The sequence below is a fragment of the Taudactylus pleione genome, unplaced genomic scaffold, assembly GCF_031769625.1.
Source record: "Taudactylus pleione unplaced genomic scaffold, aTauple2 ptg000131l, whole genome shotgun sequence".
In the NCBI taxonomy this organism is placed as follows: domain Eukaryota; kingdom Metazoa; phylum Chordata; class Amphibia; order Anura; family Myobatrachidae; genus Taudactylus; species Taudactylus pleione.
Window position 1 is genome coordinate 1 of NW_028284533.1, and position 62,593 is coordinate 62,593.

Below are 62,593 nucleotides of genomic sequence, written 5' to 3' on the forward strand. Positions count from 1 at the left end.
CTCCCCAGCATCCCAGCACCAGTTACACACTCCCCCCTTACCAACACCCCAGCACCAGTTACACACTCCCCCCTCCCCAACTCCCCAGCACGAGTTACACACTCCCCCCTCTCCCCCTTACCAACATCCCAGCACCAGTTACACAATCCCCCCCCCTTACCAGCACCAGTTACACAATCCCCCCCCTTACCACACCAGTTACACACTCCCCCTCCCCAGCACCAGTTACACACTCCCCCTCCCCAGCATCCCAGCACCAGTTACACACTCCCCCCTTACCAACACCCCAGCACCAGTTACACACTCCCCCCTCCCCAACTCCCCAGCACCAGTTACACACTCCCCCTCCCCAACTCCCCAGCACCAGTTACACACTCCCCCCCAACACCCCAGCACCAGTTACACACTCCCCCCCTCCCCCCTTACCAATACCCCAGCACCAGTTACACACTCCCCCCTTCCCAACACCCCAGCACGAGTTACACACTCCCCCCTCTCCCCTTCCAACATCCCAGCACCAGTTACACAATCCCCCCCTTACCAGCACCAGTTACACAATCCCCCCCCCCTTTCCAACACCAGTTACACACTCCCCCCCAACACCCTGCGCCAATTACACACTCCCCCCCAACACCAGTTACACACTCCCCCCCAGCACCAGTAACACACTCCACCCTCCCCAACACCTCAGCACCAGTTACACACTCGCACACTCCCCCCTCCCCAACACCCCAGCACCAGTAACAGCACTCCCCCCTCCCCAACTCCCCAGCACCAGTTACACACCCCCCCAACATCCCAGCACCAATTACACACACCCCCAACACCCCTGCACCAGTTACACACTCCCCCCCTCCCCAACACCCCAGCACCAGTTACACACTCCCCCTCCCCAACACCCAGCACCAGTTACACACTCCCCCCCAACACCCCAGCACCAGTTACACACTCTCCCCCTTACCAACACCCCAGCACCAGTTACACACTCCCCCCTCCCCAACACCAGTTAACACACTCCCCCTCCCCAGCACCAGTTACACACTCCCCCTCCCAACACCCCAGCACCAGTTACACACTCCCCCCTCCCCAACTCCCCAGCACCAGTTACACACTCACCCCCAACACCCCAGCACCAGATACACACTCCCCCCTCCCCAACACCCCAGCACCAGTTACACACTACCCCCTCCCCAACACCCCAGCACCAGTAACACACTCCCCCCTTCCCAACTCCCCAGCAACCAGTTACACACTCCCCCCGAACACCCCAGCACCAGTTACACACTCCCCCCTCCCCAACTCCCCAGCACTAGTTACACACTCACCCCCAACACCCAGCACCGATCACACACTCCCCCCTCCCCAACACCCCAGCACCAGTTACACACTACCCCCTCCCAACACCCCAGCACAGTAACACACTCCCCCCTTCCCAACTCCCCAGCACCAGTTACACACTCCCCCCCAACACCCCAGCACCAGTTACACACTCCCCCCTCCCCAACACCCCAGCACCAGTTACACACTCCCCCCTCCCCAACTCCCCAGCACCAGTTACACACATCCCCCCTCCCCAGCACCAGTTACACACTCCCCCCCAGCACCCCAGCGCCAATTACACACTCCCCCCCAACACAGTTATACACTCCCCCCAACACCCCAGCACCAGTTACACACTCCCCCCTCCCCAACACCCCAGCACCAGTTACACACTCCCCCCTCCACAACACCCCAGCACCAGTTACACACTCCCCCTCCCCAACTCCCCAGCACCAGTTACACCCCCCCCCCAACACCCCAGCACCAGTACACACTCCCCCCTCCCCAACACCCCAGCACCAGTTACACACTCCCCCTCCAACACCCCAGCACCAGTTACACACTCCCCCCCCCACACCCCAGCACCAGTTACACACTCCCCCTCCCCAACACCCCAGCACCAGTTACACACTCCCCCCCTCCCCAACTCTCCAGCACCAGTTACACACTCACCCCCAACACCCCAGCACCAGATACACACTCCCCCTCCCCAGCACCAGTTACACACTCCCCCTCCCCCAACACCCCAGCACCAGTTACACACTCCCCCCTCCCCAACTCCCCAGCACCAGTTACACACTCACCCCCAACACCCCAGCACCAGTTACACACTCCCCCTCCCCAGCACCAGTTACACACTCCCCCTCCCCAACACCCCAGCACCAGTTACACACTCCCCCCCTCCCCAACTCCCCAGCACCAGTTACACACCCACCCCCAACACCCCAACACCAGTTACACACTCCCCTCCCAGCACCTGTTACACACTCCCCCTCCCCAGCATCCCAGCACCAGTTACACACTCCCCCCTTACCAACACCCCAGCACCAGTTACACACTCCCCCCTCCCCAACACCCCAGCACCAGTTACACACTCCCCCCTCCCCAACTCCCCAGCACCAGTTACACACTCCTCCCCAACACCCCAGCACCAGTTACACACTCCCCCCTCTCCCCTTACCAATACCCCAGCACCAGTTACACACTCCCCCCTCCCCAACACCCCAGCACGAGTTACACACTCCCCCTCTCCCCTTACCAACATCCCAGCACCAGTTACACAATCCCCCCCCTTACCCAGCACCAGTTACACAATCCCCCCCCTTACCAACACCAGTTACACACTCCCCCTCCCCAGCACCAGTTACACACTCCCCCTCCCCAGCATCCCAGCACCAGTTACACACTCCCCCCTTACCAACACCCCAGCACCAGTTACACACTCCCCCCTCCCCAACTCCCCAGCACGAGTTACACACTCCCCCCTCTCCCCTTACCAACATCCCAGCACCAGTTACACAATCCCCCCCCCCTTACCAGCACCAGTTACACAATCCCCCCCTTACCAACACCAGTTACACACTCCCCCTCCCCAGCACCAGTTACACACTCCCCCTCCCCAGCATCCAGCACCAGTTACACACTCCCCCCTTACCAACACCCCAGCACCAGTTACACACTCCCCCCTCCCCAACTCCCCAGCACCAGTTACACACTCCCCCCTCCCCAACTCCCCAGCACCAGTTACACACTCCCCCCCAACACCCCAGCACCAGTTACACACTCCCCCCTCCCCCCTTACCAATACCCCGCACCAGTTACACACTCCCCCCTCCCCAACACCCCAGCACGAGTTACACACTCCCCCCTCTCCCCTTACCAACATCCCAGCACCAGTTACAACAATTCCTCCCCCTTACCAGCACCAGTTACACAATCCCCCCCCCCTTACCAACACCAGTTACACACTCCCCCCCAACACCCCCTGCGCCAATTACACACTCCCCCCCAACACCAGTTACACACTCCCCCCCAGCACCAGTTACACACTCCCCCCTCCCCCAGTTACACACTCGCACACTCCCCCTCCCCAACACCCCAGCACCAGTAACACACTCCCCCCTCCCCAACTCCCCAGCACCAGTTACACACCCCCCCCAACATCCCAGCAACCAATTACACACACCCCCAACACCCCTGCACCAGTTACACACTCCCCCCTCCCCAACACCCCAGCACCAGTTACACACTCCCCCTCCCCAACACCCCAGCACAGTTACACACTCCCCCCAACACCCAGCACCAGTTACACACTCCCCCCTTACCAACACCCCAGCACCAGTTACACACTCCCCCCTCCCCAACACCAGTTACACACTCCCCTCCCAGCACAGTTACACACTCCCCTCCCCAACACCCCAGCACCAGTTACACACTCCCCCTCCCCAACTCCCCAGCACCAGTTACACACTCACCCCCAAACACCCAGCACCAGATACACACTCCCCCCTCCCCCAACACCCCAGCACCAGTTACACACTCCCCCTCCCAACACCCCAGCACCAGTACACACTCCCCCCTTCCCACTCCCCAGCACCAGTTACACACTCCCCCCGAACACCCCAGCACCAGTTACACACTCCCCCCTCCCCAACTCCCCAGCACTAGTTACACACTCACCCCCAACACCCCAGCACCAGATACACACTCCCCCCTCCCCAACACCCCAGCACCAGTTACACACTACCCCCTCCCCAACACCACCCAGCAACCAGTAACACACTCCCCCTTCCCAACTCCCCAGCACCAGTTACACACTCCCCCCCAACACCCCAGCACAGTTATACACTCCCCCTCCCCAACACCGCAGCACCAGTTACACACTCCCCCCTCCCAACTCCCCAGCACAAGTTACACACATCCCCCTCCCCAGCACCAGTTACACACTCCCCCCCCAACACCCCAGCGCCAATTACACACTCCCCCCCAACCCCCACACCAGTTATACACTCCCCCCCAACACCCCAGCACCAGTTACACACTCCCCCCTCCCCAACACCCCAGCACCAGTTACACACTCCCCCCTCCACAACACCCAGCACCAGTTACACACTTCCCCCCTCCCCAACTCCCCAGCACCAGTTACACCCCCCCAACACCCCAGCACCAGTTACACACTCCCCCCTCCCCAACACCCCAGCACCAGTTACACACTCCCCCTCCAACACCCCAGCACCAGTTACACACTCCCCCCCCCAACACCCCAGCACCAGTTACACACTCCCCCTCCCCAACACCCCAGCACCAGTTACACACTCCCCCCCTCCCCAACTCTCCAGCACCAGTTACACACTCACCCCCAACACCCCAGCACCAGGATACACACTCCCCCTCCCCAGCACCAGTTACACACTCCCCCCTCCCCAACACCCCAGCACCAGTTACACACTCCCCCCTCCCCAACTCCCCAGCACCAGTTACACACTCACCCCCAACACCCCAGCACCAGTTACACACTCCCCCCTCCCCAGCACCAGTTACACACTCCCCCTCCCCCAACACCCCAGCACCAGTTACACACTCCCCCCTCCCCAACTCCCCAGCACCAGTTACACACCCACCCCCAACACCCCAACACCAGTTACACACTCCCCCTCCCCAGCACCAGTTACACACTCCCCCTCCCCAGCATCCCAGCACCAGTTACACACTCCCCCCTTACCAACACCCCAGCACCAGTTACACACTCCCCCCTCCCCCAACACCCCAGCACCAGTAACACACTCCCCCCTTCCCAACTCCCCAGCACCAGTTACACACTCCCCCCGAACACCCCAGCACCAGTTACACACTCCCCCCTCCCCAACTCCCCAGCACTAGTTACACACTCACCCCCAACACCCCAGCACCAGATACACACTCCCCCCTCCCCAACACCCCAGCACCAGTACACACTACCCCCTCCCCAACACCCCAGCACCAGTAACACACTCCCCCTTCCCAACTCCCAAGCACCAGTTACACACTCCCCCCCGACACCCCAGCACCAGTTACACACTCCCCCCTCCCCAACACCCCAGCACCAGTTACACACTCCCCCTCCCCAACTCCCAGCACCAGTTACACACATCCCCCCCCCCAGCACCAGTTACACCACTCCCCCCCAACACCCCAGCGCCAATTACACACTCCCCCCAACACCAGTTATACACTCCCCCCCAACACCCCAGCACCAGTTACACACTCCCCCCTCCCCAACACCCCAGCACCAGTTAACACACTCCCCCCTCCACAACACCCCAGCACCAGTTACACACTCCCCCCTCCCCAACTCCCCAGCACCAGTTACACCCCCCCCAACACCCCAGCACCAGTTACACACTCCGCCCTCCCCAACACCCCAGCACCAGTTACACACTCCCCCTCCCAACACCCCAGCACCAGTTACACACTCCCCCCCCCAACACCCCAGCACCAGTTACACACTCCCCCCTCCCCAACACCCCAACACCAGTTACACACTCCCCCTCCCCAGCACCAGTTACACACTCCCCCTCCCCAACACCCCAGCACCAGTTACACACTCCCCCCTCCCCAACTCTCCAGCACCAGTTACACACTCACCCCCAACACCCCAGCACCAGATACACACTCCCCCCTCCCCAGCACCAGTTACACACTCCCCCTCCCCAACACCCCAGCACCAGTTACACACTCCCCCCTCCCTCAACTCCCCAGCACCAGTTACACACTCACCCCCAACACCCCAGCACCAGTTACACACTCCCCCTCCCCAGCACCAGTTACACACTCCCCCTCCCCAACACCCCAGCACCAGTTACACACTCCCCCCTCCCCAACTCCCCCAGCACCAGTTACACACCCACCCCCAACACCCCAACACCAGTTACACACTCCCCCTCCCCAGCACCAGTTACACACTCCCCCTCCCCAGCATCCCAGCACCAGTTACACACTCCCCCCTTACCAACACCCCAGCACCAGTTACACACTCCCCCCTCCCCAACACCCAGCACCAGTTACACACTCCCCCCTCCCCAACTCCCCAGCACCAGTTACACACTCCTCCCCAACACCCCAGCACCAGTTACACACTCCCCCCCTCCCCCCTTACCAATACCCCAGCACCAGTTACACACTCCCCCCTCCCCAACCACCCCAGCACGAGTTACACACTCCCCCTCTCCCCTTACCAACATCCCAGCACCAGTTACACAATCCCCCCCCCTTACCAGCACCAGTTACACAATCCCCCCCCTTACCAACACCAGTTACACACTCCCCCCACCCCAGCACCAGTTACACACTCCCCCTCCCAGCATCCCAGCACCAGTTACACACTCCCCCCTTACCAACACCCCAGCACCAGTTACACACTCCCCCCTCCCCAACTCCCAGCACGAGTTACACACTCCCCCCTCTCCCCTTACCAACATCCCAGCACAGTTACACAATCCCCCCCCCTTACCAGCACCAGTTACACAATCCCCACCCCTTACCAACACCAGTTACACACTCCCCCTCCCCAGCACCAGTTACACACTCCCCCTCCCAGCATCCCAGCACCAGTTACACACTCCCCCCTTACCAACACCCCAGCACCAGTTACACACTCCCCCCTCCCCAACTCCCCAGCACCAGTTACACACTCCCCCCTCCCCAACTCCCCAGCACCAGTTACACACTCCCCCCCAACACCCCATGCACCAGTTACACACTCCCCCCTCCCCCCTTACCAATACCCCAGCACCAGTTACACACTCCCCCCTTCCCAACACCCCAGCACGAGTTACACACTCCCCCCTCTCCCCTTACCAACATCCCAGCACCAGTTACACAATCCCCCCCTTACCAGCACCAGTTACACAATCCCCCCCCCCTTTCCAACACCAGTTACACACTCCCCCCCAACACCCCTGCGCCAATTACACACTCCCCCCCAACACCAGTTACACACTCCCCCCCAGCACCAGTAACACACTCCACCCTCCCCAACACCTCAGCACCAGTTACACACTCGCACACTCCCCCCTCCCCAACACCCCAGCACCAGTAACACACTCCCCCCCTCCAACTCCCCAGCACCAGTTACACACCCCCCCAACATCCCAGCACCAATTACACACACCCCCAACACCCCTGCACCAGTTACACACTCCCCCCTCCCCAACACCCCAGCACCAGTTACACACTCCCCCTCCCCAACACCCCAGCACCAGTTACACACTCCCCCCCAACACCCCAGCACCAGTTACACACTCCCCCCTTACCAACACCCCAGCACCAGTTACACACTCCCCCCTCCCCAACACCAGTTACACACTCCCCCTCCCCAGCACCAGTTACACACTCCCCCTCCCCAACACCCCAGCACCAGTTACACACTCCCCCCTCCCCAACTCCCCAGCACCAGTTACACACTCACCCCCAACACCCCAGCACCAGATACACACTCCCCCCTCCCCAACACCCCAGCACCAGTTACACACTACCCCCTCCCCAACACCCCAGCACCAGTAACACACTCCCCCCTTCCCAACTCCCCAGCACCAGTTACACACTCCCCCCGAACACCCCAGCACCAGTTACACACTCCCCCCTCCCCAACTCCCCAGCACTAGTTACACACTCACCCCCAACACCCCAGCACCAGATACACACTCCCCCCTCCCCAACACCCCAGCACCAGTTACACACTACCCCCTCCCCAACACCCCAGCACCAGTAACACACTCCCCCCTTCCCAACTCCCCAGCACCAGTTACACACTCCCCCCCAACACCCCAGCACCAGTTACACACTCCCCCCTCCCCAACACCCCAGCACCAGTTACACACTCCCCCCTCCCCAACTCCCCAGCACCAGTTACACACATCCCCCTCCCCAGCACCAGTTACACACTCCCCCCCAGCACCCCAGCGCCAATTACACACTCCCCCCCAACACCAGTTATACACTCCCCCCCAACACCCCAGCACCAGTTACACACTCCCCCCTCCCCAACACCCCAGCACCAGTTACACACTCCCCCCTCCACAACACCCCAGCACCAGTTACACACTCCCCCCTCCTCAACTCCCCAGCACCAGTTACACCCCCCCCCCAACACCCCAGCACCAGTTACACACTCCCCCCTCCCCAACACCCCAGCACCAGTTACACACTCCCCCTCCAACACCCCAGCACCAGTTACACACTCCCCCCCCAACACCCCAGCACCAGTTACACACTCCCCCTCCCCAACACCCCAGCACCAGTTACACACTCCCCCCTCCCCAACTCTCCAGCACCAGTTACACACTCACCCCCAACACCCCAGCACCAGATACACACTCCCCCTCCCCAGCACCAGTTACACACTCCCCCTCCCCAACACCCCAGCACCAGTTACACACTCCCCCCTCCCCAACTCCCCAGCACCAGTTACACACTCACCCCCAACACCCCAGCACCAGTTACACACTCCCCCTCCCCAGCACCAGTTACACACTCCCCCTCCCCAACACCCCAGCACCAGTTACACACTCCCCCCTCCCCAACTCCCCAGCACCAGTTACACACCCACCCCCAACACCCCAACACCAGTTACACACTCCCCCTCCCCAGCACCTGTTACACACTCCCCCTCCCCAGCATCCCAGCACCAGTTACACACTCCCCCCTTACCAACACCCCAGCACCAGTTACACACTCCCCCCTCCCCAACACCCCAGCACCAGTTACACACTCCCCCCTCCCCAACTCCCCAGCACCAGTTACACACTCCTCCCCAACACCCCAGCACCAGTTACACACTCCCCCCTCTCCCCTTACCAATACCCCAGCACCAGTTACACACTCCCCCCTCCCCAACACCCCAGCACGAGTTACACACTCCCCCCTCTCCCCTTACCAACATCCCAGCACCAGTTACACAATCCCCCCCCTTACCAGCACCAGTTACACAATCCCCCCCCTTACCAACACCAGTTACACACTCCCCCTCCCCAGCACCAGTTACACACTCCCCCTCCCCAGCATCCCAGCACCAGTTACACACTCCCCCCTTACCAACACCCCAGCACCAGTTACACACTCCCCCCTCCCCAACTCCCCAGCACGAGTTACACACTCCCCCCTCTCCCCTTACCAACATCCCAGCACCAGTTACACAATCCCCCCCCCCTTACCAGCACCAGTTACACAATCCCCCCCCTTACCAACACCAGTTACACACTCCCCCTCCCCAGCACCAGTTACACACTCCCCCTCCCCAGCATCCCAGCACCAGTTACACACTCCCCCCTTACCAACACCCCAGCACCAGTTACACACTCCCCCCTCCCCAACTCCCCAGCACCAGTTACACACTCCCCCCTCCCCAACTCCCCAGCACCAGTTACACACTCCCCCCCAACACCCCAGCACCAGTTACACACTCCCCCCTCCCCCCTTACCAATACCCCAGCACCAGTTACACACTCCCCCCTCCCCAACACCCCAGCACGAGTTACACACTCCCCCCTCTCCCCTTACCAACATCCCAGCACCAGTTACACAATTCCTCCCCCTTACCAGCACCAGTTACACAATCCCCCCCCCCTTACCAACACCAGTTACACACTCCCCCCCAACACCCCTGCGCCAATTACACACTCCCCCCCAACACCAGTTACACACTCCCCCCCAGCACCAGTTACACACTCCCCCCTCCCCAACACCTCAGCACCAGTTACACACTCGCACACTCCCCCCTCCCCAACACCCCAGCACCAGTAACACACTCCCCCCTCCCCAACTCCCCAGCACCAGTTACACACCCCCCCAACATCCCAGCACCAATTACACACACCCCCAACACCCCTGCACCAGTTACACACTCCCCCCTCCCCAACACCCCAGCACCAGTTACACACTCCCCCTCCCCAACACCCCAGCACCAGTTACACACTCCCCCCCAACACCCCAGCACCAGTTACACACTCCCCCCTTACCAACACCCCAGCACCAGTTACACACTCCCCCCTCCCCAACACCAGTTACACACTCCCCCTCCCCAGCACCAGTTACACACTCCCCCTCCCCAACACCCCAGCACCAGTTACACACTCCCCCCTCCCCAACTCCCCAGCACCAGTTACACACTCACCCCCAACACCCCAGCACCAGATACACACTCCCCCCTCCCCAACACCCCAGCACCAGTTACACACTACCCCCTCCCCAACACCCCAGCACCAGTAACACACTCCCCCCTTCCCAACTCCCCAGCACCAGTTACACACTCCCCCCGAACACCCCAGCACCAGTTACACACTCCCCCCTCCCCAACTCCCCAGCACTAGTTACACACTCACCCCCAACACCCCAGCACCAGATACACACTCCCCCCTCCCCAACACCCCAGCACCAGTTACACACTACCCCCTCCCCAACACCCCAGCACCAGTAACACACTCCCCCCTTCCCAACTCCCCAGCACCAGTTACACACTCCCCCCCAACACCCCAGCACCAGTTATACACTCCCCCCTCCCCAACACCGCAGCACCAGTTACACACTCCCCCCTCCCCAACTCCCCAGCACAAGTTACACACATCCCCCTCCCCAGCACCAGTTACACACTCCCCCCCAACACCCCAGCGCCAATTACACACTCCCCCCCAACACCAGTTATACACTCCCCCCCAACACCCCAGCACCAGTTACACACTCCCCCCTCCCCAACACCCCAGCACCAGTTACACACTCCCCCCTCCACAACACCCCAGCACCAGTTACACACTCCCCCCTCCCCAACTCCCCAGCACCAGTTACACCCCCCCCCAACACCCCAGCACCAGTTACACACTCCCCCCTCCCCAACACCCCAGCACCAGTTACACACTCCCCCTCCAACACCCCAGCACCAGTTACACACTCCCCCCCCAACACCCCAGCACCAGTTACACACTCCCCCTCCCCAACACCCCAGCACCAGTTACACACTCCCCCCTCCCCAACTCTCCAGCACCAGTTACACACTCACCCCCAACACCCCAGCACCAGATACACACTCCCCCTCCCCAGCACCAGTTACACACTCCCCCTCCCCAACACCCCAGCACCAGTTACACACTCCCCCCTCCCCAACTCCCCAGCACCAGTTACACACTCACCCCCAACACCCCAGCACCAGTTACACACTCCCCCTCCCCAGCACCAGTTACACACTCCCCCTCCCCAACACCCCAGCACCAGTTACACACTCCCCCCTCCCCAACTCCCCAGCACCAGTTACACACCCACCCCCAACACCCCAACACCAGTTACACACTCCCCCTCCCCAGCACCAGTTACACACTCCCCCTCCCCAGCATCCCAGCACCAGTTACACACTCCCCCCTTACCAACACCCCAGCACCAGTTACACACTCCCCCCTCCCCAACACCCCAGCACCAGTTACACACTCCCCCCTCCCCAACTCCCCAGCACCAGTTACACACTCCTCCCCAACACCAGTTACACACTCCCCCCTCTCCCCTTACCAATACCCCAGCACCAGTTACACACTCCCCCCTCCCCAACACCCCAGCACGAGTTACACACTCCCCCCTCTCCCCTTACCAACATCCCAGCACCAGTTACACAATCCCCCCCCTTACCAGCACCAGTTACACAATCCCCCCCCCTTACCAACACCAGTTACACACTCCCCCTCCCCAGCACCAGTTACACACTCCCCCTCCCCAGCATCCCAGCACCAGTTACACACTCCCCCCTTACCAACACCCCAGCACCAGTTACACACTCCCCCCTCCCCAACTCCCCAGCACGAGTTACACACTCCCCCCTCTCCCCTTACCAACATCCCAGCACCAGTTACACAATCCCCCCCCCTTACCAGCACCAGTTACACAATCCCCCCCCTTACCAACACCAGTTACACACTCCCCCTCCCCAGCACCAGTTACACACTCCCCCTCCCCAGCATCCCAGCACCAGTTACACACTCCCCCCTTACCAACACCCCAGCACCAGTTACACACTCCCCCCTCCCCAACTCCCCAGCACCAGTTACACACTCCCCCCTCCCCAACTCCCCAGCACCAGTTACACACTCCCCCCCAACACCCCAGCACCAGTTACACACTCCCCCCTCCCCCCTTACCAATACCCCAGCACCAGTTACACACTCCCCCCTCCCCAACACCCCAGCACGAGTTACACACTCCCCCCTCTCCCCTTACCAACATCCCAGCACCAGTTACACAATTCCTCCCCCTTACCAGCACCAGTTACACAATCCCCCCCCCCTTACCAACACCAGTTACACACTCCCCCATTACTAACACCAGCAGCATTTACAAGCACCCCCCTTAGCAGCACTATTTAAAAAAAACACAAAAAAAACTTCCTTACCTGATGCCGGTCACTGCTGGTCTTCCAGTCCAAACACATCACAACAATGCCCGGAGGCTGAGCCTGAGAACCTCCGCCTCCTTGAGCTCTGCTGGGAACTTCCCGGGCATGGCTGCTTTTTATCCTGATATATTGCCAACTGCCAGTAGTAGCAACTGCCCGGCAGCAATCGCAATAAATAAAAATTGCCTGAAATGACAGGAGGGGGGGGGTGTCGTGGGAGGGGGCGGGGCCTGCGGTTTGGGGGTAAGTAAGCTGCATAGAAAAAGAGCTAATAGAGGTATGCCTCTGATTATGGGGGGTGTGCACTGATGGGCACCTTGAAAGTGTCATGTGACCAGGAAGTGTCCTGCAGTGTTTAGAGATCGAAACTCAGTTAGCAACAGTAAGAGAAGACTCATGGACACTGAAGCCTTAAGTAGTGAGGAGAGAGTTACAGTGAGTAGGGGGTGAGATAGGCTTCCCGAACTCAGGCCCTGATTCAGAGCCGGACGCTCTGACAGAGCGCTCGCTCTGAATCTGGGCCGGCCTTCTTGTTTTTTAGAGCGGCCTCCTGGCCGATCGCATAGCTGCGGGTGTCAAGACCATCTCAACCAGCGGGCTTGTGACGAGACCCTTGTGGTAGGGTCTCGTTGCCGCAAGCCCCAGAGAGCTTTCGGCTCTAACAGAGTCGAGAGCACTCCCACTGACATCACTCGTGATGTCAGTGGGGCCGGCCCCAGACGGAGGGCGTTCCCATGGGAACGCCTCCGTCTGGGCAGCCAAGCCCCCGGCGCGCCCACCAAAGGGGGCGTTCTGTCACTCAACATCGACAGCACGCCCCCTTTAGTACGAGACCCGGAGCGACGGTTTGACCGTTGCTATCCAGGTCTCGCGCATGTGCACGACGGAGCCGGCTCTGTCATGCGCATGCGCACTGGGCCACCATCGACCTGCTTGTAAGCACATAGCGCTCTCGAGTGGGTCTGAATCAGGCCCTGAGACCCATCTCCATATGGGCCTCTCCAGCCATTGACCTCACCGCACATCACTGGTGTGAGTGGTGGGTGAAGACGCTGCTGCGTCTGTACAGTGCGACAGGGCCCCAATGCAAAGCAATACAACTAGCACACCTCAAATAGCACAAAGGTTGGCAGAAGCGATTTCATTGTGGACGAAGTTGCATGCAACAGCTGGTGTATTTTAAAGGTGGGTTATATTTTTTTGAATGAATTTTATGCGCTGCAGTTCATTAGTATGACACTAGGGTGTGCTAAAGAATTGCGATGCATAAAAAGTATCGAAAGTAAAAGGAGAAAACAACAGTAGGTATTGTTGCCAATATAAAACAATATACCTCACGCCTGTTAAGTCACTTATAGTGAATAAAAAGTCAAATATCTCCAGCGGCCAATCAGCATCTACACAAGGAGAATGCCAGTCTCCACAAACAGAAATTTGCTACAAAGAAAGAGGAGCCATGGTGCTCAGAAACAACAGCAATTCAAATTCCAATATAGAGCATATATTTATTACAAATAATTCACAGAGTAAATGGCTCCCGAGTGTACAATGTGCAATATAATTGTTGCACACTGTTGTTTATATATACTCCCGGGAGCCATTTAATCTATTTTCATTGTTGCCAATATGTAACTTTTCGCACTTTGTATTGTGACATACTTTGTAACTGCGTCAATTGCCTTCCGCACATGCGCTGTCTGCTAAAACTCACCAATTGCGTCTATGCGCAGAGATTCATCTGACGCAGAATCAGCCCCTGTAGGTGCGCCTGGCAAGTAAGAGATTGAGAAGTGACTGGGCCACAGAAACAATGGCTTAGTCCACATAACTAACCCTCTTACATAAAATTCAAGCTGTTAGCATCTCTCAGTGTACATGTCTGTGGGCCTAATTTAGACCCGCTCGCGAGCGCTGAGCGCTCGCAAGCGGGTCGATGTTGGCCCAGTGTGCATGCGCACGACGAACCCGGCTCCGTCGAGCGCATGCGCGAGACCCAGATAGCGACGGGCAAGCCGTCGCTATGGGTCTCGCTACAAAGGGGGCGTGCTGTCGATGGTGAGTGGGCGTGCCAGGGGCGTGGCTGGCCAGACCCTGGGGCCAACCCCACTGACATCACAAATGATGTCAGTGGAAGTGCCTTTGGCTCTGATAGAGCCAAAAGCACTCCAGGGCTTGCGGCAACGACACCCTACCACAAGGGTCTCGTCGCAAGCCCGATGGTCGCGATGGTCTTGACCATCGCGACCATCTTTTTGGCCGCTAGCTATAGCTGTGGGTGGTCACCCACAGCTATACGAGCGGCCAGGAGGCCGCCCTACAAATGAAGAAGGACGGCCCTAATTCAGAGTGAGCGCTCTGTCACAGCGTCTGGCTCTGAATCAGGGCCTAAGGGGGTCATTCAGACCCGCTCGCGAGCGCAAGACGCTCGCAAGCGGGTCGATGTTCACCCACTGCGCATGCGCACGATGGAGGGAGCTCCGTCGTGCGCACACGTCACGCACCCGTTGCGCAAGACCCAAAGGGGGCGTGCTGTCGATGTTGATTGACAGCACGTCCCCTTTGGTGGGCGTGCCGGGGGCGTGCTTTCCAGATGGAGGCGTTCCCATGGGAATGCCTACCATCTGAAGCCGGCCCCACTGACATCACTAGTGATGTCAGTGGGAGTGATTTTGGCTCTGATAGAGCCAAAATCACTCCAGGGCTTGCGGCAGCGAGACCCTACCGCAGGGTCTCCGTCGCAAGCCCGATGGTCGCAATGGTCAAGACCATCGCGACCATCATCATGGACGCTCGCATATGCTGTGGGTGGTCACCCACAGCTATGCGTGCGTCCAGGAGAACGCTCCATTTTCATGGAGGAGGGCCCTGATTCAGAGCGAGCGCTCTGGTCAGAGCGTTCGGCTCTGAATCAGGCCCTAAGTCCCAGAGACTTCTCCGAACTGAAGATATTAAATAAAGATGTGATTAATGGTATAAAACGTTTTACAAAGTAACAGCTGAATTGTACAAAGAAAAAACATCAGACGCAGTACATGCCCATCAGACAGACGCGACTGATAACAGAGAGCAACGGCTTCCGTCACTTAGATAACAATAGTAAATGCAATGTCTAAGTTCTGTCAAAGTATTGGAACATTTACATCCAAACTATTATATGTGAATATGTTTAGCAGATCATTTTATAAAAGGCAGATTCTATATCATGTTTAGTGGTCAAACAATCTAGTAAACATTCCAACATTTTTTAAAAGTATTCTGCGTACAGTACAAAAAAAGAATCTGTGCTGAATAAAATGTCACAAAGCTGACACCTATCAATAGGTTTTGCCAATAGGTTATGGGCCTAGGCACCAGCGTGTAAAGAATAATGACACCAGGAGAAAATAGGTTCAGCAACACGGAACAGAAGGAACTGTGAGATTAACAGAAAAAGGCCATTTTTATGCTAACGGTGAAAATATACAGTACTAGTATAGGATTCGCCACGTTATCAGGCTCAAAGAACTATACCGCATGAAAGTTTACCATGCAGATGCAGTAAGAGCGAGATAAGTAATGGAAGGTCATCAGTGATCCTGGTGACAACCCCAACCCAAATGATGTGGATAGAGCAATGGGGACCATAGGCATAGCTGTGGAGAAGCACATGTATTCTATAATTCATGGGAAGGTGACAGCTCAGTAAAATACGGGAGGCATTTTCATCAGCAGACGTCTGATGAAGAAAAAGACTTAATGAGACTAATCAACCTTGAACTACACTCTGGGCCTGATTCAGAGCCGCTCGCTAGATGCGATCGCTCGCACGATGTGTATGCAAATTGCATAGGTAGTGCTACCACACAGCAATGCATTAGCACGCCCAGTATTTCAAAAAGCGCGATCACATAGTGTATGCAGACACCCACCAGCCTGTCTTAAGATGCCCACTTGTGCATGTCATGTCCAGAAAGTGTATACAACCATCGGTATATTGGATGCTATCACAGCGCTTGAGGTTGACTATACGCTGCCATAAGCACTGCGAGCACTTCAGTGTAAAAACCAGCCAGATGACGTGTACTATGATACTGTCTTATAATTATGCACACCTCTAAAATGCAGTTGAGATGCTCAGGCATGGCACGCCTGCGTTTGCACCTCCACTCCCCCGTTTTTAATGGCCAGCCCCTGTTACCACCTACAAACTGCTTCCCCTGTCACTCACTCTGCTGGGCTGTCTATGTGCAGCGAGCGAGTGCATTGTGAACTTTCATTAAGGTATGCATATGCGCACAATGCATACACACTGCATACCATCGACAGCAGCGACAGTATTTATCTGAGAGAGCGGGTCTGAATCAGGCCATCTGTATAGCACTAAGCTAAGTGTGTTTAAGATTATGAATTAATGTATAGAGAGGATGCTGGCTATATCCCAGCAATTAATGTCATTAACTGTCCAAATAGACAAAAGGAGGTTGCTATGTCAAAGCTGCAAAACTTTATGACAGGGTATGATTTTCTAGTAGTATTTTTGGAGTCATGTGTTGCCAAACTATGAAAAGAGATTGTATGAGCCAAACTACTCCAGTATCAAGAGTGCATTCCTGTTGTGGTCAATGCTGAGAATTCTATTCTACTGTCAAAGGACATGAAACCAAAAAGTTGAAGTACAAGTGCTCCATGTATTGCAAAATAGGACACAAGGCCTCAAGAGGTAGATCATTAGAACCAAATGGTACTGTACTGAATCATGAAAGCATGACAGATAGAATGAGTCAGCATTAAATGTAGCAGTCACCACAATGATTGCTGGTACATGGACTCAGGAGCCACTTAAAGCTTAAAGCTTAAAGCACTTAAGCTTTAATGAGAGTTTGTTCAAGTCATTAAAGTCATGTGAGCCTGTAAATGTTAGTGGAATAGGTGATACAGGGGTCTATTTACTAACAGGAGAAAAGGGGTTAGAAACGCTAAAGGCAGAGAAAATCTCTGCACACACCACTTCTTAGTATGTACTAAAGAGATTTTCTATGCCTGCAGCCTGCCAGCACTAAGGCCCTGATTCAGAGCCGCTTGTGAGCACACAGCGCTCACAAGCTGCTCAATGTTTATTGGCTGGGCAAGCGCCGTGTCCGTGCACAAGCCCCGCTGAGTGACTGAAGTTCAGTCACTACGGGGCTTGCAACAAGACGGGGCGGCTGTCGATGGTGAGTGACATCTCACCCCGTTTTGTGGGCGGGTAGGGGGGGTGGCTGGACAAACGCAGGCGTTCCCTTAGGAATGCCCGCCGTTTGTAGGGAGGTTTTACTGACATCACTACTGATGTCAGTAGTGGATTTCCTGCTCTATTAGAGCAGGAAGTCCACTCAGCCTTGTGGCAGCCTAGACCCTACCGTAGGGTCTCGTTGCAAGCGCGATGGTCTCCTGGCCGCTCGCACAAGCTGTGGGTGGTCTTCCACAGCTTTGCGAGCGGCCGGAAAAAAAAATAAAAAAACGCCCACAAACCCAGCGAGCTGCCAACGACAGCGAGCTGGTCTGGATCAGGGCCTAAGTGCAGGCTACAATATCACGCTTCACCTGGGTCACTTAGCGCTGCCATAGACACCTAGGAGATGGCACTTACTGTCGGGTGTCTTCTCCAGCACTGATATCGCCTCCTGTAGCTGCCAGTATCTGCTTCTCCTCACTGGAGAAGCAGGAGCTGTGTCATATTGGGCGTTTGCCAATAAAGTTTGTTGAAAAAAACAAAAAACTCCTCTCTGCTTGCTCTGCATGGGACTCCGGAGACCTGGTGAATCCAGTGTCTCTACTATGCTGCTTACACCGCCGAGGGGGGTGATTTAAAGTTCACCCTCCTCGGTGGGTCTATTATTAATAACAGCTGCGGTAGCCAGCTCCTGCATCGCAGCAGTATGCAAACGAAGCAGGAGCAGATTTAACACCGCGCTAAAGTGCCCCTTAGTAATTAGACCCCAGAGTCCTATATTCCAGGACAGTTGGGATGATTACTGTGCGCATCAAGGGCAAAAATTACAGACGTAGAATATGTAACTGTTTGTGCCAGGTCTAGGAACCAATCTGATTGCCATCAATGTACTGGAAAAGGAGGGATACAAGGTCCAGATCATAGAAGGACAGTGTGTTGTGTACAATAAAAGAGGGACTGTAATTGAAACAACAACCCTTTGCCAACAACTGTACATTCTAAATGTCACAATGGTGGGAGTTTGATGATCCAGTTTGGGACACCTTGGGCTAGCTGTATGTGCCGGAGTGTGAGTGAAGCTAGATTACACATACCTCCCAACATGACCCGCTCCAGGAGGGACACAATGCTCTGGTCCTGGACTTCCATGGTAAGAGGCGGGGCTGCAGCGCAGTTCAAAATTCAAACAGGGGAGACACACCAACTGTCATTCCACACACTGCCAACATCACTGGCCGGGACTCACTGGCAGTTGGTGTGACTCCCCTATTTGAATATTGGACTGTGCTGCAGCCCCACCTCTGGAGCCGCCACCCATCATAACTTACCAGGGAAGTCCAGGACCACAGCACTGTGGACCTCATTCAGAGTCGGTCGAAGCGGCCGCTCAGTCGTACGGGAAAAGGGGCCGGATATGCAAATGATTCCCTCGCAAGTTGCGTCCCTAAGTTCGGATCGGTAGCAGGCCCCCTTCTCGTACGCATTGCACGTCATCTCCGGGCATATAAGGATTAATCGAGACCATTGGGAACCATCGGAACTGGTTGTAGAGCTTAAGGTTGACCATACCCTCTCTTAAGCTCTACGATCATGTCAGTGTAAAAAACCTCCCATGTCACATGTGCCATGACGCTACTTTGTTAATTATGCACTCCCATAAACCGTATGCACTCCCATAAAACGCCGTTCGCATAATTAGGCACGCCTGCGTTCGGATCTCCACTCCCCCGTTTTCAAGCACCTTCCCCTGTTACAACCCACAAACGCCTCCATCTGTCACTCAAACTACCGACCTGGCTGTGTTCAAGGAGAGAGAAATTTCTGATCGTAGCGGCTAGTTTGCGCACGTGCATTGCGAACTTTACGCATGCGCAGTATAGCGAACATCGGTGGCGTACAACCGTGCGGCCGCTTCGACCGACTCTGAATGAGGTCCTGTGTCCCTCCTGGAGAGGGTCATGTTGGGAGGTATGGATTACATCATAATGCTATTTCTCATGCAGCCCACTAGTAGTAGCAGAGGGAGACTGATGCTGCAGAATAATGACATGAGCAAATGCTGAAACCAGTTGCAGGCTGGTAGGATAGCCTGTGGCTGTAGCAGTAGATTGGTGTATCACTAGCTGACTGCAATTACACTGGAACTGGGTGTCGGGAGCAGTACTGAAGCAGGCTGCAAGAAACATGAACTAGGTGAGGGAGAACAACTGAAGTGGGCTGCAGGAAATACTGTAACTGGGTGCCAGGAGCACTACTGAAGCAGGCTGCAGGAAACTCTGGAACCTGGTGCAGGAACACAACTAAAGCACACTGCAGGAAAATACCAGGACTGAAAGCTGTGAAGCAATACTGAAGCAGGTGACTGGAACATACTGGAGCAGATTGCTGTGAACCAATACTAGAGCAAGTAACTGGAACAGACTGGAGTAGAATGCTGCAAAGCAATACTAGAGCAAGTAACTGGAACAGACTGGAGTAGAATGCTGTGAACCAATACTAGAGCAAGTAACTGGAACAGACTGGAGTACAATGCTGTAAAGCAATACTAGAGCAAGTAAATGGAACATACTGAAGCAGATTGCTGTGAAGCAATACTGTAGCAAGTAACTGGAACATACTGGAGCAAAATGTTGCGAACCAATACTAGAGCAAGTAACTGGAACAGACTGGAGTAGAATGCAGTAAAGCAATACTGGAGCAAGTAACTGGAACAGAAATCTGTGATGCAAAATAGAACCAGGATCTAGGATACTGATGCTCTAAAATAGAAGTTGTACTGGCCAGCACTTCCTAGTTTAAATAGGGCACCCTATGGGCTGATAGGTTGGATTGAGCATGTGGCTGGTTGGCAGAGCGGGTCATGTAACATAGTCCAAGATGGCGGTGTCTATGTTTCAGAACTGCAGGGAAGAGAATACCAGCCACATTTACAGATGTACCTAAAAACGTGGTCCCAGACTCTGGCTTATGACACTAACCTGAGTAAGGTCAGAGCCTGTGTAAGTGTGTGTGAGGATGTGATGGTACTCCATGTTACTGATGGTGTCTCAGTTTTGTGTAATCACTGCGTGTGATGAATTTAGTAATTCCTGAGTAAGGTCCGAGCCTGTGTAAGTGTGTGTGAGGCTGTGATGTTACTCCATGTTACTGATGGCTTCTCAGTCTTGTGTAATCACTGCGTGTGATGAGGTTAGTAATTCCTGAGTAAGGTCAGAGCCTGTGTTAGTGTGTGTGAGGCTGCGATGGTACTCCATGTTACTGATGGTATCTCAGTCTAGTGTAGTCACTGTGTGTGATGAGGTTAGTAATTCCTGAGTAAGGTCAGAGCCTGTGTAAGTGTGTGTGAGGCTGTGATGGTACTCCATGTTACTGATGGTTTCTCAGTCTTGTGTAATCACTGCGTATGATGAGGTTAGTAATTCCTGAGTAAGGTCCGAGCCTGTGTAAGTGTGTGTGAGGCTGTGATGGTACTCCATGCTACTGATGGTTTCTCAGTCTTGTGTAGTCACTGCATGTGATGAGGTTAGTAATTCCTGAGTAAGGTCAGAGCCTGTGTAAGTGTGTGTGAGGCTGTGATGGTACTCCATGTTACTGATGGTATCTCAGTCTTGTGTAACCACTGTGTGTGATGAGGTTAGTAATTCCTGAGTAAGGTCAGAGCCTGTGTAAGTGTGTGTGAGACTGTGATGGTACTCCATGTTACTGATGGTTTCTCAGTCTTGTGTAATCACTGAGTGTGATGAGGTTAGTAATTCCTGAGTAAGGTCAGAGCCTGTGTAAGTGTGTGTGAGGATGTGATGGTACTCCATGTTACTGATGGTGTCTCAGTCTTGTGTAATCACTGTGTGTGATGAGGTTAGTAATTCCTGAGTAAGGTCAGAGCCTGTGTAAGTGTGTGTGAGGCTGTGATGGTACTCCATGTTACTGATGGTATCTCAGTCTTGTGTAATCACTGTGTGTGATGAGGTTAGTAATTCCTGAGTAAGGACAGAGCCTGTGTAAGTGTGTGTGAGGATGTGATGGTACTCCATGTTACTGATGGTTTCTCAGTCTTGTGTAATCACTGCGGTGATGAGGTTAGTAATTCCTGAGTAAGGTCAGAGCCTGTGTAAGTGTGTGTGAGGCTGCGATGGTACTCCATGTTACTGATGGTATCTCAGTCTTGTGTAATCACTGTGTGTGATGAGGTTAGTAATTCCTGAGTAAGGTCAGAGCCTGTGTAAGTGTGTGTGAGGCTGTGATGGTACTCCATGTTACTGATGGTTTCTCAGTCTTGTGTAATCACTGTGTGTGATGAGGTTAGTAATTCCTGAGTAAGGTCAGAGCCTGGGTAAGTGTGTGTGAGGATGTGATGGTACTCCATGTTACTGATGGTTTCTCAGTCTTGTGTAGTCACTGCGTGTGATGAAGTTAGTAATTCCTGAGTAAGGTCAGAGCCTGTGTAAGTGTGTGTGAGGATGTGATTGTACTCCATGCTACTGATGGTATCTCAGTCTTGTGTAGTCACTGCGTGTGATGAGGTTAGTAATTCCTGAGTAAGGTCAGAGCTGTGTAAGTGTGTGTGAGGCTGTGATGGTACTCCATGTTACTGATGGTTTCTCAGTATTGTGTAATCACTGTGTGTGATGAGGTTAGTAATTCCTGAATAAGGTCAGAGCCTGTGTAAGTGTATGTGAGGCTGTGATGGTACTCCATGTTACTGATGGTATCTCAGTCTTGTGTAATCACTGTGTGTGATGAGGTTAGTAATTCCTGAATAAGGTCAGAGCCTGTGTAAGTGTATGTGAGGCTGTGATGGTACTCCATGTTACTGATGGTGTCTCAGTCTTGTGTAATCACTGTGTGTGATGAGGTTAGTAATTCCTGAGTAAGGTCAGAGCCTGTGTAAGTGTGTGAGGCTGTGATGGTACTCCATGTTACTGATGGTATCTCAGTCTTGTGTAATCACTGAGTGTGATGAGGTTAGTAATTCCTGAGTAAGGACAGAGCCTGTGTAAGTGTGTGTGAGGATGTGATGGTACTCCATGTTACTGATGGTTTCTCAGTCTTGTGTAATCACTGCGTGTGATGAGGTTAGTAATTCCTGAGTAAGGTCAGAGCCTGTGTAAGTGTGTGTGAGGCTGTGATGGTACTCCATGTTACTGATGGTTTCTCAGTCTTGTGTAATCACTGTGTGTGATGAGGTTAGTAATTCCTGAATAAGGTCAGAGCCTGTGTAAGTGTATGTGAGGCTGTGATGGTACTCCATGTTACTGATGGTATCTCAGTCTTGTGTAATCACTGTGTGTGATGAGGTTAGTAATTCCTGAATAAGATCAGAGCCTGTGTAAGTGTATGTGAGGCTGTGATGGTACTCCATGTTACTGATGGTGTCTCAGTCTTGTGTAATCACTGTGTGTGATGAGGTTAGTAATTCCTGAGTAAGGTCAGAGCCTGTGTAAGTGTGTGTGAGGCTGCGATGGTACTCCATGTTACTGATGGTATCTCAGTCTTGTGTAATCACTGTGTGTGATGAGGTTAGTAATTCCTGAGTAAGGTCAGAGCCTGTGTAAGTGTGTGTGAGGCTGTGATGGTACTCCATGTTACTGATGGTCTCTCAGTCTTGTGTAGTCACTGCGTGTGATGAGGTTAGTAATTCCTGAGTAAGGTCAGAGCCTGTGTAAGTGTGTGTGAGGCTGCGATGGTACTCCATGTTACTGATGGTTTCTCAGTCTTGGTAAGTATTACGGATGTGTGTAAGGTACGGTGGGCATCCTTGTGTTGTGCTGTGACGGCATAGCGATCATAGAGGATTAGCATATCTTTGCAGTGAGACTGTGTACGTAATCTCTATTGCAATCGCAGTTGCGATCCATACTGAATCAGCCCCTTTGTACATTCTAAAACTGATCACAGTTTATACTATAAATGGAAAGACAAAAACTTCTTCATCATAACTGTGTATGAAGATGATTGCTTGCAGGCCAGGAGAGCACAGGGGTGCCGAGAAGGGGAGGTACTACATATCAGGGCCAGTTTTTCGGTCATCTGCTGCCGCTGCGTCGCAGCCCCAGTGGCACATTGAGCAGTGAGAAAGAGGAGACTGCTTATGGATGTTCCGCTGCAGGCAGCTGCTCTGCTATACAGCAGTAGTGGGCAGAGAAGTGTTACAGGTGGGGGCGATTGCACTGGACCTCCTGGAACTGTCCCTGTGCTGAGCATGGCAGATAAATTGTTTACATTTTCTTGGTGGAGGTATGGCGACACCCCCTGTATTTGGCCATGCCTCCCCCAGGACCTAGGCCTGTCTGAGATCTTGATGGCCCTGTGATAGACAGATTGCCGAAGTGAAAATGTTGCTAAGTGACAGGTTCAGGTTCAAAGACCTTGGGCCGGCACACCAATTGCTAGATTTGAGGATCATACAAAATTTGAATGCTGGGACTGTTACTATAGACAGAAATTGAGTTGATGCTGATCAAATTTGGAATAGCAGATGCAAACCCTGTCAGTACACTAATTGACAAAAGTAACAAACAACAAACGTTTTGTTTCCAATAACAGAGGTGAAGAGAGAAAATGAGGAGAGTTCTTGATGAAGTGGTCAGGTCCTGGGAAATGCGCCCAGTATACTTCTAGAAGTGAGTTGTTTTATTCATTCTATGCTTTATTTTTTAGATTATTTTGATTTATGCCTTATATAATTTTACTGATGCTGTCTTTAATTTCTTATTTATCATTAATAGCTGTGATACTCTGCGTTTCCTGGGTTGAAGACTGGACCCTGAAGTACACCTGCACCCTTTATTTGTTTACATTGTTTACATTGTCCTCGCCTATAACCCCAGTCCATTGATCCAGAAAAAGACCTCACTGTTTGCTTCCATGCAAACAGTGGGTGCGGATGCTATGGTGCCAGAGCTGCCTCTGTGGCCCGCAGGTCTGCGAGCACCCAATCACGCACATAAGGTGGGCGGGTCTAGTCAAGGCCGTCGAAGGGTGCCTGGGTGTCAGCAATGTTGATTGGGTGCCGGGTCTGCCAGTTGATTACAGTCGGCACACTGGCAGGCAGTCATAAAGAGACAACGTCACCCATCGCGAGGCAATCAGAGCTCGCGGACCAGCAGCCAATTAGCAGTGGCGGCTCCTGATTGGCTGCTGGTCCGCTAACTCTGATTGGCTCGGATTCAAACAGACAGCACTGCGCCGGTGCTGCCTGTACATGTCTGCCGTTGCCTGCCAGTGCACCAGCTGTAATTAACTGGCAGCCCGGCCCCAAATCCACACCTGCTGGCTGCTGATGGCACAGAGAGGGAGGTGAGAGGCTCCTGGAGGGAGAAATGGAGGTGAGTTGCTGGGGGGGAGGCATAATGTATAAGAGGAACTACTATTGGGATGTACTCCGCAAGGTTAGTACATTCCGCCCCAAGTGTTATAATTGCTAAACCGGGCTTGTTTAGCGTTTATTTCTATTGGCGCTTTAACACTATCGTCATCTGCGCCAATGATGGTCGGTTTTGACAAACCGCTCCTTAGTAACTCCACCCCTTAGAGGAGACTCACCAGTGTCCGCTGTGTAGTTCTGTCCGGGAATCTGAGTGGCGATCGTCCGCTCGCTCACAGATGGGACTTTGGGAGAGGATTTCAGGCTCTCTGTTGTGCTTCTAATTTTAGCTTATGAAACACAAAGACAAATTATATTTTAATGAAAGTATTTGCCCGTGTCACAGCTGCGAATAGAGGTTTGGGTCATATAAGCGCCTCTCAAGCTTTTTACACATTTTCAGAACTTTATTAAATAAATTGCACAAACCTACATTATCTATACACCAGAAATATATGATACAATACTTACCTGTAACCATTACACTCAGACTGTATTCCACCAGCTAATGGGACTCATTTTTAATAAACATATTTTCCAGAGAGGTGATAACTGTTTATGCAGGGTATTCAGGTACACTTAAACTTAACACGTAAGTAACAGGATAGAGCGCTTGTCTGAATAACCACACAAAGATATTTAAAAAATGTGTTGCAATTTAATATCACCGTTGCAAATACAGTACATAATAACAATAAAAAATAGGTATAAATACAAAATAGTGCATTGATCTTGATATTGTTATACCAGTATAACAATAGGAAGTGACACAAAAGAAGATTGGTTGGAACATACAAATCAATTTAACCTTTTTGGATAAAACCATATAGCTATAACATCCATCATGGATGGCTAATGATGCTGGACTGATCCATTATACCTTTATATGGACAGAGGACCTCATTCAGAGTCGGTCGTTGCGGCCACACGGTCGTACGCCACCGATGTTCACTATACTGCGTATGCATAAAGTTCGCAATGCGCGTGCGCAAACTATCCGCTACGATCAGAAATTTCTCTCTCCTTGAACACAGCCAGGTCGGTAGTTTGAGTGACAGAATGAGGCGTTTGTAGGTGGTAACAGGGGAAGGTGCTTGAAAACGGGGGAGTGGAGATCCAAACGCAGGCGTGCCTAATTATATGCCCGGAGATGACGTGCAATGCGTACGAGAAGGGGGCGTATTTTTTTGTCTTCCGACCACTTCCTCCCCTTGGTCGGCCAGCTACCGATCCGAACTTAGGGACGCAACTTGCGAGGGAATCATTTGCATATCCGGCCCCTTTTTCCGTACGACCGTGCGGCCGCTTCGACCGACTCTGAATGAGGTCCAGAGTCTTGTGAAATAAATTCTATTCACTGAGCTTGAACAGATCAATGCACTATTTTGTATTGATACCTAGATCCTGCTGGTTGAGCTGCCAGTCTGAAAACCAATATATTTATGTACTGAGTGAGGAGCGCACCTATCATTGTTTCTTGGAGAGAGAGAGAGAAAGAGAGAAAGAGAGAAAGAGAGAGAGAGAGAGAGAGAGAGAGAGAGAGAGAGATGTCCAGAGCAACCAATCAGCTCCTGTCTTTTATCTAGCACAGTCTGTGAAATGACAGGTAGAAGCTGGTTGGTTACTTTGGACAACTGCTCCAACCTATCTCTCTCTAGGGCTTGATACATCTTTCCGTAAGTGATACAAATATTTATATGCCTAATAAAGGCTAATAAATCTGCCATTACTTTTAAATTTTTTCTTTGACACTGCAGATAGGGCGCAGATAGGGCGAGGTTATAGGAGATGAAATGCACTATGTTTGCGGCAGGGCGACTTTCTTAAAGGTGCTGCAATAATGTGCTCACGTAAGAGTGGATAGAGACAGCGGTCAGAATCCCGGCTCCAGAATCCCAACTGGCAGCATTGTAATGGTAATTGTTAGGGTTAGGAGGGGGGTTAAGGGTTAGACACTAGGCACTAGGTGGAGGGTTAGGGTTAGGCTACAGGAACGGTAGGTTAGGGCACTTATCTAATTGTGTCAGGATTCTGACTGTCGGGATGCCGCTGTTGGTATTCTAATCACCGGCATCCCGTCCGCCAGCATCCCGTACCCAACCTATATATATATTACATGAGTATTATAGTCACATGACACCTCATGGCGATTACTTTCATGTGATGCATATCTCTACTTACATTCAGAAAACCCGTCTGTGACTTCCTCCCACTCTTGCTCGATGTTAGTTTGACCGGTGAACGCCTCCCCGCAGACCGGCGAGTCCATCAGCGTTCTCCATGTACTGAACTTGTCTACGCCGTTTGACACAAACACTTTCTTGGTCCCTTGTTTGGCGTTTAGGTGCAGCCCATGGCCATACAGCGTAAGATGGCCGCTCTTGTCGCACACCCAAGCCTGGTTCCTTCTGCCCTCACACGCTTCCATCCTCAACATGGGCAGATGCAGCGATTTCATCACCGTCAGGCACCTGTTGCTGTTCACATTGATGATGGAGCTGGTCTTCGGGTCCCAGGTCCAGTGCTGGTGATGGGAGTGGACTTTACACTTTGCCAGAGAGACTCTGCCGGTATCTTCAGCCACGTGAATGCACTTCTCCATCTGGACGTTTCTGATCATGAAGTTCTGGCCATCGGTGACTGAGGTGAGAGAGGAAACGTTTTATAAAGGGTCTTTGTCTAGTATTTTTCACCATTCTGACACCTTATACAGAAAAATGTCTCATGCTCTCAATAGAGACAAACATATCCCACCTTGGCTGGTGTAACCCGTTACCTAATATTTTATCTCATCACTCAGTAGTCGCACAGTATTCTGTTATTCGGACAGTACTGGCATTTACCCTATAATCACTCTGCTATGATAACTTTTGCCTATGGTGGGACTCCTTACTAGTCCTTGGTGGTGCACCGATGCGTCTAAAAGATGGTAGTCCCAGTGCATATCCAGGTGCTTTTCTGCTCTCGGGAGACACCTACTGTACGCAAACTAATAGTGCACCTAGGTGTGCAAAGAGATGGAAAAAAGTACAAGCAACCTTTTGAAAAGTCAGCACCATGTCTTTCAATGAATAAAAGTTTTCAATTTTTCCTCCTTAGCACTGCTCGGTTTATAATAATTTATGGCCTATATTAGTCATTAAGGTGAGAGGACATCTGTATGGTCTTCATTACATGAGCGTTTAGTGCAATCACATAGCACTCCTGTATAATGTATACTAACGCTCCTAACTGCTGCTCCTTGATGGATTCTGTTTCAAAACCAGTCTCTGGAATACTCACCACTTTGTCTGCTGCCTGCACTGAAACTCTACCTGAGCGCTCGCAAGCGGGTCGATGTTGGGCCAGTGCGCATGCGCACAACGGAGGGGGCTCCATCGTGCCATCGTGCGCATGTGCAAGACCCGGATAGTGACGGGCAAACCATCGCTCTGGGTCTCGCTGCAAAGGGGGCGTGCGTCGATGTTGAGTGACAGCACGCCCCCTTTGGTGGGAATGCCGGGGGCGTGGCTGGCCAGACGGAGGCGTCCCCACTGACACAAGTGATGTCAGTGGGAGTGCTCTCGGCTCTGATAGAGCTGAAAGCACTCAGGGCTTGTGGCCACGAGACCCTACCACAAGGGTCTCGTCGCAAGCCCGATGGTCATGATGGTCTTGACCATCGCAACTATCTTTTTGGCTACTCGCTATAGCTGTGGGCCAGGAGGCCACTCTAAAAAAAGAGAAGGATGGCCCTGATTCAGAGCGAGCGCTCTGTCAGACCGTCCGGCTCTGAATAAGGGCCTCAGAACTCACTCCAGTACTTAAGACCTCAGGCCCTGATTCAGAGCCGGATGCTCTGAAAGAGCGCTCGCTCTGAATCAGGGCAATTTTAATTTTTTTTGTGGCCATCATGGCCGCTCGCATAGCTGTGGGTGACCACCCACAGCTATAGCGACTCGCGAGCGGCCAGGATGATGGTCGCGATGGTCAAGACCATCGCGACCATCGGGCTTGCAACGAGACCCTTGTGGTAGGGTCTTGTGGCCGCAAGCCCCAGAGAGATTTTGACTCTAACAAAGCCGGAATTTCTCCACTGACATCACTCGTGATGTCAGTGGGGCCGCCCCCAAACGGGAGGCGTTCTCATGGGAACGCCTTCGTTTGGGCAGCCACCCCCCCGGCCCGCCCACCAAAGGGGGCGAGCTGTCACTCAACATCGACAGCTCATCCCCTTTGTTGCGAGACCCGGAGCGACGGAGTGCCCGTCGCTATCCGGGTCTCGCACATGCGTACGACAGAGCTGGCTCTGTCGTGCGCATGTGCGCTGGGCCACCATCGACCCGGTTGCGAGCACTCAGGGCTTGCGACTGGGTATGAATCAGGTCCTCTGTTCCTCAGTCACACTTCCATTGGACTTTTGTTTTTTTCTGTCTGACACCTGCTCCCAGCCTCACTAATTGGACTTTGTTTTTTCTGCCTGACACCTGTTTCCAGCCTCATTAAATTGACTTTGTTTCCCTGTCAGACATTTGTTTTCAGCCTCACTTCACTTGGACCCAGAGTATTGCCAATCGACTAGAAGGCCTGGAGGCCTCGCAGCAGCAACTGGCACATTTTCTCCAAGAGACGTCTCTCAGGCAAGATGTCTTGCAGGCTTCCCTCATCACTGTTAGTATTCCAGCGACTACCAATCAACCCGCACCGACGGTTCCAGTTCCCAGTGCTTCCCCTCGTCTGCACTTACCTACGCCCAGTAAATTTGATGGCAACCCCTAGATATGTTGTGGTTTTCTCAACCAGTGCGATGTACACTTTACCCTTCAACCCTCCAACTTCCCTACTTCTAAGACCAAAGTGGTTTATATTGTGTCCCTGCTATCCGGACCCGCATTGGACTGGGTTTCCCCATTATGGAAGCGATCAGATCTTCTACTGGATAATTATACACACTTTCTAGCATCATTCAGGAGAATCTTTGACGAACCCGGAAGGACGTCTTCTGCATCCTCCAAAATTATGCACTTCAGACAAGGAATTCGTCCTGTCAGTCAGTATGTTATCCAGTTTCAAATGCTAGCTTCAGAATTAAAGTGGAACGAGGAGGCATTGACATCGGCCTTCTGAAACGGCCTTTCGGATCGGCTAAAAGATTACCTAGCCACCCGGGACCTTCCCACTAAACTCGATGACCTCATCTCCTTGTGCAACAAGGTGGATTTATGCTTTCGGGAATTACAGGCAGAGAAAAGTAGAAGTGATCGTTCCAGGGTTCGCCCTGTTATCCCTTCTATCACTCCAACCCTTGGATCCACAGATGATGAACCTATGCAGGTTAACCGGGCTCGCCTCACTAATGAAGAATGGCAGAAACGACGCAGAGAAAACCTCTGCATGTATTGTGGGGAATCCGGCCATCTTTTTGCTTCCTGCTCCCACTGTCCAGGAAACTTCCACTCCTAACCAGCCCCGGGGACACTCGGTTAGGAGTAGTGACTCCATCCTCAAAATATGTTGAGTTCTGCTTATAACCCTGAGTTGGAACAAGGACCGGCATTCGTTTCTGCCCTTCTGGGGCAGCAGAAAATTTTATTACCCTCGGATTTGTCAAAAAACTCCAAGTATCCTGTATTACCCTCGATCACGTTATCACCCTATCTGCAGTCGATGGCAGCCCTATTCTCAATGGCATAGTCTCCAAGCGGACTCATCCTATGTTAGTTCATATAGGAGAACTTCATTCAGAGCTCATCAGTTTTCTGATAATACCCAAGGCATCTCACGATGTTATTCTAGGATATCCCTCGCTAACACAATCCTAAAATCGATTGGAATTCCATGCAAATTCACTCCTGGGGCGATGCTTGGTGAAAGTCTTGTCTTCCACATATCAAACCTGTAAGTGAAACTCAGACATCAGAAAATCTACAACTCCCCATACCATACAGGTCTTTTTCTGATGTTTTTTCTGAAAGCAAGGCTAATATCCCACCTCCACACTGAGACTGAGACTGTCCAATCGATTTGATGCCAGATAAGACTCCTCCCCGAGGATGTATATGTTAGGATCTGCAGTTAAGCAGATCATATTGTTTGCAGTTTCTAGCCTTAGTTGCTACTGAGGCACTGCACTAATTATTGCCTGTCTGTGTGCAGTATCAGGTGCACACTAATTGATTCTCCTGTCTGTGCTCAGCCCAGGTACACAATAGTCTGTCATTGAGGGAGAGTTGCTCTAGTTGGGCCCTGTTTCCGTTAAATTCCAGCCAGCCCTTCACTCCATGCCGGTGATAGAGTTTCACATGTTTCGGTTGTTGTTTGGTCTCCTGTTCGAGGTCGAGTTTCCAGTATCAAGCCAGCTCCATTATTCCTGCCATGTGTATCATCTAGGCGGTATGGTCCGCACTTGCACCAACTGCCGTTTGTTTCATCTTGGCAGTATGATCTACATTCCTGACAAATCTCAGGTGCACAACTCATTTTTGGGGCGTGGGTCCCCATTGATTGCCTTTGTTGATCTGTTTCATTATAACACATTTTTCTTTTATAACACATTTTAACCCTTCACTGTATGTTTATTATACATGTACTTCACTTTTTATTTTCATTCTTTATATGCAGCAGTAGCTGCCCCTAACTATCTCTTTCATAGTGCACTTTTCTTACTATGGCGGTGCCCTGGGGTAGCTTAGCTGGGCTCGTTTGGGGGTGTTCTGCGCTCTGGATTTGAATCGTAGTAAGTTAGGGACCTACCCTACAGAGATACCTGGATATGGTGGGTAGGCCCATAACCTTGGCCAAGATTATGCTAATAACCTCTATTGATTGCAAAATTTTATTGCATTTATATATTATTAATAATTTGGGGTTGTGCACCTGAGATCTGACTGTTTTTGTGCCTGAAATTAGTCTCATCAGGTAGCACCTCCCATTATATATATATATATATATATATATATATATATATATTGTGACACAGTCAGATTAGGGGTTCCTCTCCTGGGTAGAGGACTCCTTCCTTACACACACAGCAGCTGGGAAACAGTACGCTAGACTGGATTCAAGTACAAGCTGGTCGGCGCCAGTCTTTATTGTGCAAAACAGAAATAACATAAAGAAATCATAAACGTAAATCCTAGCCCTGGCTGGGCTTCTAACTTCACAGGTAGTTCCCTCACTACAAGAACTTGGCAGGGCCTAATGCCCTCACCAGCAACAAGGCACAGCACAGTACTCACAAATAGGTTTTCCAAGTGTCTCTGAGCAAACTCCCTGCCTGCTCTCCCAGGTGAGACAATCAGCCCTCAACACACTAGGCTTATATTGGCCACTCTCAGGTGGAAAACTAACAAGCCTGATACCAGGCTGCGAGAACCAAAACCTGGAGTGGCCGTGGGTGGAGCCCTCCCTCTCCTCTCACCCACAACCCCCAGGTCCCAAACCGGCTTTTCAAAAAAGCCGAAACTCAAGCCTGCTACACTGCAGACTTTCTCCTGGGGGTTTAAACCACAAAAGACAGGAATCTGGGACAAATGTACCTGCCACAGACCACTTTACCAGTGATCCTATCACATATCCCCCCCCTTTGTTTCGACCTGTGGGGCGGAACAACTGAAGCCCCCAAACAATGAACGCGTGACAACGCGTCAGCATTGGCCAGCTGGCTTCCTGGCCTGTGTTCCACTGAAAATTTAAAAGTTTGTAACGCCAAGAACCATCTTGTAATTCTCGCATTACTGTCCTTATTTTCAGACATCCACTTCAGAGGGGCATGGTCAGTGATCAATTTGACCTTTCTTCCGACCAAGTAGTACCTGAGAGCCTCTAACGCCCACTTTATGGCCAACGCCTCCTTCTCCACTGTGGCATAGTTTCTCTCATGTACATTCAACTTTCTGCTAAGATAGAAAATAGGGTGTTCCTCACCCTCCTTGTTCTGGGACAGGACCGCTCCTATACCTACTTCTGATGCATCGGTTTGTACTATGAATTCCCTTTCAAAATTAGGAGTCATCAGGACTGGTTGGGAACACAACGCTACTTTCAACTCCTGAAAAGCTTTCTCTGCCTCCGGACTCCATTCTACCATGACTTTTTGTTTGCCTTTGGTCAGGTCAGTCAGTGGGACTGCCATGGTGGCAAAGTTGGGTATAAACCTCCTGTAGTACCCCGTAATTCTCAAGAAGGCTCTCACCTGCTTCTTATTCAGAGGCCGTGGCCAGTTTTGTATGGCATCAACTTTATTGAGCTGAGGCTTTATCAGGCCTCTGCCAATGGTGTATCCCAGATATTTTACTTCCTCCATGCCTAGACAACACTTTTTTGGGTTGGCTGTCAAACCTGCCTTATAGATGGAGTCCAACACTGCTTGTACCCTGGGTAAGTGAGACTGCCAATCAGGACTATGAACGACCACGTCATCCAGATAAGCAGCCGCATACCATCTATGAGGCCTTAGAATCCTGTCCATCATTCTTTGGAAGGTAGCAGGTGCCCCATGTAGCCCGAAGGGCAACATCTTGTACTGAAACAAGCCCTCTGGCGCTGAAAAAGCTGTCTTTTGTTTGGCGCTCTCGGTTAACGGTACTTGCCAATACCCTTTGGTTAGGTCAAGAGTGGTTAAATACCTTGCCGTCCCTAGTCTCTCAATCAGTTCATCCACTCTTGGCATCGGGTAGGAATCGAACTTTGAAACACTGTTCAACTTTCTGAAGTCATTGCAGAAACATACATATTTTTAATTTCTTTCGACACCGATTCTCTTTGTGCTTCTGGTAACCTATAGGGCTTTAGATTAACTTTAACCCCTGGGTCAGTGATAATGTCATGTTTAATGACCGAGGTTTTCCCAGGTACGTCAGAGAACAGCACCCTATTTCTAATCAGAAACTCCTTGACCTCTTGTTGTTGAATTGCCGACAGGGTTTTTGCCACTGTCATTTCGGGAACTAAGGGCCCTGGACTTACTGGAGGGTCCCGGACGGCCGACAGTACCGTTCTATCTTTCCAGGGCTTTAACAGATTTATATGGTATATCTGTTCCGGCTTTCTTTTCCCCGGCTGGTAAACTTTGTAATTGACCTGCCCCACTCTTTCTAAGATTTCAAAGGGCCCTTGCCATTTAGCCAAAAGTTTATTTTCCACAGTGGGAACCAATACTAACACTCTGTCCCCTGGAGCAAAGCTGCATAACCGAGCATTGCGGTTGTATACCCTCTGCTGTGCCTGTTGAGCCTGTTCCAGGTGCTCTCTCACTATCGGCATTACGGCAGCAATTCTCTCCTGCATTTGAGAAACATACTCAGTCACCGTTTTGGAAGGACTAGACTGCCCCTCCCATGTCTCTTTGGCAATGTCTAGTAACCCCCTTGGGTGTCTCCCATACAACAAGTCGAAGGGTGAAAACCCGGTGGAGGACTGGGGAACTTCTCTTATGGCCAACAATAAATACGGCAATAAGTAATCCCAATCCCTACCATCCTTGTTGACCACTTTCCTAAGCATGTGTTTTAACGTCTTGTTAAACCTCTCGACCAGCCCATCGGTTTGGGGGTGATAAACCGAAGTTCTTAACTGTTCGATTTTGAACAGGCGGCATAACTCTTTCATGACTTTGGACATAAATGGTGTACCCTGGTCAGTTAGTATCTCCTTAGGTATACCCAGCCTGCTAAAGACATGAACTAGCTCTCTGGCAATGGTCTTGGTTGACGTATTGCGCAACGGGATCACTTCCGGGTACCTGGTAGCGTAATCCATTATGACCAGAATATACTGGTGTCCCCTGGCAGACTTCATTAAGGGTCCAACCAAATCCATTGCTATTCTTTCAAACGGCACCTCTATGATAGGCAATGGAACTAGTGGACTCTTAAAATGTGGCCTGGGAGCATGATACTGACACTCAGGGCAGGATGTGCAAAAGTCAGATACCTCTTTATGAAGCCCAGGCCAGAAAAACCTCTGTATTATTCGCTCAGTGGTTTTCTCTACCCCTAGATGGCCTGCCGTTATATGACCATGGGCCAGATCCAACACTGTTCTTCTGTAGGCTTTGGGAACTATTAGTTGTTCCACAACATCTTCCCCCTTCTTAGTCACCTGATATAACAAATCCTGCCACATTGCCATGTGGGGATAGGACAAAGGACTATCAGGGTCTACGGGTTTACCATCAACTACTTTTACATTCTCCCTGGCTTTTACCACAGTAGGGTCATTCAACTGCTCCACCGCAAAGACCTCTCTTCTGACCTCTAAATCAGGCAGACGATCACCTGGCCCAACAACACTTCCCACCTCAATGGGAGGCACATCAGTTGGCGGGCCACCGTCACGCTCCGCATTCTCTAGTTCACCAATCATAGTAGAAAAAGGGAATAACTCTGACTCAGAAGAAACTCCCTCCTCCACTACATCGACAACCTTCTCAAATGGATCGGGGTTGTTCACCTCTGGAACAAAACGGCTTTCCCACAACTTCCAGGAGTGAGCAAAGTCTCTCCCCAATATTGCATCGTACATCAGACCATGTACTAAACCTACAGAAACTATAGCAAAACCACATAGTGTCTCGATGTTCACCTCGGCAGTAACATAATATCGAGTATCCCCATGTATGCAGGTCACACCAACAGTTTTCCCCTTACGCCTCAAGGGGTTCACCAGCTTAGCTTTTATAAGTGTCACCAAGCTACCAGAGTCTAACAGTGCCTCTACTCGGTTGCCATCTACAGTGAGTACACACATGTGCTTATCAGTCACAGCCTGCCGGTCAGCCGTACAGGCTATCTGTGCAAAGAAAGACCCCCTGCGGTAGACATGAGCAGTATCACATTGCATAGGTTCAGTTGTAAGTGCACAATTAGCTGCAATATGGCCGAAGCCACCACATCGGAAACACTGAGTCATATTAATGTCTAGTCATTTACGGAAGCAAGAACCTTCCCGGCCTGGCAGGCCCGTCTCCAGGTTCTACACCCTCAGTCTTAGGTACATTCCACCGCCCAGCACGCTTCTCCCCTGGAACAGTCTTACCAGTGTCTATGGGAGTTCGCCGGTGCGCCATCGGGCTCGGTGGGGCATACTCATCAGCTCCTCAGCCGCCACGTACCTCTCCACCAGCTCAACCAACTGGTCCGCGGACTTAGGGTCTGCATGGCTCACCCACTTGCGCAGAGTCACAGGTAATGATCGCAGGTACCGGTCCATCATGACCCCTTCCACGATCTGTGGTCCCGTCAGCATCTCGGGCTGTAGCCATTTTGAGGACAGATGGATGAGGTCATGCATCTGTGAACGTGGAGGCTTGTCCTTATGGAACTCCCAGCGGTGGACCCGTTGGGTACGAACAAAGGTGGTGACTCCCAAGCGAGTTAGGATCTCCTGTTTTAGTTTTTTATAGTCCTTGGCATCATCCAGGCATAAGTAGAAATATGCTTTTTGTGGCTCCCCAGACAAAAAAGGTGCCACCAGACTTGCCCACTGCTCCTTGGGCCAACTCTCCCTTTCGGCCGTTCTTTCAAATGCGGCGAGATAGGCCTCCACATCATCGCCCGAAGTCATCTTTTGGAGGAAGTGACTGGCTCGTACGGAGTGAGTGGTGGTGGGAGGACCAGTAGTAACATCTCTGGGCCGGGCGACCAGGTGCTGTACCACTTCTCTTATGGCCTGGCTGTTTTCCGCTAAGGCCTGGCATGTTTCCTTAATGGCGACCTGTTGTTGCCTCTGGGCTGTCTCCAAGGCCAACAGTTGCACCCTGGTGGATTCCTGCTGAGCCCTGGTAGATTCCTGCTGAGCTGCTGTAGCTTCCTGCTGAGCCCTGGTAGATTCCTGCTGAAGTTTGTTTGTCTCCTGCTGAGCTGCTGTAGCTTGGAGCAAGGCTTTAATAATGTCCTCCATTTTGTCCCGGGGTGTAGGTTGGAAGCTGAACCTTGCCTCTCTGAGCATTGGCTGACGCCTCCTCTATGGGACTCCAAGGACACAGTGTTATTTCCACACTCACAAATTGGGTGTCTGTCCCTTTAATTTTTAAATGGAAAGTTTTCCTCTTGCTGCAACTTCAGTGTGTGTGGGTGCCTGCATTCTCCACCATATTGTGACACAGTCAGATTAGGGGTTCCTCTCCTGGGTAGAGAACTCCTTCCTTACACACACAGCAGCTGGGAAACAGTACGCCAGACTGGATTCAAGTACAAACTGGTCGGCGCCAGTCTTTATTGTGCAAAACAGAAATAACATAAAGAAATCATAAACGTAAATCCTAGCCCTGGCTGGGCTTCTAACTTCACAGGTAGTTCCCTCACTACAAGAACCTGGCAGGGCCTAATGCCCTCACCAGCAACAAGGCACAGCACAGTACTCACAAATAGGTTTTCCAAGTGTCTCTGAGCAAACTCCCTGCCTGCTCTCCCAGGTGAGACAATCAGCCCTCAACACACTAGGCTTATATTGGCCACTCTCAGGTGGAAAACTAACAAGCCTGATACTAGGCTGCGAGAACCAAAACCTGGAGTGGCCGTGGGTGGAGCCCTCCCTCTCCTCTCACCCACAACCCCCATGTCCCAAACCGGCTTTTCAAAAAAGCCGAAACTCAAGCCTGCTACACTGCAGACTTTCTCCTGGGGGTTTAAACCACAATAGACAGGAATCTGGGACAATTGTACCTGCCACAGACCACTTTACCAGTGATCCTATCACATTATATATATATATATTCAGGGTGTGCAGTCCAGAAATCTTTCTAAATCGATCTACATTCCTGCCTTGTCGTTTGTGTCATCCAGGTGGCATAGACTGCACTTAGAGTCCAGAGTGCGCAACCCAGCGTCCTGCGGCTTGAGTCAACCCGGCGGAACAGGCCGCTCATCAGAGTACGCGATCCTGTGTACTGTCACTTCTGTCATTCCGACGGCATAAAGTGCACTTCAGCATCCTGTGTACGCAACCCTGTGTACAACTGCTGGTGTCATCTCGACGGCATTAAGTGCACCTCAGCGTCCTGTGTACGCAACTTTATGCTCTACTGTTGGTGTCATCCCGGCGACACTGTGCGCACCTCAGCATCTTCCAGCCAAGTCTTTCAGCCCTCAAGGCTGCCACCCAGCCCAAAGGCTGCTACACTCCTTTGTGACTGTATCTCGGCCCAGGGGCCGCATCCTGCCAAGGCAGTAACAGCCCAGAGGCTGCTACTGGCCCAAAGGCCGCAACACAACTTATTGGCCCACAGGCCTCAACCAGCCTAGAGGCTGCTACTGCCCAAAGGCCGCATCACAACTTATTGGTCCACAGGCCTCAACCAGCCCAGAGGCTCCTACCGGCCCAAAAGCTGCATCACAACTTACTGGCCCACAGGCCCATCCAGCCCAGAGGCTGCTACCGGCCCAAAGGCCGCATCATAATCAATTGGCTCACAAGCCACATTCTGTCCTAACACCTCCAGCCCTCAAGGCAACTACACCGCCGCATCCAGCCAAGATATTCCAGCCCTCCAGGCTGTGCAGGACTATTCCCCATTGCTAGTGCTAAGCCTTAACAGTACATACCCCTTGTCCTTGCCCGAAACCAAGGCCATGTCAGAATATATCCGGGAGAATCTGGAAAAGAGCTTCATCAGACCATCCACTTCTCCTGCTGGAGCCGGGTTGTTTTTTGTGTCCAAGAAGGATGGGGGTCTCCGATCCTGTATTGAATATCGGGGCCTCAATGATATCACTATAAAAAAACTGATACCCATTGCCTCTTATCACATAGTTGTTTGATCGTGTCAAAGGAGCCACAGTCTTCTCTTAACTGGACATACAAGAGGCTTGCAATCTCATCAGAATTCACGCTGGCGATGAATGGAAGACCGCCTTCAACACTCGAGATGGGTATTTCGAATATTTAGTTATTCCACTTGGACTCTGCAATGCCCCTGCAGTCTTCCAGAATTTTGTGAACGAGATATTCAGAGACTTACTCTATGTTTACATAGTTGTGTATTTGGACAATATCTTAATTTTTTCTTCTGACCTCAAAGAACATCAACGTCATGTTAAAGAAGTCCTGACTCGCCTGAGAAGAAATAATCTGTACTGCAAATTTGAGAAATGTGTATTCGAAGTTCATTCCAATTCCATTCCATTCTTAGGGTACATAGGACCTCATTCAGAGTCGGTCATTGCGGCCGCACGGTCGTAAGGTAAAAGGGGCCGGATATGCAAATGAAGCGCTCGCAAGTTGCGTCGTTAAGATGGGATCGTTAGCTGGACGAGCGAGGGGAGGATGCGGCCGTAAGACTAAAAATACGCCCCCTTCTCGTTCCCATTACACGTCATCTCCGGGCATATAAGGATTATTCGAGACCATCGGAGCTGGTCGTAGACATTAAGGTTGACCATACACTCTCCTAAGCACTACGATAAAGTCAGTGTAAAAACCTCCCATGTCACATGTGCCATGATACTACTTAGTTAATTATGCACTCCCATAAAACGCCGTTTGCATAGTCAGGCACGCCTGCGTTCGTATCTCCACTCCCCCGTTCACAAGCACCTTCCCCTGTTACCACCCACAAACGCCTCATCCTGTCACTCAAACTAACAACCTGGCCAAGTTGAAGGAGAAAGCAATTTCTGATCGTAATAGCTAGTTTGCGCAAGCGCACTGGGAATTGTACGCATGCGCAGTTTAGCGAACATCGGTGGCGTACGACCGTGCGGCCACAACGACCGACTCTGAATGAGGTCCATTATCTCTGGCTAAGGATTGGAGATGATCCAAAAAAGAAAGATACAGGCAATTCTGGACTGGTCTCTCACTTCTCTAAAGGCAATACAAAGACTTTTTGGATTTTCTAATTATTACAGGAAGCTTATCAAGGGATTTTCACCGCTAGTGGCGCCCATCGAGACAGCATTTCAAATGTTGAAGCAGACCTTTATATCGGCTCCAGTCTGAGACAACCAGACACCAACAGGCCTTTTTCTCAGAGGTGGATGCTTCATCTGAGGCAGTGGGAGTCGTTCTCTCTCAGAAATTCGAGGACAACAAAATCCATCTATGTGGGTTCTTTCCTAAAAAAAAATTCCCCGGCAGAGAGAAATGATGCCATCGGTGAGCAGGATTTGCTGGCGGTCAAGTTAGCCTTAGAGAAGTGGCGTTATCTACTCAAAGGTGCCAAGTTTCCTTTTACGGTATATACTGACCATCAAAACCTGCTGTTTCTAAAGAACATTCAGTGCATCAGTTCTAGGTTGGCCCGCTGGGCCATATATTTTTTTCGCGTTTCAGTTTTACTCTGACCTATTGTCCTGGATCTCTTAATCAAAAAGCCGATGCTCTGTCACGCTCCTTTTCTTCAGACTGCAATGTGGAAGTCTACAGAGGGACTCCGGTCCTCGACTCTAAGATCTTCGCTACCATTCAAATACAACCTCCTCCTGGGAAAACCTTCGTGTCTTCGGCGTTACGGAAACAACTTCTGTCTTGGGTTCACTCGTCTCGCTTCGCTGGTCACACAGGCATTGGTAAGACATTAGAGTTTCTTCACCGGTCCTACTGGTGGCCCGCCATGAAATCAGAGGGGGCTGAGTTTATCGCCTCTTGCACCCAATGTGCCCAACACAAAACATCTAGACAAGCTCTTGCCGGAGACCTGGTGCCTCTTCCTATTCCAACCCGTCCATGGACCCATCTGTCCATTGATTTTTTTTACGAACTTGCCGTTTCCAATGGTCACACCACCATTTGGGTGGTGGTCGATCGTTTCTCAAAGATGGTCCATTATGGTCCACTCAAAAAGGTTCTCTGTGCTCCTTAGCTCGGTGTGATTATTGCAGTGCTCCGTTTCCTGCTCTGTCTCCATCACAGACTGTTCCTGGATACCCACATCTACCCTGCTATACCCCGTTATTCACCCCACGGTTTGTGCCCCCTCCAGCACTCCGGACTCAGGGCCTGATTCAGAGCCGGACGCTATTTGCGGACGGTCGTTCCAAAAAAGGGGCCGGCTATTTAAATTGAGCGCTCGCTCTTTGCGGTTTGTTGACGCCTCTATGTCTGAGCGAGCGAACGAAAAATGCACTCGCTATTTTGTAAAGACGCCCCTTTGCCGTTCGCATCACACGTCATCTCCGGTATTTATTAGATTAATCGGGTATATCGAAAGGCACCTGAACTGCTCGTAGTGCTTGTGGTAGGTTTTTCTTACCGCTATCACTGCGAGCAGTTCAGGCTAAAAGACAACCAAGTGACGTGGTCGATGACGCTCCTTTACTAATTATGCACTCCCATTAAACGCCCTTTTGACCGTTAGGCATGCCTGCGTTTGGATCTCCACTCCCCCGTTTTTAAGCACCTTCCCCTGTTACCACCCACAAACGGTACATTCTGTCAATCAAATTAGCAGCCCCTCGCTGTTTTGCGAGCTCACGATTTCCAACCGCAATTACTGGTTTGCGCATGCGCATTATGACCCATACGTATGCGCAGTTGTGAACGAGCGACCGCTTACGAGCGGCTCTGAATCAGGCCCTCAGAACCCTGAATTTTTGCATAGACTTGAATATTTCCCGAGCTCTATTTTACTCCTGAAGGGTATTGCCTAAGGCTAATGGTGCGTATACACTAGCAGATAAAGGAACGACAGTACGATTACAACATTGTAATCGTACAGTCATTCCCCATCGCCTGCAGTGCCTACACTGAGCGATCAGTCGCTCAGTGCAGGCACCCTCCCTCATCCCTAAACATGGCCAATCTGTTGTTATCGGCTGATTGACCGGCATGTTCAGCCGATGATTGATGTCGGAAACGACCAGCGGGAGCGCGCATTACTGGTTGTTTCCGACATTATACTGGACGATTTATGCACGATTAATGAGCGAATGAACGATTACGATATTGTAATTGTTCAATCGCTCTGTTTAATTGGCAAGTGGATACGGGGCTTAAGATTATACTTTTATATTTGTTTACACAGAGGTGTGTTAGCCGCAGGCTGCTCTCCCGATCGGAACTTCAAGCAGCGCTTTTAGGTTTCCTACACATACATATATATTTTTAGATATAAGTTGTTATGCAAGCAAAGGAAAGACCATTGTGATCGCCTAAGCTTTGATAATAGAAGAACGATCAGTAAGAGGAACTGCTGTGCCTGAGCCGGAAACATCGCGCGCTGAGTACACACAGCACAGTAACACTGCGCACTGACTACACACAGCACAGTAACACTGCGCACTGAGGCCCTGATTCGCGCTCGCTCTGAATCAGGGCCATCCCTGCTCCTTTTTGGAGCGGCCTCCTGGCCGCTCGCATAGCTGTGGGTGACCACCCACAGCTATAGCGAGCGGCCAAAATGATGGTCGCAATGGTCAAGACCATCGCAACCATCGGGCTTGCAACAAGACCCTGCGGTAGGGTCTCGCTGCCACAAGCCCTGGAGTGCTTTTGGCTCTGTCAGAGCCAAAAGCACTCCCATTGACATCACTAGTGATGTCAGTAGGGCCGGCCCCAGACGGTAGGCGTTCCCATGGGAGCGCCACCGTCTGGGCAGCCATGCCCCCGGCACGCCCACCAAAGGGGGCGTGCTGTCAATCACCATCGACAGTACGCCCCCTTTGGTGCGAGACCCATAACGATGTCTTGGCCGTCGTTATTCGGGTGACGCGCATGCGCATGACGGAGCCGACTCCATCGTGCGCATGCACACTTGGGCAACATTGACATGCTTGCGAGTGCTCAGCGCTCGCGAGCGGGTCTAAATCAGGCCCTGACTACACACAGCACAGTAACACTGCACACTGACTACATGCAGCATAGTAACACTGCGCACTGACTACACACAGCACAGTAACACTGCACACTGACTACACACAGCACAGCAACACTGCGCACTGACTACACACAGCACAGTAACACTGCGCACTGACTACACACAGCACAGTAACACTGCGCACTGACTACATGCAGCATAGTAACACTGCGCACTGACTACACACAGCACAGTAACACTGCACACTGACTACATTCAGCATAGTAACACTGCGCACTGACTACACACAGCACAGTAACACTGCACACTGACTACACACAGCACAGTAACACTGCACACTGACTACACACAGCACAGTAACACTGCGCACTGACTACACACAGCACAGTAACACTGCGCACTGACTACACACAGCACAGTAACACTGCGCACTGACTACACACAGCACAGAAACACTGCACACTGACTACACACAGCACAGTAACACTGCACACTGACTACACACAGCACAGTAACACTGCACACTGACTACACACAGCACAGTAACACTGCACACTGACTACACACAGCACAGTAACACTGTGCACTGACTACACACAGCATAGTAACACTGCGCACTGACTACACACATCACAGTAACACTGCACACTGACTACACACAGCACAGTAACACTGTGCACTGACTACACACAGCACAGTAACACTGCGCACTGACTACACACAGCACAGAAACACTGCACACTGACTACACACAGCACAGTAACACTGCACACTGACTACACACAGCACAGTAACACTGCACACTGACTACACACAGCACAGTAACACTGCACACTGACTACACACAGCACAGTAACACTGTGCACTGACTACACACAGCATAGTAACACTGCGCACTGACTACACACATCACAGTAACACTGCACACTGACTACACACAGCACAGTAACACTGTGCACTGACTACACACAGCACAGTAACACTGCAGGGAGGTGAATCTTGCGCTGCTGTACAAACTGGTAAAAGTTGCTTAGAAATAATTACCAGCATTTAGAGCTCATTCTGCTCATTCCAATGCTACCAATAATGGTCGTTATAAATCGAATATTTTAGATATACAACTGTCATAATTATTACCTCATTTCTTTTCTCTGTAGCCAGGGCCGAAACTAGCAATTTTATCACCCAGGGCAAGGCAGTAACTTGGCGCCCCCTCCCCCCCCAAAAAAAAAAAATAACCCTGTGTGTGGTTTTGTGACACAGAAATGCTCCTTACACATAATGCCACACTAAGTAATACCTCTTATAACTCATTGTGCCACACAGTAGTACCCCTTACACATTATGCCATACAGTAATGCCCCTTAAACATTATGCCACACTAAGTAATACCTCATAACTCATTGTGCCACACAGTAGTACCCCTTACAACACATTATGCAGTATAGTACTGCCCCTTAAGTTGCAACACATTATGCCACACAGTAATGCCCCTTATAAGTAACACATTATGCCACACAGTAATGTCACAGAATGTCCTGTAAGGATGCTGCAGACACATTATATTTCCTCATAGTCTCCTCAGAAAATGATATGTAATGTGCCCTCTGTTTTTGGCTCTTTACCTTCCTAGGGGCCATAATGAGGTAACCTGAGCATCCCAAGTGCTGGGGCTTACAGTGCGTTATGCAGCAATTATTCTTTATTAGGTAATCAGAATGTGGCTGTAGAGGTCGCCCCCTCTCAGCTCCTGTCCCTTACCCTCCATGCCTCTGATTTCAGCCCCTTTATTCATGTCAGTGTCTCCCCCATGTCACAGGATACTATGAACCCGAGCACACCATGTCAATATCATTAGCCCCCACCGTCACCACTAGCCATGCTCGGCCTGCCATACCCGACTGGCTGCTGTCCCACCTCCCCGTGTACCTGTTACTCTTACCGGCCGGTGCTGCTGCTCTCTCCTCAGCGCTGGGACACTTGAGGCCAGGCTGGCGGCAGGTCCTAGTGCCCGCCGCCGTCTCTATCAAATCTGCCAGAAACGACAGGGGAAGCATGGGCCCGCGTGGCTCCCCCTATACCTGCAGCCACCCGGGCCCCACTCGGCAGCCTGGCTAGCTCCCCCTCAAGTCAGGTACCCAGGGCATGTGCACCCCTAGCCCCCTGCTAGTTGCGGCCCTGATGTAGCAGCCGCAGCGATACCCGCACCCTATGTACTTATTCTGGGCCTGATCTAGAGATGGGCGCCAATGCTGTCACAGCTGTGAATTTGTAGCAGATCCAAGCGACTGCACTCAATGACGTAGCTCGGTCGCAGATCAGTCGGTTATCTGACTTCTGAGTAACCCTTTGGGACACACCCCGAAAATGGTCGCTACACGCTACCTCCACATTGCGCCCACAAACGATCCCTGCCTGAATACATCACTTTGTCACTCAGGCGCATGCGCAGATCACCGACAATCGCATAAACTGCGTGATCATCTGCATTACGTCCATCTATGAATCGGGCCCCTGTGTTTCTTATTATCGTCACGGATGGAAAATATTTGTTTGAAGAATTAGCGGTTAAGGTTTAATTTTTATAGAATTGTCATTTTATTGTAATAAATTGTGCGATATATGTATAATTTCAAATAGAGAAGTGCGCTGACTAGAGATGTGCGCTGACTAGAGATGTGCGCTAACCACCATGTTTTTGTTTTGGATCTGGGCTTTTTTGTTTTTAAATAAAAGTTCACAAAAAGTTTTTTAAAACAGCTAAAATCATGCAATTTTTGCAATCCAAAATCCGAAATTCAGATTTAAAGTCTGTATTCCGAAACACTGGAAGATTAGAACCGCGACTCGGGTCTGTCTTTATTCATAAAATTTAGGTGGATTTGGATTTCTGGAGAAGCGAACCACACATCTCTAATTTTAAAGCAATAAAATGATACAACATTATGATATTTAGGGCCGTATTCAATTTGGAGCGAAATGTCGGAATTGGCGATAATTTATCACCGATGACGTCATTTTCGCCTATTTCAATTATCGCCGTATTCAGTTACAAAGACGTTTCGCTGGTTCGAAAAGTCTTTGTTAAAAAACGGGGATAACTTTTCACCATGTTTAACATGACGAAAAAAAGTGCAGAATTGGGGTTTAGGGGTGCAAGCTTAAAAAAATTAGCCTGCACCCCAGGGAGAATCATTTAAAAAAAAATTGTCGAAAAAAGTAATAAAAAAAAAATCAGGACACCCCAATAAAATGACCTTTAAATTTGGGGGTGAAAAAAAAAAGGGGGGAACAAAGTGACAAACTAACAAAATGAATTCTGGTGGGGTCCCCAAGTATATGGCAGGTGTTTTCTTCATTGCGCAGAGTAGCGGCAGGTGCATTTTTGAAGAATTTTTAAAATTAATTTTAGGGACTTAAAAATATGCTTACCCCCATTTTCATATACCCCAAATTTGTTAGGAATAGTTATTTTTACAAAACAAATAATCTAAGGGCTATTCTTCACCCCTTCTTCATAGCCGCAAAAAAACACCTGCCGCGCCTATTTAAAAACCCTAATTACCTACAGCAGGGGAAAACCCACAGTGATCCCCCATGTCAGGACATCATTAGGGGGGTCCCAGGATGAATTCCCCAAAATTCCCCTATTTTTTCCGATACTTACCTTTCCGCAGGCTCCCGTTTTCGCTGCCTCTAAATTGAATACGGGGATAAAGCGTGCACGCACCCGATACTTTATCCCCGGAAAAAGCTGCGATGTGGAGCGAAAAGTCCAGCACTGACTTTTCGCTTCCTAATTGAATACAGCCCTTAATGTACTATAAAATAGGTAAAGAAGGCTAAAAAAAACCTTTCCCACTGAACGTACGGGACAACTGGGGATTTCCAGACCTCCTGCACTCACATGCATCATATTTCATCCGTAGTAACTGAACATATTTTAGGGTGATTTGCGCCCCGGAAGGCGCACAGCAGTGATCAGTGTTGGTGTTTCAGCTAACACAGTGCTGGGTTACAATTTAATAGACCTAATCTATACAGGGCCGGATTAAGGCTTGTGGGGGCCCCAGGGCAACTTAGTTGTGGGGGCCCCCTTCAAGCCACACAGAGCCCAGCCCAGCCCAGCCTAGCCTACTCACCGCCCAGTTGTCGCCCAAATACACCCACTTCACGTACAGTGATAACCGGCAGCCATGCATGGAGCCAACCGTCCGCTGTCAAGGTGCGGATCCATAGGGCGGCACATTTGCCGTCTGTGATCGCATCCTTCAGGGCGTGCGGGGTATGCTGATAATCGCAGGATGCCTCGGCTATTGAAATTGCGTCCAATTTTAAAATCAGGCCCTATTAGCTAAAAATAATCTTCCAATATTTATTTTATGAAAGTAGTTTCCTAGACCAATGATCAGCGACCATTTATCGGTGGGAATTGTTTATCTTCCCTTCTACTGCTGTATTATTAAATAAGATACTTAGAACTTCAATCTGCTCCATGATCTATACAGCGAGAACATCTTCCCCTCAGTCATATCCATCAGGGATCAGTTCGGGATGCTCCCTTGGGGAACAATCCTGTAACACCTAGAATGGACTAATGTCCCCATTCAGCTAATCTGCTCCCCATGGCCAAGATTCCAAGCGATCTAATTATCATCAAAAAGCAGCTGTCCCCGCGATCCCTAACACTGCTAAAGAGGTAGAAGTGATACTTTCCTCTGCCTTCACGCATGCGCAAGGCACGCAGTGCGGAGGTGGCGAAGGGATCCACCCAAATCCATCTTTGCAGCCCTGTACCTCCTTCCCATAGGAAGGATCAGGACTCCAGGAACAAATGCCATCTCAAAATTACATTTGCTCCCATAAGAAAACTCCGAAAAAACTTTCCGTCTTCGTAGTTTGCTGAATACGGGGCCTAATTCAGACCCGCTCGCGAGTGCTGAGCGCTCGCAAGTGGGTCGATGTTGGCCCAGTGCGCATGTGCATGACGGACCCGCCTCCGTCGTGCGCATGCGCGAGACCCGGACAGTGACGGCCAAGCCGTCGCTATGGGTCTCGTACCAAAGGGGGCGTGCTGTCGATGGTGAGTGACAGCACGCCCCCTTTGGTGGGCGTGCCGGGGGCGTGGCTGGCCAGACGAAGGCGTTCCCATGGGAAAGCCTACCGTCTGGGGCCGGCCCCACTGACATCACAAGTGATGTCAGCGGGAGTGCTTTTGGCTCTGATAGAGCCGAAAGCACTCCAGGGCTTGCGGCAACAAGACCCTACCACAAGGGTCTCGTCACAAGCCCGATGGTCGCGATGGTCTTGACCATCGCGACCATCTTTTTGGCCGCCCGCTATAGCTGTGGGTGGTAACCCACAGCTATGCGAGTGGCCAGGAGGCCGTTCTAAAAAAAGAGGACGGCCCTGATTCAGAGCGAGCGCTCTGTCAGAACTTCCGGCTCTGAATCAGGGCCACTGTGCGGTCTGATCAGGCCCCTAATAATGAATCGGCCCGACACTAAAAACATGCAGAAACTATCGTTTCCGCGTTTGTAACGGGCCTATTAGTGATGATAAATAGGCCCCCTAATGAGAACTGTAACTGAATCCCAATACTTATTATTATGCATCTGTAGTCTCCAGAGAATGTAACGGAACAGCCAGCGAATGTCACAAACTCTACGTAACACTGATACAAAGAGCTGGAAGTCTGCAGACAAACGTTTCGAAGAATGTGTCACTTACAGGACAATATAAAGGAATATTTACCGGTTCACACAACAGATTTGTCTTTATCGGCTGCTTGTATCAGAATTACTATGCAGATAATTATATTAATTTCTCAAAAAATGGTTTAAAAATTAGACTTACCCAGAAGAAGAGAAAAGAGGGTCACAGAGCCAAGATACAAGTCACAGATCCCCATAGTGTCACTTAGCAGAGCTGGATAATGACAATGTTGTGTGATGGCAGATGATGCACGTTACAGAGAGATGTACTGAGCTTCAGTATCAGGGAGGGATGTTCATTCCTGGAAGCGGAGACTGAGGCACTGATAGGAAATCAGCCCCACAGAGTGCAGAGGGTGGAAAAGGCGGCGAGGAGGAGAAAGTTGGGAGAGTTTTCCTTTTGTGAGTGAGTTGCAGTCTGTCTCCCTGGGGAGAATATTAATCAGGCAGGATGGATGCAGGAACCACTCTCCTCACCTCCCAGCCAGCACACTGCTTCTGCCTCCCAGATAACACTCAGAATAATCCCTGTATTATTCTCCCCAGTGCGACACCGCAGCCACAGGGTGGGGTGGGCCTCATCTGCTAAATTATCTGTAAATCGTGCACCTTTGTACGGGCATCGTACAGAAAACGCAGTGATTGCACCAATCTTGCCAACAAAAACAACATCAAAAACATTTTGGGGTTAATTCGCTAGAGGGGAGTTTGTGAGTTTGTCTTTTGTTCCTTACTAAAGGCCAAACCGCAGGAAAAACGCAAGTTACGAAGATGCAACGAGACACATGGCTGTTATACATTTTCTTTTTATATGTCAAGAATAGCAGCTACCAAGGTGGTTGTAACAGGCGAGATAGCGCAAAAAGCAATCTGACTGGCCAATCAGAAGGTAAGGAGGCGCAGTACATTTATTGCACGGGCAAATCATTATGTATTAAGTAAACCTAAATAATTGTCTTGTGGAGGGAGGGGGTAATATTTTTTATGAATATATTATAGGGCCGCTGTGGTCACAAGTGAAAACACAGGGGTCAATGGAGTCGTTCTCCCCAACGCAAGTTCTAGCATTCGTCATCACATGGCAATCTCAATCATTTTGTGTCACTGGCGCTAAACCCTTAACGCGACACTAGTGGGTAACCAGCTTACACCCCGAGACTCCAGTCCTCTCTTGCTCATGGACAGTGGTGTATCCTTAATCGGTACAGATTGTCTGGTGCACATTGGTCCTGCGCCTCCCACCTTGCACCCTGAAGAGTTTTGCCGGTATCTATGTGGTGGGCCAGCTTCGTGGCCCTCTTTCCGGTTATGTATTTGGAAAGATGGCACCGGCACAACAGAGAGCGAAGACTTTAGAATTGCAAATGCGTCATTTCCGAGTACATCGCTGGAGAGGTCCAGGAGCCGGTTACTAGTGGCACTGTTATGGGGAGGGGGGGGGGGGGGTCTGGTGGCATGGAGAGTGGCCCTGCTCCAAATGGGCTATCTAGTGGGGGGGCTTAAGTTATTGATATTTGAATGGTGCAGCGAGTGTGGGTTGTTTGTATAGGTGACAATTACAGAGACAGTATGGGAATGTAGGTTCCTAACCAAGGTGCAGCATGCAGGCACAAAAAGTTACCCAATAATAGAATAGGATGAGACCCAATTTCCACCAACTCTAGAATTCCAAGGATCTAATTATTCCCTGCAATATTGCCGTGATAACCATCATGTCTCATATACCCTATCACTTTACTTCCAGGTTTGGGCACAGCTGGCTTCATGCGCACATGCAGCCACATGCAATTATCAGCTGCGCATGGGCAGAGGCTCATTCCGGACAATAAGTAAATGGTCGCAGGAGGGTTGTTGCATCATGGGCCTTTGCGGAGCTCAGAGTAGTGAATCACACCTCATGGCTCTGGGCTCCGTCTCCAGCAATAATCACACATAGCTAAGGCCTGCCACCCTGAGACGGGAAAGCGGGTCCGCCTCCCGCAACTTGCTGTACTTTGAGTCGGACGGCTCTGCAGGCTGCGCTCAAGCAAAGTAAGTTTGGAACTGGGAGAGGGCCGGGGTGCTGTGGTGCTCACTGCTGGGATAGGGGTGGTGGGTGAGGGTGGGTGCTGACATTGTGCAGTGCTGGGATAGGGGGGTACTGTGCTGGGTGAGGGCCCCTTCCGTGAGGCCACACCCCTTTTCAGGATCCCACGGGAAGGGGGGCACCACCCAAAATCTTGCCTAGGGTACTAATTTAGCTAGGTCCGGCTCTGCAGATAGCGTGTCTTACAAGGCAATGACTGTATGTGTTGGCATATTGACAAGCATAATATAATTCCGGGAACAGTAGATGTCGGGAATGAGCTCCCGCTGTGTGTAGAAGATGGAGTTTGAGAACAATGGGTCATTATTATTGTATAGAGACCTGGGAGCATTTCCTAGATGAAATCCCATTATTTCTTCAGGAAAACACATATTTAAGGTGAATAGTTACATGTATCACTAAGACGTTCTACTTTTACCATTAGTGAATTTGCACCGACTGCAGCTTCAACAAAAGCAAATCCAAAAATTCCATGGGAATCGCAGGGAAGAATTCATTTCACTTATATCTGACTTGGGTCGACTTCAAGATCTACATATATAAAGAACCATAGAGCAGTGATAAATAAAGATATAAAAAATAGAGAATACTGATGTTATGTATCACGCCACCGTACCTACTGTATCTATGCTGTATAATGATCCTACAGTAGTTTCATCCTCAGATCTCTCCCCGCTATCTCCAGGTGGCACCTGAGAACAATTGTACCCATACCGGGGTGTGGTCTGGGATCAACTAATTTCACACCCCAGAAATGGCACATTACAGCAGTTAATAATAATTATTATTATTAATAACATTTATTTATATACAGCGCCAGAATATTCCATATGGCTTTGCAACTGGAAACAAACACAGTACTAAAACAAGACTGTGATGAGAGCGCTGCTCATAACCTTACTGTAGAACCTATAAAACAATAAGGGCGGTATGTACTAACAGTAAAATGCTGTAAAAACAGCTGAAGTTTCCGCAATCCTCATGTGTATCATGTGACAATGATTCCCTAGAAAGGAATTTAAGGGGATCCCTCTATGCCCCCCCCCCCCCCAACACATCTTGCCAGCGGCTGCACATGCTCACTAGAACACACAGGTCATAAACCCAGAAGTCCTCACATGGCCAGGAAAAACATCAGAAAAGCAGAAGTTCCCAAACTTTTTTTTGAATCAGGGCACCCTAGAGTATCAGCATTGTTTTCACGGCACACTTAGGCCACATACTTGTTACTGAGAAAATCAGAAAAAAATTTAGTAAAGTAGTAAAGTGAAGTAAATTGTGCTGACCTGTCATCCTTAGGGTCAGTTATGGGGTGGGGACAGGGATGTGCTGACCTGTCATCCTTGGGGTCAGTTATGTGTTGGGGGACAGGGATGTGCTGATCTGTCATCCTTAGGGTCAGTTATGTGGTGAGGACAGGGATGTGCTGACCTGTCACCCTTAGGGTCAGTTATGTGGTGAGGACAGGGATGTGCTGACCTGTCACCCTTAGGGTCAGTTATGTGGTGGGGACAGGGATGTGCTGACCTGTCACCCTTGGGGTCAGTTATGTGGTGGGGACAGGGATGTGCTGACCTGTCACCCTTAGGGTCAGTTATGTGGTGGGGACAGGGATGTGCTGACCTATCACCCTTAGGGTCAGTTATGTGGTGAGGACAGGGATGTGCTGACCTGTCACCCTTAGGGTCAGTTATGAGGTGAGGACAGGGATGTGCTGACCTGTCACCCTTAGGGTCAGTTATGTGGTGGGGACAGGGATGTGCTGACCTGTCACCCTTAGGGTCAGTTATGTGGTGAGGACAGGGATGTGCTGACCTGTCACCCTTAGGGCCAGTTATGTGGTGAGGACAGGGATGTGCTGACCTGTCACCCTTAGGGTCAGTTATGTGGTGAGGACAGGGATGTGCTGACCTGTCATCCTTAGGGTCAGTTATGTGGTGGGGACACGGATGTGCTGACCTGTCATCCTTAGGGTCAGTTATGTGGTCAGGACAGGGATGTGCTGATCTGTCATCCTTAGGGTCAGTTATGTGGTGAGGACAGGGATGTGCTGACCTGTCATCCTTAGGGTCAGTTATGTGGTGAGAACAGGGATGTGCTGACCTGTCATCCTTAGGGTCAGTTATGTGGTGAGGACAGGGATGTGCTGATCTGTCATCCTTAGGGTCAGTTATGTGGTGAGGACAGGGATGTGCTGACCTGTCATCCTTAGTGTCAGTTATGTGCTGACCTGTCATCCTTAGGGTCAGTAATGTGGTGGGGACACGGATGTGCTGACCTGTCATCCTTAGGGTCAGTTATGTGGTGGGGACACGGATGTGCTGACCTGTCATCCTTAGGGTCAGTTATGTGGTGGGGACACGGATGTGCTGACCTGTCATCCTTAGGGTCAGTTATGTGGTGAGGACAGGGATGTGCTGACCTGTCATCCTTAGGGTCAGTTATGTGGTGGGGACAGGGATGTGCTGACCTGTCATCCTTAGGGTCAGTTATGTGGTGGGGACAGGGATGTGCTGACCTGTCATCCTTAGGGTCAGTTATGTGGTGAGGACAGGGATGTGCTGACCTGTCATCCTTAGGGTCAGTTATGTGGTGGGGACAGGGATGTGCTGACCTGTCATCCTTAGGGTCAGTTATGTGGTGAGGACAGGGATGTGCTGACCTGTCATCCTTAGGGTCAGTTATGTGGTGGGGACACGGATGTGCTGACCTGTCATCCTTAGGGTCAGTTATGTGGTGAGGACAGGGATGTGCTGACCTGTCATCCTTAGGGTCAGTTATGTGGTGGGGACAGGGATGTGCTGACCTGTCATCCTTAGGGTCAGTTATGTGGTGGGGACAGGGATGTGCTGACCTGTCATCCTTAGGGTCAGTTATGTGGTGAGGACAGGGATGTGCTGACCTGTCATCCTTAGGGTCAGTTATGTGGTGGGGACAGGGATGTGCTGACCTGTCATCCTTAGGGTCAGTTATGTGGTGAGGACAGGGATGTGCTGACCTGTCATCCTTAGGGTCAGTTATGTGGTGGGGACACGGATGTGCTGACCTGTCATCCTTAGGGTCAGTTATGTGGTGAGGACAGGGATGTGCTGATCTGTCATCCTTAGGGTCAGTTATGTGGTGAGGACAGGGATGTGCTGACCTGTCATCCTTAGGGTCAGTTATGTGGTGAGAACAGGGATGTGCTGACCTGTCATCCTTAGGGTCAGTTATGTGGTGAGGACAGGGATGTGCTGACCTGTCATCCTTAGGGTCAGTTATGTGGTGGGGACAGGGATGTGCTGACCTGTCATCCTTAGGGTCAGTTATGTGGTGAGGACAGGGATGTGCTGACCTGTCATCCTTAGGGTCAGTTATGTGGTGGGGACACGGATGTGCTGACCTGTCATCCTTAGGGTCAGTTATGTGGTGGGGACACGGATGTGCTGACCTGTCATCCTTAGGGTCAGTTATGTGGTGAGGACAGGGATGTGCTGACCTGTCATCCTTAGGGTCAGTTATGTGGTGGGGACAGGGATGTGCTGACCTGTCATCCTTAGGGTCAGTTATGTGGTGGGGACAGGGATGTGCTGACCTGTCATCCTTAGGGTCAGTTATGTGGTGAGGACAGGGATGTGCTGACCTGTCATCCTTAGGGTCAGTTATGTGGTGGGGACAGGGATGTGCTGACCTGTCATCCTTAGGGTCAGTTATGTGGTGAGGACAGGGATGTGCTGACCTGTCATCCTTAGGGTCAGTTATGTGGTGGGGACACGGATGTGCTGACCTGTCATCCTTAGGGTCAGTTATGTGGTGAGGACAGGGATGTGCTGATCTGTCATCCTTAGGGTCAGTTATGTGGTGAGGACAGGGATGTGCTGACCTGTCACCCTTAGGGTCAGTTATGTGGTGGGGACAGGGATGTGCTGACCTGTCACCCTTAGGGTCAGTTATGTGGTGAGGACAGGGATGTGCTGACCTGTCACCCTTAGGGTCAGTTATGAGGTGAGGACAGGGATGTGCTGACCTGTCACCCTTAGGGTCAGTTATGTGGTGGGGACAGGGATGTGCTGACCTGTCACCCTTAGGGTCAGTTATGTGGTGAGGACAGGGATGTGCTGACCTGTCACCCTTAGGGCCAGTTATGTGGTGAGGACAGGGATGTGCTGACCTGTCACCCTTAGGGTCAGTTATGTGGTGAGGACAGGGATGTGCTGACCTGTCATCCTTAGGGTCAGTTATGTGGTGGGGACACGGATGTGCTGACCTGTCATCCTTAGGGTCAGTTATGTGGTGAGGACAGGGATGTGCTGATCTGTCATCCTTAGGGTCAGTTATGTGGTGAGGACAGGGATGTGCTGACCTGTCATCCTTAGGGTCAGTTATGTGGTGAGAACAGGGATGTGCTGACCTGTCATCCTTAGGGTCAGTTATGTGGTGAGGACAGGGATGTGCTGATCTGTCATCCTTAGGGTCAGTTATGTGGTGAGGACAGGGATGTGCTGACCTGTCATCCTTAGTGTCAGTTATGTGCTGACCTGTCATCCTTAGGGTCAGTAATGTGGTGGGGACACGGATGTGCTGACCTGTCATCCTTAGGGTCAGTTATGTGGTGGGGACACGGATGTGCTGACCTGTCATCCTTAGGGTCAGTTATGTGGTGAGGACAGGGATGTGCTGACCTGTCATCCTTAGGGTCAGTTATGTGGTGGGGACAGGGATGTGCTGACCTGTCATCCTTAGGGTCAGTTATGTGGTGGGGACAGGGATGTGCTGACCTGTCATCCTTAGGGTCAGTTATGTGGTGAGGACAGGGATGTGCTGACCTGTCATCCTTAGGGTCAGTTATGTGGTGGGGACAGGGATGTGCTGACCTGTCATCCTTAGGGTCAGTTATGTGGTGAGGACAGGGATGTGCTGACCTGTCATCCTTAGGGTCAGTTATGTGGTGGGGACACGGATGTGCTGACCTGTCATCCTTAGGGTCAGTTATGTGGTGAGGACAGGGATGTGCTGACCTGTCATCCTTAGGGTCAGTTATGTGGTGGGGACAGGGATGTGCTGACCTGTCATCCTTAGGGTCAGTTATGTGGTGGGGACAGGGATGTGCTGACCTGTCATCCTTAGGGTCAGTTATGTGGTGAGGACAGGGATGTGCTGACCTGTCATCCTTAGGGTCAGTTATGTGGTGGGGACAGGGATGTGCTGACCTGTCATCCTTAGGGTCAGTTATGTGGTGAGGACAGGGATGTGCTGACCTGTCATCCTTAGGGTCAGTTATGTGGTGGGGACACGGATGTGCTGACCTGTCATCCTTAGGGTCAGTTATGTGGTGAGGACAGGGATGTGCTGATCTGTCATCCTTAGGGTCAGTTATGTGGTGAGGACAGGGATGTGCTGACCTGTCATCCTTAGGGTCAGTTATGTGGTGAGAACAGGGATGTGCTGACCTGTCATCCTTAGGGTCAGTTATGTGGTGGGGACAGGGATGTGCTGACCTGTCATCCTTAGGGTCAGTTCTGTGGTGAGGACAGGGATGTGCTGACCTGTCATCCTTAGGGGCAGTTATGTGGTGGGGACAGGGATGTGCTGACCGGTCATCCTTAGGGTCAGTAATGTGGTGGGGACAGGGATGTGCTGACCTGTCATCCTTAGGGTCAGTTATGTGGTGAGGACAGGGATGTGCTGACCTGTCATCCTTAGGGGCAGTTATGTGGTGGGGACAGGGATGTGCTGACCGGTCATCCTTAGGGTCAGTAATGTGGTGGGGACAGGGATGTGCTGACCGGTCATCCTTAGGGTCAGTAATGTGGTGGGGACAGGGATGTGCTGACCTGTCATCCTTAGGGTCAGTTATGTGGTGAGGACAGGGATGTGCTGACCTGTCATCCTTAGGGTCAGTTATGTGGTGGGGAAAGGGATGTGCTGACCTGTCATCCTTAGGGTCAGTTATGTGGTGAGGACAGGGATGTGCTGACCTGTCATCCTTAGGGTCAGTTTTGTGGTGGGGGACAGGGATGTGCTGACCTGTCATCCTTAGGGTCAGTTATGTGGTGGGGAAAGGGATGTGCTGACCTGTCATCCTTAGGGTCAGTTATGTGGTGGGGAAAGGGATGTGCTGACCTGTCATCCTTAGGGTCAGTTATGTGGTGGGGGACAGGGATGTGCTGACCTGTCATCCTTAGGGTCAGTTATGTGGTGGGGGACAGGGATGTGCTGACCTGTCATCCTTAGGGTCAGTTATGTGGTGAGGACAGGGATGTGCTGACCTGTCATCCTTAGGGTCAGTTATGTGGTGGGGACAGGGATGTGCTGACCTGTCATCCTTAGGGTCAGTTATGTGGTGGGGACAGGGATGTGCTGACCTGTCATCCTTAGGGGCAGTTATGTGGTGGGGACAGGGATGTGCTGACCGGTCATCCTTAGGGTCAGTAATGTGGTGGGGACAGGGATGTGCTGACCTGTCATCCTTAGGGTCAGTTATGTGGTGAGGACAGGGATGTGCTGACCTGTCATCCTTAGGGGCAGTTATGTGGTGGGGACAGGGATGTGCTGACCGGTCATCCTTAGGGTCAGTAATGTGGTGGGGACAGGGATGTGCTGACCGGTCATCCTTAGGGTCAGTAATGTGGTGGGGACAGGGATGTGCTGACCTGTCATCCTTAGGGTCAGTTATGTGGTGAGGACAGGGATGTGCTGACCTGTCATCCTTAGGGTCAGTTATGTGGTGGGGAAAGGGATGTGCTGACCTGTCATCCTTAGGGTCAGTTATGTGGTGAGGACAGGGATGTGCTGACCTGTCATCCTTAGGGTCAGTTTTGTGGTGGGGGACAGGGATGTGCTGACCTGTCATCCTTAGGGTCAGTTATGTGGTGGGGAAAGGGATGTGCTGACCTGTCATCCTTAGGGTCAGTTATGTGGTGGGGAAAGGGATGTGCTGACCTGTCATCCTTAGGGTCAGTTATGTGGTGGGGGACAGGGATGTGCTGACCTGTCATCCTTAGGGTCAGTTATGTGGTGGGGGACAGGGATGTGCTGACCTGTCATCCTTAGGGTCAGTTATGTGGTGAGGACAGGGATGTGCTGACCTGTCATCCTTAGGGTCAGTTATGTGGTGGGAACAGGGATGTGCTGACCTGTCATCCTTAGGGTCAGTTATGTGGTGAGGACAGGGATGTGCTGACCTGTCATCCTTAGGGGCAGTTATGTGGTGGGGACAGGGATGTGCTGACCGGTCATCCTTAGGGTCAGTAATGTGGTGGGGACAGGGATGTGCTGACCTGTCATCCTTAGGGTCAGTTATGTGGTGAGGACAGGGATGTGCTGACCTGTCATCCTTAGGGGCAGTTATGTGGTGGGGACAGGGATGTGCTGACCGGTCATCCTTAGGGTCAGTAATGTGGTGGGGACAGGGATGTGCTGACCGGTCATCCTTAGGGTCAGTAATGTGGTGGGGACAGGGATGTGCTGACCTGTCATCCTTAGGGTCAGTTATGTGGTGAGGACAGGGATGTGCTGACCTGTCATCCTTAGGGTCAGTTATGTGGTGGGGAAAGGGATGTGCTGACCTGTCATCCTTAGGGTCAGTTATGTGGTGAGGACAGGGATGTGCTGACCTGTCATCCTTAGGGTCAGTTTTGTGGTGGGGGACAGGGATGTGCTGACCTGTCATCCTTAGGGTCAGTTATGTGGTGGGGAAAGGGATGTGCTGACCTGTCATCCTTAGGGTCAGTTATGTGGTGGGGAAAGGGATGTGCTGACCTGTCATCCTTAGGGTCAGTTATGTGGTGGGGGACAGGGATGTGCTGACCTGTCATCCTTAGGGTCAGTTATGTGGTGGGGGACAGGGATGTGCTGACCTGTCATCCTTAGGGTCAGTTATGTGGTGAGGACAGGGATGTGCTGACCTGTCATCCTTAGGGTCAGTTATGTGGTGGGGACAGGGATGTGCTGACCTGTCATCCTTAGGGTCAGTTATGTGGTGAGGACAGGGATGTGCTGACCTGTCATCCTTAGGGGCAGTTATGTGGTGGGGACAGGGATGTGCTGACCGGTCATCCTTAGGGTCAGTAATGTGGTGGGGACAGGGATGTGCTGACCTGTCATCCTTAGGGTCAGTTATGTGGTGAGGACAGGGATGTGCTGACCTGTCATCCTTAGGGGCAGTTATGTGGTGGGGACAGGGATGTGCTGACCGGTCATCCTTAGGGTCAGTAATGTGGTGGGGACAGGGATGTGCTGACCGGTCATCCTTAGGGTCAGTAATGTGGTGGGGACAGGGATGTGCTGACCTGTCATCCTTAGGGTCAGTTATGTGGTGAGGACAGGGATGTGCTGACCTGTCATCCTTAGGGTCAGTTATGTGGTGGGGAAAGGGATGTGCTGACCTGTCATCCTTAGGGTCAGTTATGTGGTGGGGACAGGGATGTGCTGACCTGTCATCCTTAGGGTCAGTTATGTGGTGAGGACAGGGATGTGCTGACCGGTCATCCTTAGGGTCAGTAATGTGGTGAGGATAGGGATGTGCTGACCTGTCATCCTTAGGGTCAGTTATGTGGTGGGGGACAGGGATGTGCTGACCTGTCATCCTTAGGGTCAGTTATGTGGTGGGGACAGGGATGTGCTGACCTGTCATCCTTAGGGTCAGTTATGTGGTGAGGACAGGGATGTGCTGACCGGTCATCCTTAGGGTCAGTAATGTGGTGAGGATAGGGATGTGCTGACCTGTCATCCTTAGGGTCAGTTATGTGGTGGGGGACAGGGATGTGCTGACCTGTCATCCTTAGGGTCAGTTATGTGGTGGGGACAGGGATGTGCTGACCTGTCATCCTTAGGGTCAGTTATGTGGTGAGGACAGGGATGTGCTGACCTGTCATCCTTAGGGTCAGTTATGTGGTGGGGACAGGGATGTGCTGACCTGTCATCCTTAGGGTCAGTTATGTGGTGAGGACAGGGATGTGCTGACCTGTCATCCTTAGGGGCAGTTATGTGGTGGGGACAGGGATGTGCTGACCGGTCATCCTTAGGGTCAGTAATGTGGTGGGGACAGGGATGTGCTGACCTGTCATCCTTAGGGTCAGTTATGTGGTGAGGACAGGGATGTGCTGACCTGTCATCCTTAGGGGCAGTTATGTGGTGGGGACAGGGATGTGCTGACCGGTCATCCTTAGGGTCAGTAATGTGGTGGGGACAGGGATGTGCTGACCGGTCATCCTTAGGGTCAGTAATGTGGTGGGGACAGGGATGTGCTGACCTGTCATCCTTAGGGTCAGTTATGTGGTGAGGACAGGGATGTGCTGACCTGTCATCCTTAGGGTCAGTTATGTGGTGGGGAAAGGGATGTGCTGACCTGTCATCCTTAGGGTCAGTTATGTGGTGAGGACAGGGATGTGCTGACCTGTCATCCTTAGGGTCAGTTTTGTGGTGGGGGACAGGGATGTGCTGACCTGTCATCCTTAGGGTCAGTTATGTGGTGGGGAAAGGGATGTGCTGACCTGTCATCCTTAGGGTCAGTTATGTGGTGGGGAAAGGGATGTGCTGACCTGTCATCCTTAGGGTCAGTTATGTGGTGGGGGACAGGGATGTGCTGACCTGTCATCCTTAGGGTCAGTTATGTGGTGGGGGACAGGGATGTGCTGACCTGTCATCCTTAGGGTCAGTTATGTGGTGAGGACAGGGATGTGCTGACCTGTCATCCTTAGGGTCAGTTATGTGGTGGGGACAGGGATGTGCTGACCTGTCATCCTTAGGGTCAGTTATGTGGTGAGGACAGGGATGTGCTGACCTGTCATCCTTAGGGGCAGTTATGTGGTGGGGACAGGGATGTGCTGACCGGTCATCCTTAGGGTCAGTAATGTGGTGGGGACAGGGATGTGCTGACCTGTCATCCTTAGGGTCAGTTATGTGGTGAGGACAGGGATGTGCTGACCTGTCATCCTTAGGGGCAGTTATGTGGTGGGGACAGGGATGTGCTGACCGGTCATCCTTAGGGTCAGTAATGTGGTGGGGACAGGGATGTGCTGACCGGTCATCCTTAGGGTCAGTAATGTGGTGGGGACAGGGATGTGCTGACCTGTCATCCTTAGGGTCAGTTATGTGGTGAGGACAGGGATGTGCTGACCTGTCATCCTTAGGGTCAGTTATGTGGTGGGGAAAGGGATGTGCTGACCTGTCATCCTTAGGGTCAGTTATGTGGTGAGGACAGGGATGTGCTGACCTGTCATCCTTAGGGTCAGTTTTGTGGTGGGGGACAGGGATGTGCTGACCTGTCATCCTTAGGGTCAGTTATGTGGTGGGGAAAGGGATGTGCTGACCTGTCATCCTTAGGGTCAGTTATGTGGTGGGGAAAGGGATGTGCTGACCTGTCATCCTTAGGGTCAGTTATGTGGTGGGGGACAGGGATGTGCTGACCTGTCATCCTTAGGGTCAGTTATGTGGTGGGGGACAGGGATGTGCTGACCTGTCATCCTTAGGGTCAGTTATGTGGTGAGGACAGGGATGTGCTGACCTGTCATCCTTAGGGTCAGTTATGTGGTGGGGACAGGGATGTGCTGACCTGTCATCCTTAGGGTCAGTTATGTGGTGAGGACAGGGATGTGCTGACCTGTCATCCTTAGGGGCAGTTATGTGGTGGGGACAGGGATGTGCTGACCGGTCATCCTTAGGGTCAGTAATGTGGTGGGGACAGGGATGTGCTGACCTGTCATCCTTAGGGTCAGTTATGTGGTGAGGACAGGGATGTGCTGACCTGTCATCCTTAGGGGCAGTTATGTGGTGGGGACAGGGATGTGCTGACCGGTCATCCTTAGGGTCAGTAATGTGGTGGGGACAGGGATGTGCTGACCGGTCATCCTTAGGGTCAGTTATGTGGTGGGGGACAGGGATGTGCTGACCTGTCATCCTTAGGGTCAGTTATGTGGTGGGGGACAGGGATGTGCTGACCTGTCATCCTTAGGGTCAGTTATGTGGTGGGGAAAGGGATGTGCTGACCTGTCATCCTTAGGGTCAGTTATGTGGTGGGGAAAGGGATGTGCTGACCTGTCATCCTTAGGGTCAGTTATGTGGTGGGGGACAGGGATGTGCTGACCTGTCATCCTTAGGGTCAGTTATGTGGTGGGGGACAGGGATGTGCTGACCTGTCATCCTTAGGGTCAGTTATGTGGTGAGGACAGGGATGTGCTGACCTGTCATCCTTAGGGTCAGTTATGTGGTGGGGACAGGGATGTGCTGACCTGTCATCCTTAGGGTCAGTTATGTGGTGAGGACAGGGATGTGCTGACCTGTCATCCTTAGGGGCAGTTATGTGGTGGGGACAGGGATGTGCTGACCGGTCATCTTTAGGGTCAGTAATGTGGTGGGGACAGGGATGTGCTGACCTGTCATCCTTAGGGTCAGTTATGTGGTGAGGACAGGGATGTGCTGACCTGTCATCCTTAGGGGCAGTTATGTGGTGGGGACAGGGATGTGCTGACCGGTCATCCTTAGGGTCAGTAATGTGGTGGGGACAGGGATGTGCTGACCGGTCATCCTTAGGGTCAGTAATGTGGTGGGGACAGGGATGTGCTGACCTGTCATCCTTAGGGTCAGTTATGTGGTGAGGACAGGGATGTGCTGACCTGTCATCCTTAGGGTCAGTTATGTGGTGGGGAAAGGGATGTGCTGACCTGTCATCCTTAGGGTCAGTTATGTGGTGAGGACAGGGATGTGCTGACCTGTCATCCTTAGGGTCAGTTTTGTGGTGGGGGACAGGGATGTGCTGACCTGTCATCCTTAGGGTCAGTTATGTGGTGAGGACAGGGATGT

At 51.5% G+C, this 62,593-nt stretch overlaps 1 protein-coding gene across 1 annotated transcript; it reads right to left on the minus strand.

The window, feature by feature from the left end:
• Window positions 1–25,457: 25,457 nt before the first annotated feature.
• LOC148523469 (uncharacterized) lies at window positions 25,458–49,075 on the minus strand (the record flags this gene model as incomplete). Its single annotated transcript, XM_088473204.1, has 3 exons — window positions 48,869–49,075; window positions 27,460–27,918; window positions 25,458–25,568 (listed from the first exon to the last, which is right to left on the minus strand). Coding segments are annotated over exons 1-3 (625 nt in total), but the record flags the coding sequence as incomplete, so codon positions are not given.
• Between the last annotated feature and the right edge of the window lie 13,518 nt (window positions 49,076–62,593).